The sequence below is a fragment of the Panthera uncia genome, chromosome A2 (assembly GCF_023721935.1).
Source record: "Panthera uncia isolate 11264 chromosome A2, Puncia_PCG_1.0, whole genome shotgun sequence".
Taxonomy (NCBI): Eukaryota; Metazoa; Chordata; class Mammalia; order Carnivora; family Felidae; genus Panthera; species Panthera uncia.
The window spans coordinates 98,136,920-98,209,008 of NC_064816.1; the positions used below are offsets into that span (position 1 = coordinate 98,136,920).

General features: G+C 34.6%; 1 non-coding gene across 1 annotated transcript; it reads left to right on the plus strand.

Moving 5' to 3' along the window:
- The first annotated feature begins 23,961 nt into the window (after positions 1-23,961).
- On the plus strand, positions 23,962-24,068 carry LOC125931084 (U6 spliceosomal RNA). The gene has a single exon (XR_007460342.1). It is a non-coding gene; the product is annotated as a U6 spliceosomal RNA (small nuclear RNA).
- The last annotated feature ends 48,021 nt before the right edge of the window (positions 24,069-72,089 follow it).

Genomic DNA, 72,089 nt, shown 5'->3' on the forward strand with positions numbered 1-72,089 from the left:
GGCCGGCGAGCCGCCCCTCCGCCCCGGCTCCCTCCCGCCAGTCCGTGGAGCGCGCACCGCCTCGCCGTCCTTCCTACCCTCTTCCGTGGGCCTCTAGTCTGCGCTTGACTCCGGAGACTCCCTTCTGCTAATCCTCTGGCGGTTTTCTGGGTTCTTTAGGCAGGTGTAGGTGGAATCTAAGTGATCGGCAGGACGCGTTGTGAGCCCCGCGTCCTCCTATGCCGCCATCTTCCGGAACCTCTCGCATAATACACTCTAGCTCCATTCATGTCATTGCAAATGGCATGTTTTCATTCTTTTTGATGGCTAAGTAATATTCCATTGTGTATATATATATATATATATATATACACACACACACACACACACACATATACATATATACATATATATATACACACCACATCTTCTTTACCCATGCATTAGTTGATGGACATTTGGGCTCTTTCCATAATATGGCTATTGTTGGTATTGCTGCTGTATACATAAGGTTCATGTGTTCCTTTGAATCAGTATTTTTGTATCCTTTGGGTAAATACCTAGTAGTACTAGGTCATAGGATAGTTATATTTTTAACTTTTGAGGAAACTCCATACAGTTTTCCAGAGTTGCTACACCAGTTTGCATTCCCACCAACAGAGTAAGAGTGTGGGAAAAGATAGAGATAAATTAATGTGTTTAGTACAATAGATTTCCCTAGGATTCAACTGTGTCTTTTTTCATTTTTGGCTTTACTATGTAGCCCAGTGCTAATTATGGGAGGATACTTACTTTGACTAAATGACTCTTTGGAAAAACTTAAGTTTTTAAAAATATTTTAAATAAGAATAATGTTAAAAATTAAAATCATGCATTTACATAAGCACTTGTATAATATCCTACATAAGAAATATGCTAAGTTAATTTTAGGGATTATTTATGTTGGAAGTATTTCTTGGGTACAATATTCACAATTGGGTGCAGTCTTCACAATCATGAACAAAAATATTCATTAAACATACTGAATAAAAGTGTGGACTCTGAGAAAATTAATGTAGGAAAATCATGGAATGTGTTAATATAGACAAATACTTGGCAGTTCTAATGAATCAAAAATAACTCTACCAATCATTTGTGTGAACACTACCTACTAGAATCATCAGAGGGATTGTACATGGAGGAATTGAATCCAAGAATATAAAAAATATTGGAACTCTACTAGTGAGGAGGAAGGACAGTATCAATATTCACAGTCCAAGAGCAGAGTTAGTTCATCAGGGTTCCATGTTTTAGTTTATCTACTGTAAATTTTGTAACTGAGGTTATTAACATCACTTTTTTATTTTAGTTATTTCCTTAGATGTTGTAGAAACAAAGATATTAAAATATTCTGAGTCCTGGAAGAGAGTAACATTTCATCTCATTTGAAATCATATCCTACTCTGAAGCCATGTGTATGTGGGACCGGGTAAAGGATTAGAATAGGAAGACTAGCTAACTGATCCTTCCCAAGATGGGCATTGGTGAGACATTGCATTAAGATGGAAAGGACATGGGCTCTGAAATCAGGCTGATTTGGGTTCAAAAACTAATCAGACCACCTGCTAGTTCTATTCTCTTAATTATTTCAGTCTTAGCCTTGAAATGGAATAATGATGTTTTGAGTCGAAGTAAAAGTTAGCAGCTGTGATTTTTAACCTGGTCCCAGCTTTTCACTTTAACTTCCTCACTTGCCACTCTCTGTGCCCCTAACATATTCTTCTGCCACACGGAATTCTAAAATTTCTTGAATATTCCAAATGTTTTTTAATCTGTGAGTTGTTTCTCCCCTTCTCTACATGTAACTGTGCCTGCTTAAATCCTACTATTCCTTGAGGTCTCAATTTAGATGCCACTTCCTCAGAGAACCTTCCCTCAACCTCCAGATTAGTTCAGTGCCCTTCTTTGTTCTTACAGAACCCAATCATGTACTTTTCATACTGTGTTAAAGCTGCCTATTTATTCATCTATCTTTCTTACTACATTGTAAGAGGGTAGGGAGTATGTCTTTTTTATTGTTAAATTACCAGTGCCTGTTACTAAGAGGGGACTCTATGAACCATACTGAGTAAATGACTGAATGTTTACTTGGGATTCATCCATAAACATGACACAACTGATAAGTAGAATTTTTGGTTTAATGGACATAGCATTCCAAATATGGAAAAATATATTACATAAGTAGTTACAAAGAAGGTCATTGAAGTACAATTATTATAGGTGTTACAAAGAAAAATAATGGTAGTAATAAAAGCCTTTAACAGAGAATCTGGCCAAATCCTGATTGGAGAATTGTCAATCTGTTATGGCTAATCTTATGTGTTGACTTGACTAGGCCATAGTACCCAATATTTGGCCAAACACTAGTCTAGGTGTTGCTGTAAAGGTATTCTTTACATGAGATTAACATTTAAATCAGTAGACTCTGATTAAAAGAGATAGCCTTCATTATATATGGGTAGGCCCCACCCAATCAGTTGAAGGTCCTCCAAGAAACAAAACAAAACAAAACCTAAGCTTCTCAAGGAAGAATGAATTCTGTCTCCACACTGCCTGTGAACTCAAGATAACATCAACTCTTTGTTAGATTTCCAGCTTGTCTTGAGAAATTTTGGACTTGTCAGCTACCACCATTGTGTGAGACAATTTCTTAAAATCTCTATTTATATGTACATATCTTTTTGATTCTGATTCTCTGGAGAACATAACTATATACAACCATAGGAAGATGACAGTGAGGAAGTAATGTTTGGTTTGAACTTTGAAAAGGAAGGAATTAGTAGTGGAGCGAGTAGAAGCCACATTCCAACAGAAAGAAAAACATGTCCAAGGGCCACATTCTACCAGAAGGAAACATGTCCAGAAGCCACATTCCTTCAGAAGTAAAAATGTGCCCATGGGTGGGAAGACACTACATCTTCAAAGAATGAATACAAAGAATAAGGGGTTTGCCATGAAATTTGTTGGATAAGGCAAAGAGGGTTAGACCATGCAGAATTGGTCATTTCATTTGGAGAAAATTCACAGAAGACCATCTTTATTTGTTTTTGACAGTTATTAAACTACTTTATAAAATTAGGCCTATATACATTGGTATTAGCCACAATTAAAATCATCTGTACCTTTTTTTTTCCCCCTCTACATTAATGGTATGATCAAAAGTGAACAACTACCTGCTTTTTACTACCCAAACTCAGGCACATTCTGGGAAAGGTAATGGAAACATATCCCATGATGCTTAAATGGATGTTTGAAAATGTGAGAAAAGATCAAATATCTACTAGATTGAATCAAAACATCAGTAAAATATTAGCAGAGCTTGAGTGAGCCTGACAAAAGTTCACAAAACAATTCACTTGAGATAATGAGAAGGAAGTTCATGTGTGAGGCAGGCAGAACGACATTCAGATTATTTAATATTCCTTAGTTATTGTACTTTAAAAAATACAATTTGGCCTTATCCTAAAATGTCAGTGCACATTTTTGTAAATTTCACTGCACATCTATTCATTGTGTAGCTTCTTTTAGACCTTTTAATGCTTTGTGCGTGTTCTCAGTATTGTCAAATATTTCTGAAACCATACATGTAGTAGTGTTAAAGAAGTAGGAAAAAGTAAAAGGGTAAAAGAAAAAATAAACAATGCAAAAAATTGAAACAGTTTTATTATAGGTACTTTTATAATAATCCAAATAAAAAAATCAAAATATACTTTAAAGGAAAGGATATGAAAACAAAGGAACACATTAGGTGTTTCCTATTTTTAAGTCAGTATTTCATGATTAAAAATTGACTGTGACAGTGGTATAATGAATCCTTTAGGACAAAGCTGAACATAAGCTACTTTTTTTCTAAGAACTTAGTGAAAAATCTTATATAGGATGTGCATTAATTTCTGCACCTTGTGGAGAGGCCCAACCAGTTGGGGTGACAGCAATGAGGACAGGAAGGTGATGGCCAGGATCTACCATTAATCAAGTGGCCAATGCCTATGGAGCAGAAATGGCTGACCAAATCTTGATGGTAAATGAAGAAAGTCTGTAACAAATGGAGAGTTAATTTTCAGTCAATTATACATTGGGCCATGGAGTTAATTTAATTAAAGGACATTTGCATTTTTCCTCCAGTATTATTGAAGTATAACTGACATATAACATTGTGTAAATTTAAGATAAATAATATAATGACTTGATATACATATATAGTGAAATGATTACCATAGTAAAATTAGTTACATCTATCATCACCTCACAGTTGTACTGTGTGTGTGTGTGTGTGTGTGTGTGTGTGTGTGTGTTGAGCACACTTGAGGTGTAGTCTCTTAGCGGATTTCAAGTATATTATAAAATATTGCAATTATATTCACTGTTCTGTATATTAGATCCCGAGAACTGATTTGTCGTATAATTGAGAGTTCATATCCTCTGACCCATACCTCCCCAATTACTTCACTCCCAGCCCCTGGGAACCATCAGTCTACTCTCTGTTTATATGAGTTCAGCTTCTTTAGATTCCACATTTAAGTGTGATCATATAATATTTGTCTTTCTCTTTCTGACTTATTTCACTTATTAAAATGCCCTTAACGTTCATCCATACTGTCACAAATGGCAGGATTTTTTTATGGCTGAATAATATTTCATTGTATATAGCACATTGTCTTTATCTATTTATCCATTGATGGACACTCTTTCTGTGGCTATTGTGACCAGTGCTGCAATGAACTTGGAGGTGCAGATATCTCTTTGTGATGATTTTGTGTCTTTTGGGTCTATACTCAGAAGTAGGACTGCTGAATCATATGGTAGTTGTATTTTTAACTTTTTGAGGAACTGCCATACTGTTTTCTTCAGTGGCTGTGCCAGTTTACACTCCCACCAACAGTACACAAGGATTTCCTTTTCTCTGCATCCTCACCAACCCTTATTATTTCTTGTCTTTTTTATCACAGCCATTCTAAAAGGTGTGAGGTGATATCTTGTAGGTTTGATTTGCATTTTCCTGATGATTAATGATGTTGAGCACCTCTTCCTGTACCTTTTGGCCATTTGTATATCTTCTTTGAAAAAATGCTATTCAGATCCTTTGCCAATTTTTTAATCAGGGTATTTGTTTGTTTTTGCTCTTGCTTTGCATGACTACCTTATGTATTTTAGATATTAACTCCTTATCAATTGAACGGTTTTCTAATATTTTCTCTCATTATGTGGGTTGCCTTTTAATTTTTTTTTCTCTTTGATAAAGCTTTTCAGTTTGATATAGCCTTGTTGATTTTAGCTTTTATTGCTTGTGCTTTGGGTGTCATATACAAAGAAATCAAGACTAATGTTAAAGAGCGTTCTGCCTATGTTTTCTTCTAAGAGTTTTACAGTTTTAGGTCTTATAGCTAAGTCAAATTAATTTTGAGGTTTTTTTTTGAGTAATGCAAGACAGGAGTCAGGTTTCATTCTTTTACATGAATATCAACCTGTAATTTTCATTTCTTGTAGTGATCTTATCTGATTTTGGTATCAGGATAATGATCGCCCAGAGGAATAAATTTGGAAGTGTTCCCTATTCTTATATTTTCTGAAATAACTTAGAAGAATTGGTGTTAATTTACCTTTAAATATTTAGAATTCACCAGTGAAACTATTTGGTCCTAGGCTTTTCTTGGTAGGAGGTTTTTGATGACTGGTTTAATCTCCTTTCTCCTTAATGACATGTCCAGGTTTTCTACTTTCCAATGATGCCGCCTTGGTAGATTGTATATTTCTAGGAATTTATCCATATTTCTAGGCTATCTAATTTATTGGTGTATTATTATGATCTTTTGTATATTTGCATTATTGGTTATAATGTCTCCTCTTTCTTTTATAATTTTGAGTCCTCTCATTTTCTCTTGGCTAGTCTACTTAAAGATTTGTCAGTTTTGTTTATCTTTTCAAATGACCACCTCATAGTTATGTTGATCTTTTCTATTGTTTTTCTGGTCACTATTTGATTTATTTCTGCTCTAATTGTTACTACATTCTTCCTTCTGCGAACCTTCTGTTTAGTTTGTTTTTCTCTTTCTAGGTCCTTGAGGTGTAAAGTTAGAATTTTATTTGAGATTTTTTTTTTTTTTGCATTATGCATTTTGTAGCTAAACTGTCTCATCAAAAATTTTAGAATGTGCACAAAGTTGCAGCGGTTAGTCCTGGGGAGTGCCTTAAAATTAAGAGTAGGCTCACCGTTATAGATACTGGCTCCCATGTTTAAGAATGAACAGTCATCATGGTTTTTCTTATGATAACTCTTTTTTTTTTATTTAAACCATGATTTCTAGGGAAAATTGGGGTGCAAGTTTAAATATTGCTGTCTGTTGTACTATTTCATTAATATTCATTTTAAATTGTGGAGACTTAATGCATATTATTAAGCAACTACTCAATATTTTACAAAAATTATTTCTTTTAATCCCCATAAACAGCTCTATAAAGTGAACATTAATACTCATTTTATAGATTAAAAAATATCCCAGAGAGGGAAAATAATATGTTTAGAAGAAGAGCTTGTATTCAAACTCATTCTGTTCACCCCCTAAACCTGTGTAATTTCTAGTGCACTCACTTGACCTATACGAAATGAGGGTAATTCTTAGCTCAGATATACCCTATTGCTAATGTTGCATTGCAGATGAAATCCAAACTAATACATAAATAGTATATATTCTGAGAGATTAAAAATAATGCCTATGCTCCTGATTCCATGAAATTCTTTGGGAATTCAGCTTCATCTTGATAATTTTTCTCATGTTCCTCTTACCTGGGTCACCAACTGGTTTGTCTTTACGTTAATCCTGAAGCTTTTCCTCCCTAAAATCTCATCTCTTCATATTCCCAAATGGCTGTGTGAATTTTTGTTGTTGTTCTTGGCTAATATTGTGATAAATTGTCTTTTTATCTTTATCTTTTGTCTTTTTTTTTTTTTTTTTTTTTTTTTTTTTGGTTAGCCTGTTGTTGTTCTGGATGATTGAGAAGAAGATAGATCAGGTAGATTAGATGATGCTGAGCATCCATGATACTGTTGATTGCCACACCTTTAAAATCCTGCTTGTAGCCACTGGAACAAGAAAAAGAAGAGATAACCACTGAATCCTTGACTTTCAACAGCCTGGCCACCTTCAACATTTAATAACTAACTACTCAAGAGCTTCTTATTTTCAGATAGAGTATTGCTATGGTGCTAAGAAATGCTAGTTTTTAAACTTAGCTGTCACATGATTTGTGAGTGGAAGTGTATAGGTCTCATCAAAAATACTGAAAATGGCCAAAAGATCACTTATGGGAATAAAAGTTATGCAACATCTGGGCCAGTGACCAGCAATATTGTTCAAGGTCCAGGAATTGGCTTACTTCAGTAAGGACTGTGTTGTTCTGGAGTTTCTTCTGTTTAATACTGTTTGGTGATCTCTTTCTTTTTGCCACTTCCAGGTTGCATTTCAGAATTATTTCATTTAGTACAGTGCATATGTATAGGTATTGAGCATATGTGAAGTTAGATCACCAGGGACATGACTAACCTAAGAATTAGGGCAAGTTCTCTAAGTTAGAGACTTAAGTCCTTTGGAAATAAAGGATTCCTTATTTCTTCAACCCTGAGACCACTTCTGAGTTTTAATCTACTTTAGTCTATTCACTGTACATCCCTCTCTCACCAATATCATCTTGACTATGTAGTAATCACATATCTAATTCAATTAAAACCAAGATTCTAAGGAACAATTTGAATAGAACTGATCAACATAAATAATTGCATTTTTGTTCATTTCCTTTGTGCAGCAGACTCAACACCTTGAGAAATTAGCAACATGAACTTTAGTTGTGAATTTTCTTGCCAGCAGTGTTTGTTATGTAACTACATAAAAGTACTAAACTCCTGTTTTCTTACTAAAATTCTTTTTCTTCACTGAGAAATAGATAAGCTGCAACTCCTGATTAATTGTATTATAGAACAAACAATTATGGAGAAGCAATTTGGTTTTAAAAATTAAGCTATTGAGGGGGGTAGCTTTGATTAAACCTCATAAAGTAATAAATCAACCACGATGTCCATACAGAACAGTGCTGATTTTTGTTTTTCTTGGGCAGCCAGCCTTTGGTATTGGATATAAGATATTATACCCACAGAAGATTAGTGAATGGCAGTTTAAAAATTATAGTAGTTCTTTGCTGCATGAAAAGAGCTTTAAAAAATGTTGTTGTTTTTTTTTTTTGTTCAAATAACATTGCCTCCTGAAAATGACAAAAATGAAACAACTAGCTATCTTAATTTCAAGCAGTGTTATCTCAAGCAACAATAGCTCAAGGATTTTGTTTTTTTTAATGACCTAACCCTGGGGGTAAATGATTGATAATGTTTGCTTTACAGTCTCACCAGTAAAATCTTATTAGGAAATGATCTATTCATTTTTTTGTGATAGAGTACTTTGAATAAAATAATATTTAGGCAGTATCTAATATGTACCATCCTTTCCCAGATATACCTAAAGTACAACAAACAGTGGGCTCTAAACAGTGGGCTCTTCTAACGCAAATTGCTGTTTTTCCACAACATAAATTTTGCTTTCTCTTTCTCATAGCTTCTACTTAGATAGCCAAAGTTAAATGATCTTGAGATCGTGATGTTGTCATAAAATTGTGTGGATTATTTTGTAGGAATATCATAATTTTGTTAAGTTAGCCAAATATACATATTTAGAAGTACACATTTATTATACATACATATATAAATGAAAATAATTTTGAAACCCTATTTATTTCTATAGTTTCTATCAGTATGTAAATTTTAAATACAGTTTTCTGAATTAAAACAAAATAAAATCAAATCATTTGGAGGCATTCTATCTAAAATCCAGAATTTATTGACTCTATGGTATGATTTGGAAGATTTGAACTGTGCTATGTTAACATAAATTAATACCAACTTAATTAAAAAAATTTTTTTACATTCATTTTTGAGAGACAGAGAGACAGAGCACAAGTGGGGGAGGGGCAGAGAAAGAGGGAGACACAGAATCTGAAGCAGGCTCCAGGCTCTGAGCTATCAGCACAGAGCCCAATGCGGGGCTCAAACTCAGGAACCGCGAGGTCATGACCAGAACTGAAGTCAGACACTTAACTGACTGAGCCACCCAGGCGGCCACCCAACTTAATTTTAAATGTGTTTATTTTTACTTCTGTCCTATTAACCCTAAATCATTTTCAAAGAGAGTATATTATAAAGTAAGATTTTTGGAGTTTAAGCTTCTATGACAGTTCCTTAACAAATTGATTCTTGAGAACCTTCATTAATAAACTGCAGTTTATTTGTTATAAAATAAGAAGTGAGTTGTTTTCAAGGATTTTAGTTCTGGTAGTAATATCCTATAAATAAATTTTATGGAAACAGACCTTTGTTTTGTTTTGGAAGACATGTCACTTTGGGCACCTTACCATATCTAGCAGCATTGATTGACCTATTGAGTACTTGGTGTAATGAACTTAGCTACAGATCCTATTTATATCAGACACAAATTTACAATTACATAAAATGTCACTTTGAAATACTTTATGAGCAGAATATTTTTAAAAATGAGAAAACTAAAAAGAGGACCATAAATAAGAACCGAGAGGACATTAAAAACAATTGGGATCATAAGGTCAAGGCCCTCAGTCAGTCTGGGTTTCAGGTCAGACTGATGTGAGACAGAAGAGCATTATCATTATCCTGTAATTACACCTTACACTCGAGAACCTTTCAATACCACAAAACTTCAAGTTGTTTTGCGTGATTTACATGCCAACCAGTGATACAAGGTGAGAAGGAAGAGGGTTCATCTACATCTAAGTATCAAAGCACACTTATTTTTGACATACATGTGTTTATTTTCCTTTTCTTTGGGCTAATTTCTTTTTAGAGAGGTGTCACTAAGCATGGAATGAAAAGAAGGAAAAAATATATAGACAGAGCAAATATGCATAAGCAAATTGAATTAATTAGGAAAAAAAACAAACTTTATTCCTTGCTCTAGGATTTAATATGACTTTGAGAGTACATAATCTCTGCAAGAACAATTTGGAAAATAAAAGAATGGTATTCTACTTTGAATGTATAAAATAGATTAAGTGTTCTGAACATAATAATAATAAACTCAGAAAAATAATGAAGTTCACTCTGATGCTAATATGCAAGCACCAGGGGGGCCCTACGAAAAATATAACAATAAAATCTAGTTTCACATTAATTATGCCATTTGACAAACTGAACATTGAGTTGCTTATGTCCAATAGCCCTTATATAGGCAAGATCACAGACAGTCTGAGATGTAAAAATGCTGGAAATCCATCTTCCCAGGAGGATTTTTGCCAATTAGTTTGGGACTAAAGAATCCTGCCAGGCATGAGGCTGCCCAGCAAGGTAGAGGATCAGAAACAAGAAAAAAGAAATATTTTATGAGAGAGCTAAAAAATCAGCAACTCAGCTGGCAGCACAAAACTATGCTTGAAAGCAACTTTAGGATTTGGAGGCTTTCATAATGGATTGCATTATAATTTTAGAGGTCTGTTTGGGGGAGATTTGCTATATTTCTGGCATTAGAAAATTGTGTGAAGATTATATGTTGTATTTATTTACTATGATAGGCTGCACCTAATGAAGAATCTTGTCAAGTGCTGTGCATATATTACAGTGCAGTTGATCGGAACATTATGGGCCGATTTTTTCACTTTAAAATCAGGAAAATATTCCTGGATATTTAGACATTTGTAACAATTGATGAGATGAATCCTTATTTTCTAAGTCTTTATTTGGAGATGAAACATCATGATACATGGGGACAACTCTCTACTCAGTAAAAACAGAACCCGGAATATGAATATAACTTTTTTTTTAATTTTTTTTATTTTTTAATATACAAAATTTATTGTCAAATTGGTTTCCATACAACACCCAGTGCTCATCCCAAAAAGTGCCCTCCTCAATACCCATCACCCACCCTCCCCTCCCTCCCACCCCCCATGAACCCTCAGTTTGTTCTCAGTTTTTAACAGTCTCTTATGCTTTGGCTCTCTCCCACTCTAACTGAATATAACTTTCAAATAAATGAGCAGCTCTGTCACACAGAAAGAATTAGGGTATGAACTTTATACGTATGAGTTAGCTACACGACTTCTAAAGAAAAATGGGAAATACATTTTATTTTCAGTATTTTTTCATTGCTTATTTCTAAATCTTTAGCCTTGGTTTTATTCTGAGATATCAGAAGTCCATGCTTTTTGGGTGGAGGATGGCATTCTAGCTACTCTTTGAAAAACTACAACTGTTCTTGCCTTCATTGGGCATTTGTCAATTTCTGATTTGTGTGTCATGATACAATTAAGGATAATTAAATGGAAGGATTAGTAATTGAATGACAAAGCCAGGAGAATTTAGGAATCATGAATTCACTCTGTGATCATAAATGAGCTGAATACCCTGACTGTATTTGATACTTTTTACTATTTTCTTTCTGAAATTCTTGACTTCCTTGGCCTGGGTGATACCACACTCTTCTACTTTTCCTATTTCTTTTTGGGGGTAAGAAGCAGAGAAAATCCTTAATATATTCCAAAACATTCAAGAGACCACTAAACATCCTGTAAATATGCAATATTTATATTTATTGGATGATTAGCAAACTGTAGAGGTGACCAGTTACTGGGGAATAGATGAACACTCATCTGACAAGAAATAAGTTCTAGAAAGAAAATTGTCCTAGTACATAAATTAACTTTATGAATTTAAGGTCCAGAAAATTTAAGTTTTTGAATACTTATCAGTCAGAGTCCAAGCAGAGAAACAGAATCAGCAGGAGATGTACACTAACATATTTATGGCAAAGAATTTCCTTAACATTTGAATGTTGGCTAGACAAGTCCAAAATCCACAGGACTGGCTGTCAGAAGGGCAGACTAGAACATTCAGGCACAGGCTAACACTGTTCTCAATGCACAGAATTCCTACTTCTTCAGGAAAGCCTCAGTTCTGCTCTTAGTGCATTTCAACTTAGTGAATCAGGCTCACACAAATTATCAGGGATAATCTCCCTTACTTAAAGTAGACTAATTATAGACTTTAATCACATCTGTAAAATACCTTCTGAACAACACCTAGATTAGTATTTGGTTGAATAACTGATGACTGGAACCTAACCAAGTTGACACCTAAAACTGACACACAAGTAATTCTCATAGGACTTTCTGGCATAGAAAAAGAGAACTTCAGATATAGTAAGCGTTGAGCATTAACTCAAACTTTGTCTGCTATTACCTATGGGATTCTGAGTAAATTACAAAACCTTTCTGTGCTGCTTTATTCTAAAATTTGACATGTTCTTGTTAATGAACTTTATTATTACCAAAATGGAGACAGTATTAACCCATTTCTTGGCACATAGTCACCATGAGTACTCTACCCTTAGCAGTCAGATCTTACGGTTAGTACAGTGGTGTTTCTAAATAACAGTGCTTTGTACAATTTTATACAAGGGAAAAAAAGAGTAGCAAAGGCAATGATGCAGAGGTGACAAAATACATTGAAGCTTCTATAAGGTATATTCTCAAGGTTGTTGGAATGAGGCCTAACATTGAGTGTTGTCTGAATTAGCGAGCTATTGTGACAACTTGTCACATCACTTGATCATTTTGAATCTCAGCTTACTCCCCTGTAAAATGGGCAAATAACTACTTGCTTTATTTATTTTATAGGTTACAGAACAAATAAAAAATGTATATGAATGAACTCTGTAAACAGCTGTCATATTTATAAGTTTTTAGTCTTGGGAATTTGAGAATTATTATAAAGTAAATTTTATTTACTGTTTCTTTTTTTAAAAAGTTTATTTAGTTTTGAGAGAGAGGGAGCATGCATGTGAGTGAGGAAGGGGAAGGGACACAGAAATAGGGAGACAGAGAATCCCAAGCAGGCTCTGTACTCTCAGTGCAGAGCCCCATGTGAGGCTTGATTTCATGGACCATGAGATCATGACCTGAGCCGAAATGAAGAGTCAGATACTCAACCGACTGAGCCATCCACGCACCACTATTTACTGTTGATTTCCTATAATCTTGATAAACTTGATAAGACTCTTCCAAGTATCTATTTTTAAAATCATATGTCTAAATTTATTACCTATATAAATATAGTGCTATGATTTCTGATTTATTAGTCTCATTTCATTTGTCATTAATTTTCTTACTATGAAAGGCATATACAACTCTTTGTTAATAAAAATAGTTGGGGGAAGTAATAGAAGAGGCATGTCTTAAAGATCATTCTAATCAAAATTAAGTAAATTTAAAGTAACATAAAAACTCTTGTTCATTTGACCAAATTTAATATTAAATAAATTAAATGAAAAGTTTTAGTTCCTTTATGGATGGAATTTTTTTTTAATTTTTTAAATTTAGTTTTGAGCAAGAGAGAGCACATGTGTACGTGAGTAACTGGGGGAAGAGCAGAGAGCAAAACACAGAATCCGAAGCAGGCTCCAGGCTCTGAGCTGTCAGCACAGAGGCCCATGCGGGGCTCAAACTCACAAACTATGAGATCATGACCTGAGCCGAAGTCGGATGCTTAACTGACTGAGCCACCTAGACACCCCCTTGAATTTTTAACTGTAAACATCATTTGTGCTTTCTATAATCATAATATTTCAGGTCTAAAACATTACTTTTTACATACTAATTTGTCATTTATTTGTAATTGGGGTCACTTATATCCAGCTGCACCTGTAAGTCTGTCTAGCACAGAATGGATATGTGGGTTTTCATGGATCAATGTACACAAACAAACGCACATGTTCTATTTATAACTAGTTCCCCTTGTTGCCAGTAGTTGGTAGGGGGATAATACCCCAGAGCAAAATCATTGTTGCAGTTGATATGACAGAAAGCACTTTGGATGGCAGGACAAATTTTGTAGATTCTTAACTTTGTTGGATTGAAGATCAGTAAATTGGATTAAGTAGTTTCTCAATTAAACATTGTTTAATTGTTTAAACATTAAACAACTAAACAAAGAAAATTCTTGATCTAGTCTAGAGTAGGAGAAATTCAAGGATGTTTTAAAGTATGTGATTCATTTATTTGCATTATTTGGGTGACTATTTTAAGTAGACTCAAAGACACATTTAAATCTTAGATTTGACTGAATGACCTTAACCTTATGTAAACATTGTCGTAATATAAATACTTAAAATGTAAATTTTAGGAAATTGTATATCGAGGAGAGTCTTTCCATTTGTAACCACCCAGTTAATTACCTAGTGAATTAGCTCGACCCTTTCCAATTCAGAACCAGTTTGGAATAAGAAACTCTCATTATAATTTACCAATGCCTAGATATGTAACAAAGCAAGTATAAAAATATTATTTATAGAATCTAGGTGGGAGATATATAGAAGTGCAATGCACTGTTTTTTTCAACTCTGAACTCTCAAATATTTTAAATTGGGTATTATTTCTTGCAAATACCATATAGTTTTACAGCAGTAGATAAACTATTCATGAACTCTGTATTTTTGTATTCTAATACCTGTAGAAATCTTAACTAAAAAATACATATAGTCATTTAATTCTTATGTCTAGTTTTTGTCATTTTGTCCAAAGGGTTTATGTTGTCAAAAATAATTCTTGCCAGTTCCAAAATGGAACATCCTTGTGTATACATAAACCCACACGAAGAAATCATTATTGGCCAGTTTGGAAGGAGGTATATACGTTATGTTAACAATTATGGGTTGGTTACTCTTCAAGCAGAGTGTCTTACTCACAAATTAGTGACACAAGATGGGTCTCCCCCTCCCTTCAATTTATACTGTATGACATTTCAGTTGAGTTCTATATTTATGTTCCTTTTTTATTTTAATTTTTTTGCCATATAATATTTTAAGTTTAATCAAAAGTCAACTTAGAAAGGCCATTCTGCCTAAGGGATATTTTTCCATTAAGTATTATGACATATTGGTAGCCTTGAGGGATTATTGGTTTTTGAAGAAATATTAACAGCTGGAAATTTGCATTTTAATACAGTTCTCCTCAGCTACTCAAGCAATTTTATTTTTAAGACCTGTGACAGGTTTCAAAGCTTTAGTTCTAAAGCAATCTAGCCAAGTAGAGCTAATTTTTGTAATAATTTTATTACAAATAACTAAGTTTCTAATAGTTTTTTTTTTACCTGAAAATTTTAGTTTGTGATGTCAGGGAAATCAACACCCAAATTTTATATGTGTACTAAAACCAGACTTGATAATTGGAACAAGTGAGGAAGAATTCTTTTTAAGTCTCTACTTTGAAAAATTGAGGAATAAGAAAATAGCACGTCTAATTAGCTTTCTCTGATTAGTAGTTAAAAATGAAGTTGATGCAAAGCAACCCTTCACAACAATTGTTTCAGTCTATCTAGGTAGTTGTCTCTTAGGGAAATGATTCCTGAGAAAGAAGAAGATGCTGTGAAATGAGAATGGAATCCTTCCCCCTTGATCCTTGTATTAAATACATACTCAGAATTGCTATTGAAATTAATTGAGGATTTTGGGTTAGGATCAAGCAACTTACCACTTAGAATGACAGCAGTGAATAGTACTGAAGGGTAGCCTTTAAAATTACAAATGGATTTTTCCTCTAAAATTGACTAAGTGGCTAAATACCTTAAGATGGTGTAATAGGGAACACCAACTTCCCCTTTTCATTTTCAGTCTGAAATGAAAATTTAATTTGTTAGTCAAATCTGAAATGACAGGGCGACAGCATGGACAATTGCTCATTTGTTAATGACCAAATCAAATAACCATGGTTTCGATACAATACATTCTGAAAGAATGGAAGACTGGAGAAGAAAAAGTAAGAAAAAGGTGCCTGAAGTTTGAGCAAATGGATATGTGCAGTTCTTATAATATTAAATCAGCATTATCACTAATATAAAAGTTTTCCAAAAATTCCAAGTTTGCAAATGTTGTTACTTAATAGATCACTAAGTACTAACCCTACAACTTTTTTTTTAAGTTCACCCATATTTGATCATTTTCTTTAATATTTAATTCTATTCAATAGAGTAAAAATATATAAACATAAATTAGCCATGGTAAACTAAGAGTTTTTCTTCTTTGGGTAACACTATTTTGTTGTTTAGAAACATAAGGCAAATGGTAGGAATAGTTTCTGGCAATGTCTTAAGTGGTGCCTATGGCATGCTTTTGCTAGGTGATATTAAATTAAAAAAAAAAAAACAGAAAAGAGCTAGAATCCTATTCAAAAACACAATGTGACCAAAAGAGATCACTGTTTTCTGGATATAGGTTAATAATTACTTTACCAATGTAATTCAAGCCAGAGTGGGTTTTTTGGTCTAAATTATATGACTATCTGAGTGTGTCACCTGCACTCTATTGCTTAGAAAATATGGCCAGTAATGTCTATTGATGATAGAATTTTTATGGGCAGTGTCAGATATAAAAACAGAAATCAATCTATGACAAAAATTTTATTGGCTTATGGGATATTTGCTTATAATACTTGACTTTTAGAACACTACATAATCTGTGGTGTTTGTACTATATTATGACTGTGAGTACCTTTTTTTTTTAAGTTTATTCATTTATTTTGAGAGAGAGAGGCAGAGCAAGAGCAGGAGAGGGGCAGATAGAGAGGGAGAGAGAGAATCCCAAGCAGGCTCTGCACTGTCAGCACAGAGCCCAATGTGGGGCTCAAACCCATGAACTGTGAAATCATGACCTGAGCCAAAACCAATAGTTGGACTCTTAACCAACTGAGCCACCCAGGTGCCTCTGACTTTGAGTACCTTATCAAAATTTTGGTATATTAGAAAAGGCATGTGCCTTGGAATTATATATAAATAGGATTATATTCTGTTTATATCATTGTAACAATGTGATATAGATAAGTATTTATAAACTTCAGTTTCCTCTTCTCTAAAATGGTGATTATTCTTGCTCTTCTCTTAAGGGGTAAATTGAGACAGAGGATTGAATTAGATAAAGATGATGTAACACTTTGTACAGAAAGTATGCTCCAGTATATATTGGTAAATACCGATTGTCTATTTTCCTTTGCTTCTGAGAAATATATCTTTATATATCAAAGGCAAAAGACGTTTGTATAGTTCTGATTTAGCTGTGAAAATGCTTGGCAAAAGGATCTGAGTCTCTGAATATTAGGAAACAAGTACTGTTGGTTGAAAGGAAATTGCAGGAATAAGAAAAAACAGACCTCTAACAGTGCCTTTTGATTTAAACTCCTACAATTTTCCTGGCTTTCCTCCTGCCCTGAGTCCAAATCATACCAGTACAAAACTGCCCCATCAACCCATGAGTTTCTCACAAGTTGGTTTATTTGGTGTTTCATCTCTTTTGTTCCTCTGTGGTTGCTCTTGGGTGTAAAGGGAACCAGAAATCTTGAGAGTGCTGGTCCAGCATTTAATAAGAAAAGAAACAACAAAACCATGTGGGCATTTGTGTCAGGCACTGTGCTAGGTGCTGTGTGCCAGCTGGTGAACAAAACAGGTTAAGACTCTTACGTTTTAGGATTTGCATCTCATTGGAGAGACAGGTTTTAAATAAACATGCAAACCTTATGTACATTATTACATCATGTAATTTTGATGAGAAGAAAAATATATTCTTTGAGAGAAAAAGTGATATTTAAGTTTAGAATTGAGAAATAAATAAGAGCTAGCCAGGTAAAATGGGTTTTGTGGTTGTGACTTGAGCTGATGATGGTATGGCAGAATATTCCAAGTGAAGGGCAAAAGGATGCATGAGGATTTAATGGTGGGAAAAGCCTTGGTTTATTCAAAGACCAGAATGAGACCCATTGCAGCTAAAACATAAAACACATATGTAGCTTGTGAGTACACGGACTCAGCTCTGGTTTTCACTGTTATACCCTGTTATTTGTGGAATAAATACATTCATAGTTAGTGACATCTAATAGATGATGGTCTTTGGTAGGCTCTTATTTCAAGTTTTAGTATTTGGTTTCAAGTCCTAAATTCTTGAAGTATTTAAAGTGATCTTTAAGGTACTTTAACAGTTGCCTTGCTTGGTATTCACTATTCTTTGGATGTATGAGTGTGGGTGTATGTACTTCTTTTCACAGCTTGGGGAATTGTATCTTCTAGTTTTATGTCAGGACAAGCATATTATCCGTGTGCATGTGTCCAAAAGTTCCAATATAAAGAATTTAAAAAAAAACACAAACAGATTTTTAAAAAAATATGTTTAGGTCAAATGTCTGATAAATAGTAAGGCAGAGAAATGGCATTCATTAAGCAGCAATGAAGGGGATACTATGTTGGGCATCAGGCAGAACTGAGGCTCGTCTCTGCTTTGTCTTAGTAGCTGTGTGTGCCTAAGCAAATTGCTTAACCTTTTCTGTGACTCAGCTATGTCACATATGAAATAAATCTAAACATAATATAAGTAGCCAGTGAAATGTTGAATGAGTTCAATCTGAGACATGTGAAAAATGACAAGTAAAAAAGGCCACAGAGGAACCCAGATAGATGTGACACAGTCCTTCCCCGAGTCATAGGTAGGCAGATGCTTCGGAAGTGACTACACAGACTTATTTTAATCCATGGTGTACACATGCAGGTTTGATGTGTATATTAAAGTAGACGTAAAAGTAATAAGTGTTATGACAGGTATGTATAAATTGACAACAGAAGATAGAAGAGGAAAAATGTCAACAAACAAATATACATCCCCAGAAAATAAAATAGTCTGGGGGTACATGAAGTGGTGAGGGAAAATGACCCCTATATCTGCATAGGTTCCCAGGAAAGTTCTATATAACAGCATAATGCAATGGTTATAAATTATGAAGACTTGGGTCGCTGAATAATTATTCAACTTAAAAATCTAAAGGCTTTCTGCCTTTCAGGAGTTCTCAGTTTAGTAGGGGTAGGAAATATTTAAGAAATGTTCTTAGGAAGGTGAAAGATGTGTGTGCTCATAGGAACCAAGGAAAAGAGGGAAAAATGCCTCCTCTTGCTTAGGTCGTGCAAGCCTTTCAAGGAAGGTGACATCCGTGGATGTGTTCTGATCTGAGAGACTGCTGAGAGATCATCCTTGGTATACCTGACAAACTCCCTCAACTGTGAATTGTTTATCCAGCTAAGCCATTTAAGTATGACCTAACATTTTCTTAGTCTTTATATATCCCATTGAATCCTTTCAATCTCTAAAATCCAATGGAGTAGTAAAACATTTGCAAAACATGGTTGGGATCTTTGCACTAAAACTCATTTATGAAAACAAATGATGTCATTATAAACTTATTCCTCTATGTTTCTTATATACTTCTTTCTTGCTTTTCAGTGACCTCAACTAATTTATTTTATTATTGGGTAAAAAAAAATAGTTGCTGTGGATGTGAAGATCAAAGGGAAACTGTGATTTGCATTCTTGTTTTCTCTCTGGTTAAAAATAAAATGAGATAGAGTTGGTATCAGTGTACTAGCCCTTTTGGAAATTAATGTAAAAGTATTAGACCCTATTGCAGAAAGAGTGATATTTTAAGTGTCAAAACCCTTTCTAGAAATGAGCCAGTAGGATTTGCCATAGCCAGAAACAGCCTTAGTTCAGTATTTATTAAACAGCAGTATCCAAGTGAGCAGATTAGTAGAAAGGAGTGGAGGAGGAGAATTTGGAACATGAGACAAGGCTTATGGGAGAAGTAAAAGGGGGAAAAAAAAACACTTGAAATTTATAGGTGGTAAGGGAAAATAAGCCATATATATGACTTATATAACCCAGCCTTTTTAATAATGGCCCATATAATATAGCACTTATATTGTTTCTTGTGAGCCAAGAACTCATATATATTAATAAGACAGTTTCATACTGGTTCTAGGAAATACTTAGTAAAAGTATAAACTGTTAAAGTTTTATTTTTTATATATAACTATAGGATCATATGTATTTCCAGTTTGAATTTACATGTTAAGATTTTTTCTATGTATAAAATACTTACACACATTTTATTTCCATTTCAACTCCCAATAATCTTGTAGAGTATAATTTAGACTCCCTCTCTAGATGAGGTCACTGACTTTTAGAAAAAGTTAAATAGTTCAGTGTTAGATAGGTATGTATTATACGTGTATTTAGGGAATGGCTGTCATGCTCTAGTGATCAAAGTAGACAATGTCCATATTTTTGCATAGTTTATATTTGAATGTGTTCCTATGGTGGAGGAAGAAAAAAACTCCACACGAATAAACAGGGTAGTTGCATATAGTGATGTGGGAGGAAGGGGATATATGCCTAATTATAAATGGTCAGGGAAGTCATCTCTGAGGAAGTGACATTTGAACTGGGAACTGTATAATAAGAGTCAGGCCAGGTCTGCATGAAAATGTTTCAGGTGGTAATTTGTATCAGGAGACACTGCAGTATTATTTTTATACCAAGTGATCATGACATGGAGAAAAGCCTCTTTGAGTTCTCTATAGCACATAGCTACTTTGAATGTTTGGTGTAGGCACTGCCTTTTAAAAATGTGTTTATGCAGTTATTTCCTATATACATGCTCTTTAGTATTCAAGAGTGTTCTTGCAACTCTGGCAATAATTCTAAGAGTAAGTTTAGGTTCAGATTGTGCTTTCTTTTAAAAAATTCTTACATTCTCTGGCAGCTGTAATACACCATGAATATTAAATTAAAATCAATTGCACACTTACTTATCCTACTCTAGGGATAAAAAGCATAAGCTAACTTGGAATTAACTTCCACTTTAAAAACATGACTTCATTTCAAAAGCTTAGGGTACTATCTCAGAAAGTTTGATATCCTCATGTCTCTTTATTAGAAGTCCTATGCAGCTAGTTTGGGTAGAAATAGGAAAAAAGGAACAGTATTAAAATGTACATCAAGCAGACATGAGATTAACTCAGTTTTTTTTTTTTCTGGATATTTTAGTACCTTTAGAGTGTGTAGTAGATCTTGGGATCTTCTCCAAGTGTGTGTGTTTTCTTATTCCCACTCATTAAGCAACCATGTTTTTAACTAGGTACAATCTTAATACTCACCTATTTAGTGTTCACCTCAAGGGTTGCCTGCTATATATAAGAGGCTGCACTTAGGAAGTTCCAGAAAAGCCAATTGTTGGAAAAAGTAAGATCATAGGGCTCTGGCTAAGGCTGAGCCACAGGAGCTCAGGCTGACCATGGAGTGGTCAGATATACCCTCAGATTTGAACATAGAGAAATGCATCCTAGTTTATTTATGATCATGATAAAATGTTACTTATAATGATAAAGATATGATTGTATGAAACATTAGAGGGGAAAGGGAACTATAATCCATGCCTTAGGGAAAGGGCCAACTGAAAAGCAAGGACATTCTATCAAGACCAAGGAAGATGAAGCAGAGATAGTGCACAAAAAAGTGGTTGCCTATATGATTTTGTAGGTCAGAATGGATATTTGAGGTGAAGTTAAGAGGTCGTTAGCAAAGGTGTGGTATTGAAAGCTATGGGATGATTGGTATTATTTAGGGAGAAGGTATGAAGGTGGGAAGGAGTTGCAGAGTTGTGTACTAATTCCAACATTTAAAGATAAGGTTGAGGAGATGTAAATCAGAGATGAAAAAACACTAAGGCATTTTGGTGTTACAGATGCCAAAGAAGAAGACTATTTAAAAAAGTGAGAGCTCAGTTATGTTTTATCAGTGCTGATAGAAAGGATGAGGACAGAGAAACCTTTATTAAGTTTAGCAGAAAAAAAAAAGTTATTGGTGATCTTCCCTAACACAATTCTGGTACACTGGTGGGGAGAAAGAAGCCTTAGTGAGTGAGGTAGGTTTAGGAGTGATTGGGAAGTGAAGAAATGGTGACTGGCTGTGTATTCAAGGAGCTTTTTCAGGAAGTTGGAATATGAATCTGAAATGAAAATATTGGACAGTAGTAGGAGTGGAAAACAGAGGAGTCAATGAATGTTTTACTTGGGAGATGGGAGATGGTATAGAATTCAGAATGTTTTAACAGTGTTGAGTCAAATCTAGTAAAGGAAGAAAAACATAGAAGGAAACAGCAGTAGGAGCCTAAGTGGAAGGACTGTCCTTTAATTTGAGAAGAACCACTTATTTCTGTTTCTAGTTGGGTTGAAGGAAAATGTAGACAGACTTGCAAGAAGGCAAATGTCAGGAAGTTAATAAGTTTCCATTCTCTGAAATATAGCTGGTAGGAAAGGGGTAGAAACCCACTAAGCACTTGAAGCTATTTCAGTGCAGCATTTAAAGCCATCAGATTTCTACTCCAGTGGCTTCTCCCTACAGCTTCTGTTTGAGCCTTACATTGTCCTCCATTTACTATCAGTAGAGAATGTAGTGATTCCAAGACGGCCACATCTAGACTACAGAAGACATTTTTTCCCCTTTGTTACCCATCTCTAGGGGATGAGTAAGTGTTTTCAAGGCATTACAAATTGGGCCAGTTGTAAAAATGTGAAGGAAAAAAGACGACCCTATATAGAATACCATCTGTGGATCAGCCATTTTCACTTTAGTCCTACAATTTTCTGTGAAGGAAGGATCTTACTTTAATTTAGGAAACTGAGACATTAAGAAACTAACTAAAAGTCATACAGATAGTAGACAGCAGGGTAGGATTACCCCCTTTTCCTTCAGGAGAAGTATGGTGATATAAATCAACCCAAAAGGTTTCTTCTCCCAAGTTATAGCAACTTGTATAAAACTTCGTAGCTCTGGAAACAGAAACTATAAAGTTTCTCTTTTAGATTTATTTAAAACATTATTTTTGTTGACAAATGATTTAAAAGCAACTCCATGAAGAGGATTGTGTTCATATTTAGAACTTCTCTATTGTAATACATGTCCTTTCTTTACAAAATAAATTGTTAAGAAATGTTAAGTACTATCAAGCATAAATGAATAATAAATGACATGAATCATGTTGCTATGTCAGTATTCAGACAATTATATTTTTAAAACAATCTTTTCCAAAATTATTAAGAATAACGACCAGATACCTATTCTTCCCCCAAATACTCATAATTACAATTCAATACCCAATTTAAATGACTGAACTATCTAAAGAAATAATTATCACATGGTTTTTTTTCATACATGAAATCTAACTGTGTTGCCTGACATTTAGTAAACAAGTAGTTAATATTGGTTGGTTGAATGAATTAACAAATGGATATAAAATACAGTCTTTCAATGAACTCTTACTAAATAATACCCATGGCATCTCTGGAAAGGATACTCAGTTAATAAAAAGTGTACTCTTAAAGATTAGTTCCATACATGTTAGCTCATCATGTGCTCATACCTCTATCATTTATTCAATTTATGTAGCATTAAATGACAGAATGAAATTACTGTGGTTACAACTCACATCAAATTGATAAAAGGCTTCCAAAACTGGTAAAGGGAAGTCTATAAATGAGTCTACCACTTCTCACTTTTTATTTCAAGTCAAGTATGAATGATTCGTAGCACTTCCATATCTATGACATTTTCATTATTAAAAGTTTATTTAATTATCAGTATTATGCCCTTTTCTATTAAGAACATCATATTTTATATTGACCATTCTTTGTGAATGGAGTTATCAAAGTCATTCAACCCACTTGGAAACCTGAATATTGGTTATATTATGCTGATGGGGTTTGCTATTGACAGGTTAAATAGAATACATTTTCCCAGGGCTCTGGCAACTTGTCCATATATTCAGTTGAACTCTTTTGTGCTAGTAATAGAATAAATATGTACAATGGATTTCTTGTTGTTTCCCATTTATTTCTTTTAGGTTTTGTAGTGGTGATAAATTCAATGACAGTAACCTCTCCTTACTGTTTTTTAGATTAATTTATTTTGCTGCTATTTCATTATAAATGCATGACAAGAAGTATAATAATTGGTGCTCGCTTCAGCAGCACATGTACTAGAATTGGAACGATACAGAGAAGATTAGCATGGCCCCTGCGCAAGGATGACATGCAAATTCGTGAAGCGTCCCATATTTAAAAAAAAAAAGAAGTATAATAATTGTTGCTTGTAAATTAAGAACTGGACACATAGACTAACCATATTTGTTATTTTCTGTTAATATTGGTTGCTTCCAGTTTGTCCAAGTACACTAAAAATATGCTATTATGTGAGCACTAAAATTAACATATTTTAATATATGCACCCATTTTTGTCTTCCATTCCAGAATGAAATGCATTACAAAGACTGATGTTTTATTCCTCTTGTGCTTGAAATTGAATTCTTCATCAGAATAGATAGTAACTATTTATATGAGAAAATTACAATTCCTCCAAATAGAAGAGGACTTTCCCTCCTAGTTAAGTTGGTTGTCACGCTCAGATGGTATATTTTGCTTTGTCATTAGCTTCAATTGTTTTTGAATTGGAAAACACTTACCATGTCATTGAATTATTATAAGTAGCATAATAAGGTTAAATCCTAAGATTTCTTTGCTTAGTAACTGCTTTGCAGGAACTATTATTTCTTTGCCACATCTTCATCCTTGCTACTTTCTCTGTCAACTGGTAACTTGGCACAGGATTCTCTTACCAGGGTGTGGTTTTCTTCATATCCCTTAGAGCTCATATCAGATTTTTATTAAGGGATTACCAGGACAATATGTATTCTTTTTTTTTTTTCTGGACAACATGTATTCTAATTATAGTCTATCAGCTGTAATAAAACTTCCTGTATTTCTACATATTTTCAAAGGAGAGGCTGATATATCCTTCTCTTGAGTGGAAAAAAATTGACAGAATGAAAATCTGATTAGCAACCTTAGACTATAAATATTAACTTCTTTTGTAAGACACTTAAAGAAAATCTAAATTGTGCAAAGAGATTTTTCAAAAAGCATATCTATTTCTTTATAACAGAAGAATGGCATTTCTTTTTCATTTTAAAATTTTATTATGGATAATTTCAGGCACACATATACAAATACACAGAGATTAGGACAATGAAGCTCTGTGTAGACCATCTTCAAAAACTCAAATTTCTGGCATTATATAAGGGCCTAATGTAAGTGAATTAATGACTATGGATTCATAAGAAAAGTTTCCCGATAGCCTTTATGCATAAAAAAAATCAAGCGTGTTCCAGCCTTTTTCTCCTCAACTAAGATTGCACCTGATAGGAAAATCTGAAATTTTATCAGATTAGGGCAATTTTGATCACAATTACACTAATACAATCGCATCTTTATTGAACAGTGCAATTTCTTTCTATGAAAAAGTTATAGAAAACAGATTAGACTTTGTTCTTACCCTCAGGAATCTTACCTAAGTTTGGAGAAGAGAATTGAAAGAATTGTATATGTATTAGTGCAAGCTAGACTTGAGTTACTGTCTATAAATAGAGAAGAGCTATTAGCATATTAATTAATTAGGATTACATTTGCATTTTTATTGTCATGAAAAAATATCTGTGTTCTAATTTAGATCTCCCTGTTATATTACTCTCATTACTGCCTCTCAGTAAGAGATAATCAGCTTGAAATTTATATGACTATGTGAACAATACTGGTTTACATTTGGCAGAAGAGACCCATTCTGGTTAATATTTCAAAGCATGACACTTCTTCAACACAATAGGGTTGTATTTAGATTATTAGAGAATTATGCCTTACAATATAGCTGTTAAAAGAAACAACAATAGTGAGCTTTGCTTATAGCTTGTTCATGTATTTGGACGTTATTAGCCTGTGTTTGCTCTTTACCCAAGAAAATGATATGCAGATACACTCATATATATAATATATGTGTGTACTTACACTGAGAAAACAAAGGTAGTCTTAAAGCTAAGTGTATGAATAAGTGCCTGGCTTGTGTGAACTAAAGAATATCTCACAATGTAACTAAATTTCACAATTCAAAATAAGGAGTAGAACAAGTATATCTGGTGATGTAAGGTGGTGTAAGACTGCTATATGTATGACAATAGGAAAAAGTGCCCAGAAAAGAGAAAGTAATAGACATCAAAAGAGATAGCAAAGTGACTGGGAATGGAAGTATTCTGAGATGTTTTCAGTAGTTGTAGAGAGCACTAGAATTAAACTTTCGTATTTTAACCAGGGAATGTTTGGAAGCCTCTAAATAATAGTATACATTAAGTCCTTAAACATTAATAATAAAAAAAGTGAGTAAGGAGTTGTAATGGCTAATTTTTCTCATGTTCTTTATAGCTGAACTTATCTATCTGATGAATTTGTTGGAGATAAAACAATAACATAGATGGGCATATTTTTTAAAAAGTTTATTTATTTTTGGAGAAAGAGAGACAGAGAGAGAGAGAGAGAGAGAGAGAGAGAGAGAGAGAGAGAATCCCAAGCAGGCTCCACGCTGTCAGCACAGAGACTGATGCAGGACTTGAATCCACAAGCCATGGGATCATGACCTGAGCCAAATTCAAAAGTCAGTCACCTAAGTGATTGAGCCACCCAGGCTCCCCTAGATGGGCCATAATTTTATCTGATCAATACATATATAATAACCATACCTTCATAATTTTTCAATAAAAATGTGCCTTTTTCACAGCATCTAATCAATAATTACAAGTTTGGGCCATTTGATGAACTCAGGAAACATATCTGATTTAGTTTATAATATTAAAACTAAGAATTTTATTGATTTGATCTTTTTATTATCTAAGGAAAAAAGAAAAACTTGAGTTCAGCATATCATCCAGTGCATAAATACTTGTTGAATGAAATATTCAGCAGAAAAGCAAGGCTGGTTTGGTGGTAAAACTTAGCTCCCAGAAGGAATTTGAGTCCATCATTTTGAGGAAGATCTTCTCTATTACAGTAAATATTAAGATAGTTTTGCTTATTCAGCATAGTATATACAACGTTAACCAACCGTTTTGCTTCAATACACTTATTCTTATTAAAGCTCCGATTATTGTGGAGAGCCATTTTTTGATTAATGTTGCTATTTCTGTTTGATAGCTTTGCCTCAAGGTTATAACTGTTTTGTGAAACATAATGCAGTTTAAGCTTGTTAGATCGATCAATTCTCATATCAGATAGTCATAAACATTTACAAACATCTTTTAATCTAAACGTTACATAATATATTTCAGAGCCTCTTTAGTGCAACTCGTACTAACCAGCCATCCGTGTGTCTGAAACTGTTTATTTTTATAAACATATTTGAATATGAAAAATGATACAAAAGCATATAGGATGTTGAAAAACTTACATGGTGGATGGATTAGTGTGTTACTGAATTCTATATAAGGCCTTGCATGGGTTTTAAGAAGACAAAGTGCTGCATAGTAAACATTGTCAAACATTATATCAGGTACAATGTGTTATATAAAATGCATGACTTGGGGTTCAAAGATAAATATCAAGACAATCAAATGAAGACAATACAGTCATTTGCAGTCTATACGTATTTATAGAGTTAGTACTTCTTTGAACTTGAAAAGAGACCAGAGTTTAGGGAGGTACATTTTGGTGTCCAAGCAGCTAGACTTTTCAGGTGGATGATTTCCTTTGGCTCATGGCTGAGGAAGATGTCAGAAATCCAAAGGGGAGCTTTGAGCACTATTGATACTGGCTTATATAAATCAGTATAAATACCTTGCAATTAATGCAAAAATTGACTGATAAAAACAAAAATGTAGCCAAATATAAATGCCCAGCTACTCTTGCCTAGAAACTCTGTCAGTATATGCAGTACTTATTGTAGCATATTAATCAGATGAGTCAGATTGCCAATAAATAAAGCATTACCATATTTCACAAAGGATATAAAAGATGGATCTAAGACTTTACATTCTCCAGAAAGGAAAATCAAGACAAAAATTTAATATGCTGGGTGTATAACACTCTGTTGACTTGGAGGAATCAGTATCATTATTAATTTCTGTCAGTATCCCATGGTTTAACTGCTAGTATATGTTAGAAAGCAAGAAAAAGAGACTCTTTTGTAAGATCCACATGACTTGACGGAACAGTATTCATGTTGAATCTGTGGATTTTCTAAAAATTTTTAAATATATCTATTTTTGAGAGAGAAAGACAGAGCACGATCTGGGGAGGGGCATAGAGAGAGGGATACAGAATCTGAAGCAGGCTCCAAGCTATTTACACAGCCTGATGCAAGCCTTGAACTCATGAACTGCTAGATCATGACCTGAGCTAGAATCAGATGCTTAACCACCTGGGCCACCCAGGCACCCCTGATTCTGTTGATTTTGAGTACTACTGGCTACTTCCTCACACAAAGGTGATTTTGAAAATGTCAGGACTGGGCAACACAAAAGAATTCAGTAAGGGGCTCAATAGTGATTGTGTCTTAGACCAATCAGAACTCTATGATCTTATCTATAATACACAAAATGATACTCTTCGGAGAAAGAGAAGCTAACATAGTATGTAGCTTAACTGGAATGAGGAGAATCTTGCAGCTCCATATTTGATAATCATCCCTTTGTATGAAATGAAGTTCCCAGTCAGAAAAAAACTAACATTTTATTCTCATAACGTCCAATAGTAGAAAATGTAACAAAGCAGTAGACATATTATAGTAGTTTTCTTAATTCTTACACCACTTGAACTATTTATGGCACTTTCCTTGGGATATTTCACATGTAATAAGTTTGGTATGATTAAAGGTAAGGAGACACAGGCCATACTAAGTATGGATATTGTTATTTTGTCACTCTTGTGTATATATGTATACACACACCTAAATTATTCATATTTCTTTTCATATTTATGAACACATATATTGTATAGAGTTATATTGCCTTAAATGCTGACAATGTCTAAAGCAATGATAAAAATGCAAAAACTTTTTGAAATAATTTTGTGTTTTATTTCCAAAATGAAGTACTATTTTAAGCAGAAGATTATATAAGAATCTAATATATTTTAATAGTTTAAGCTAAAAACATGATTTAACATATTTTACATTGGAATGTGTGATTGACCAAAGATTTTCCAGTGGCAGTGAGAGTCTTGGCCTGAATTTTGAGTTCTAATCCTAAATAGACCATTACCTTGTTGGATGACCATTACAAATGATTTCAAATCTTAACTAAATTATTTAGAGAATAGTAATTCTTGCTTCTCTCTCCTGCATCATTAATTTTCCATCAAAATGATTACTCACATTAGTAATGACACATTCTGTTATTGTTTATAAACAATTGTTTATTGTTTATAAACAATAAAATTGCAACAGTGTTTTCCAGATTGTATTTTTTTTCTTCCACCTGATACTCCATTACAATACTTTCCTTAATTGAAGTGTACTCTGACCATTTATCTATGTGCTCTTCAGTTCTTTTCTTCCTATTCATTCTTAAACCTGTTTATCTGCCTTTCTCTCCATTCAGTCACGGAAATTACTGCTGTCAAGGTTCCAATGACTTACATTGTAAAATGGAATGGTTAATTCTCAATTCATATTTCACTTGACCTATGAGTTACATTTGACATGCCTGATCATTCATTTGCCCTTGAAACCATTCCTCCCAACTTGGATTTCCATCTCCTTTTAGTTTTTCTTCTATCTTGTCACCTTTTTTCCAGACTCCATTACTTAGTATTCCTTTCTATTCAACCCCTAGATGTTGAAAAGCATGGTCTTACAGCACATCCTCTATTTATTTTAGATTCATAGCTTTATTTTTTTTTAATATGAAATTTATTGTCAGATTGGTTTCCATACAACACCCAATGCTCATCCCAACAGGTGCCCTCCTCAATGCCCATCACCCCCCCTCCCCCCCCTCCCCCCCCCCCCCCCCATCAACCCTCAGTTTGTTCTCAGTTTTTAAGAGTCTCTTATGCTTTGGCTCTCTTCCACTCTAACCTCTTTTTTTTTTTCCTTCCCCTCCCCCATGGGTTTCTGTTAAGTTTCTCAGGATCCACATAAGAGTGAAACCATATGGCATCTGTCTTTCTCTGTATGGCTTATTTCACTTAGCATAACACTCTCCAGTTCCATCCATGTTGCTACAAAGGGCCATATTTCATTCTTTCTCATTCCCAAGTAGTATTCCATTGTGTATATAAACCACAATTTCTTTATCTATTCATCAGTTGATGGACATTCATAGCTTTAAATATCACGGTATTAGTCAAAATCAAAGGAAGATACAGAACCACATAGTAATTTGAATAGAGAAAATTGAATGTAATAATTATGCGTAAACAGGATTGCCTACTAAGGGGAAAGGAGAGTCTAAAGCACTTCGGAATGCAAATATAAAGAGTAGCAACTATTTATATGGCTAAGGCAGAACACCCACAACAGAAACAAACATGGAAAAGGACTTCTTTCCCCCAGGAAGTGGTCTAGATTTTTTTGGATAGATAATGGCCATGGCCAACGGGATGGTACACAAGTCACTGAGATACTGCACCATGGAACTCACTGGAAAACTGCCTGTGGGGAGCCAACTCCTGGAGTTTCAAGAAAACTGCCCATGGAGAGGTGCTGCATGCCCCTGATTGCCTCACTATGCCAAAAGGTGCACATTCCCAGGAAGAAGAGAAACTCCCCTCCAGTGTCTCTCTGAAATCTACTGAGGAAACATTTCCTTGTACCAGCCAGCAAGGAGCAAATATGCTAGTATCATATGTAGGATAAAAAACAGTGAATGTGAAGCCAAGGTAATAGATTCCATAACTGACATAACTGATATATTTACCTTATTTATTTTATATTAATGTCTATATATCTCCATATATCTCCATATCTATAAAATAAATATTTATATATATACATCTGTCTTCTCCCTAAGTTCCAGGCTACTATATCCAATTGCCTACTTGACATCTTCATTTGAAGGTTTAATTGACGTCTCAAACATAGCATGGACTTTATTTCTATTTCCCTTAAACCTTAAACTTACTTTATCCATAGTCTTTCCTACCTTAAATGACAACAACTCCATCTTCCCAACTAGTGAGTTCAAAAACTTTGGAATCATTTTTAAATACTCTATTTCTTGCTTTTAAAATCCAATCTGTTAATATATCATATTGACTTCATATTTAGACATTTCCAAATTTCATTGTATCTCACTTTAATCAACACTGCTACCAGTATGGATGTCATGAGTATTATCTTTGATCCATTTATTTCATTGCCATCCTAACTTGTTTCTCTACTTCTGTTCTTGCTTCTCTAACATCTATTTCCAACACAATGGCTACAATGAATCTTTTAAAAATAAGTCAGGCCATGCCACTTCCCTGTTCAAAGCCATTCAATATTTTTCCATCTTACAAAAAGCTAATGTCCTAAACATGGCCTATATGACCCAACAAAATGATTTCACTGGAGGCATAATGATTATTTTACTCTCCCTCAAACATTCCAAATTTGAATCCACCTCAGGACCTTTGCACTTACTCCCCTTGTAGTATTTAATTAAATATCACTATCTCTGGCCATATTAAGTAAAATATCAGTCTGCTTCACTGACCCTCTATTCACTGCCCTTCTCTACCTTTCTATCTTAGCTCTTGCCATATGAATTATCATCTAAAATACTATAATTTCTTTCTTTATTTTATTATTTTTCTACCTCTGACACTAGGATTTGCATTCCATGAAGGCAAATTTTTTTGTTTGTATTATTCATTGTTGTGTGATCAATGCCTGTCCCAAAGGAAACATTCAACAAATATTTATGGAATTAATAATTAAAGATAGATTAATTAATAAGTAGATGATTATTTGGTAACACGTTAGAAAAAAAATGATAACATTTATGTTACACCAAAGCAATATTTAAGTCAGAAAAGATGTCTATTGAATATAATTTAAAATTTTTCTTTCATAGGGGCTACTGTATTGTTCAGTTGGGTTCAACCTCTGGCCCTTGATTTCAGCTCAGGTCAGTTTAGGTTGCGGTCAGCGCAGATCCTGCTTGGGATTCTCTGTCTCCCTCTCCCTCTGCCCTTCCCCTGCTTGCACACTCGTGCTCTCCTTCTCTCAAGATAAATAATAAATGAACTTTATTTTAGTTATTTAAGTTTATTTATTTTGAGAAAGAAAATGAGAGCAGGGGAGGGGCAGAGAGACAGAGGGAGAGAGAGAGAATCCCAACCAGGCTCTGTACCAGTAGTGCTGAGCCCCATGCAGGGCTCGACCTCACAAACTGTGAACTATCACCTGGCCAAAATCGAGTTGAACGTTTAAGAGTTGAGCGCCACCCAGACACCCCAATAATAAATAAACTTAAAATTTTTCCTCTCATAAAATGGAATTAATATTTTATTAGGTTTAAATATGTTACCTTTTCTTCCTCCCTTAACCCAATATAAGTACATATAGAGAGAATTCTAAATTTTGATGCTGTGTATTATTGTAACGTATGACACCTTTTTCCAGAACTATTTTTCTTTCTCTCTGTTTCTGGCCAACCTCAATGTCAAATAAATCATATTCATGAATAAACAGATGCTTTACAGTACAGAAACAACTATTTGTGTGTCTCTTTAATAACTTTTTAAAAAAATAGAACTGTGTTATATATAGGTATAACCATCATGCTTATTGCATTGATTATAGGAGGTGATTTAATAAATTTGTTATAAAGTATGCATAAAAAACATAAATGTGGTATTGCTTCATATATTGTGTAATAAAATAAAAAATTTTAATTTATCATAATTCTATTCACCTTTATTTTAGGTTAACTTTTTGTACAATGATTTAGATGCCACAGGTCTTTCTTTAATTTTTTAGTGTTTATTTATTTTTGAGAGAGAGAGAGAGACAGAGTGTGAGCCTGGGAGGGGCAGGGAGAAAGGGAGACAAATAATCTGAAGCAGTCTGCAAGCTCTGAGCTGTCAGCACAGAGTCCAGTGTAGGGCTCGAACTCACAAACTATGACATTATGACCTGAGCCAAAGTTGGACGCTCAACGGACTGAGTCACTCAGGAGCCCTGCCACAGATCTTTTTAAACACAGAAATTAGAACTATTATGCCTTTCCCTCTTGACATGTTTCTTCAGAGAAAGCTAAGGAATTCAAGTCATTCCACTGACCATGCACCAATATTAATTATAGCACGAATGAAAATTGTAGTTGATGATGATGTTATTTTTCCACAGGGAATTATTTTATTTTATTTTAGTTATTTTAGTTTACTTGTTTATTTTGAGAGAGACAGACAGCAAAAGTGGGGGAGGGGCTGAGGAAGAGGGAGACAGAGAATCCCAAACAGGCTCTGCTAGCACAGAACCCGATGCTGGGCTCACACCCACGAACCGTGAAATCATGACCTGAGCCGAAACCAAGAGTTAGACATCTAATCAACTGAGTCCCCTAGGTGCCCCACTGTGAATAATTTTAAAATGTAATATCTAAAGCATCATTTAGTTCTATCATCATCTACCTCCTGAGATGACAGTCCATCCTACAGGTGTGTCTATTCACTTAGCAATACTGCAAAGAACCCATAGTTCTGTTAAATTACTCTCTTAGCTTTTACTGAGTTGGTACAACAGGAGGATTTCACACATCACTGGAAAGCCAAGGAAACTATTTCCAGATCATTATCACAAACTGAAGGATTGCTTACAAGATTGCTTGCTTAGCATTAATGTTATCTTCTTTGAGAGGGCTTCACTGACCAGCTTATTATCAATCTTACCAAAGCATACTTGATCAACCACCTTTCAGTGTTAACACTGTACGTAGTCCTCTTTTGATGCTTTTTATATTTTATATTAATTGCAACATAGCCTCTGCCTTATGGTTGCATAAAAATTATCACTGAATATATATGAGTATGAATATACATATGACTATATATATATGAATTAATGGGCATATTATTGAAACAAAACAAATTTTGTTTCAGTATTTTAAAATACCTCCCTAAAACACCTTAAGAGTTTTCATGTTTAAGTAGTTTTCAGTATTATAAGATGAAATTAATTAGGCTGTTTTACTTTCTTCTTACACTCTATCTTTTGTGTTACACCCAATACAAATATGTTGTGTCAAACTAAGAGTATGATTAATCTAAGTAGTAACCATATATCCGTGCTATCCATGTCTTTTAAAAGCAAGAGCTTGTTGTTAAATTAATTAGTAAAATTTCAGTTAATGTTATAAGATGCTTATCCAACAATGAGTTAGTCTTTATATATGTCTCACTGATTATAAATTTGCATTTTATCAAGCCTCAGGTATGTTTTTCTTCACCAAATAAGGTGTATTATGTCTGGTTCATGTCTACAAATTTATGGCCTGCATGGCCAATAGTGATTGGTAGAGAAGAGACAGTTAAATGCTAATTTAATTAATTAAAAAACAGTTTACTTGGATATTTAGTTCTAGAAATGGAAAAGTGGATTTTTATCAGACTATCCTAAAGACAAGAATTTTAATCTCTGGTAAATATATTAAAATGTACATTTGAAAACATCAAGAAGTAACTAAAGCGAACAGAAATTGGAGGGCATCTAGCTCTTGGAGTAAGGGAACACCACTGGGTGAAATATATGTTTATATGGCTTTCCCTCTGAGAGCTCCCAATTTTATATGCATGAGGCAGCTGGAGCTCAGGAAGAAAGCTTGAAGTCTCAGAATATGAAGTTCAGGACTGCAAAAGCAGGTATCAATTAAGAGAGTAATTTGGAAGGAGGAAGTATTCCCAGAGGGGGAGCCCAAACATCTGTGACATTCTTTCTTCAAATCCTACACACATCCAGAGGGGACTCTAAAAGTCCAAGGGAAAAACAACAGCTGAACTTTGAAAAGTTAAGTATGAATTTGACAATCTTCCACTACAAGGTATATAGAAGGTGCAGTTGGAATTCTTCCATAGATGAAGTATTTGGTAATAAATACTGTGGGTTTTATGTTGAAACTCAAGAATGGCCTCAACTTTAGAATTAGTGACTAAATTTCAGGACTAAAAGTTTTGCCCCAAAATAAGACTAAAAACAAAACAGATGCATTGTGTTTTTTTTTAAGCTAAAAAAATGTTTTATTATCCATAGTTGAGAGAGACGGAGACAGAGCATGAGCAGGGGAGGGGCAGAGAGAGAGAGAGAGGGAGAGGGAGACACAGAACTTGAAGAAGGCTCCACCCTGTCAGCACAGAGACTGATAGCGCTCATGAACCATGAGATCATGACCTGAGTCGAAGTCGGGTGCTTAACTGACTGAGCCACCTAGGTGCCCCAAAACAGATGCATTATAAAAAAGTCTAAAGGCAAGATGAGTCATTCATTGAACTGGTTATGAGAAGAAAATTTTTGCACTTTAGAAGAAGAATCCAAAGCCCCTATAATGTTTGATCTATAGTGTCTATTATATGATAGAAAATATGAAACAAACCAATATGCCATTAAAAGATATGGGATAGAACGACTCAAGGTCAAGGGAAAAGTAGTCAACAGAATCAGACCATAAGATAACTCAAATGATGGAAGTAGCATACAAGAACTTCAAAGTAGATGTATATAACTATGCCTGAAGATTTAAAGGAAATGATAGTTATAATGAGTAAATATATAGGTCATATCAGAGGAATAGAAACTATAAACATGGAAATTTTAAAACCCCAAACTGTAATTTATGAAATATAAAGATTAATAAGTAAGCTTCACAATGAATTTAAAATTACAAAAAGTGGCCTAGTGAATACAAGGACAGATTGATATTGTCCAATTGGAAAATTGTCCAGTCATAAAAATGTAAGTATAAATGAATAAAATTAGAAAAAAACAACAACACAGAATTCCAGTGACTTATGTGGTAGTATCAAGCAATATAGAATATATACGATTGGAGTTGTAGACAAATATCGTTGTGCAATAAGGCACAACAATTTTGGAAGAAATAATGGTTGAAAGTTTCTGAATTTTTATGAAAAACATCAACACATAGAATTGAGGATATTAGTAAATAGCAAGCATGATAAATACAAAGAAAAGAAAAAAAACCTAGGTCAGGATTTTATACTTAGCAAAAAACAATTGTCAAAACTGAAGGGAAAATAAAAACTATTTCAGAAAAACAAAAGTGAAGAGAATTTTTCATCAGTAAACATGAAGTATAAGAAATGCTGAAAGAAGTCTTCTAGGCTGAAGGGAAATGATACAAGATAAAAATTTAGATTTACAGAAAGGTATTTAACATAATTGGTAAATATATGAGTAAATATGAGAGAATATCTTTTCTTACTTCTCTTACTTAAAAGACAACTGAGCAGAAGATGATTATTTTTATGTTTATGATATGTGTATAATTAAAATATATGATTTAGTAACACATGGAATGAGTCTGGGTGCTGTAAATAAAGTTCGCCACTCTGAAGTTCTTAGGTTTTGTGTGAAATGATACAACAATAATTCTAAGTGGCTAATTTGAAGATGCACATTTAACCCTTAGCTTTAAATAATACAAAGAGGTGTGGAGAAAAAGCTAATAGAGAAATTTAAATAGAATGTCAAAAGATGCTCAGTTAACCCAAAAGAAATCAGGAAAAGAGAAAGAAAAAAGACAGGTGGTGTAATTAGAAGAAAAATAACAAAATGGTGAACCTAAACATAACCACATTTATAATTATATCAAATGTCAATGGACTAAATAAATATTTTAATTAAAAAACAAAGACTGTTGGAGTAGATCAGAAGTTGGCAAACTTTAGCCCATGGATTAACAACCTGTTTTGGTAAATAAAGTTCTTTTTGGAACACCATTACATCCATTAACTTACACATTATCTTTGGCTATTTTTGCATTATAATCGCAAACTTGAGTATTTGTAACTTATGGCTCTTAAGAAGCCTAAAACATTAGATATGTGACCCTTTAGGAAGATATCTGACAATCCATGGAGTATATACAATACTGCTTGGCTATTTCTTATAAATTGGAACATATACCTACCCTATATATTGAATTGTTAACTCAAGAGCAATATAAACTTGTATCCACAAGAGAGTTGCATAAAATATGAATAGCAGTGTTACCCATGGTAGTCCTTAACTGGAAACACTTCAAATGTCCATCAAGTAAAGAATGGAGAAGCAGATTATGTTATATAATGAAATGCAGTGCACTGATGGAAAGAATGATGAATCCACTATGGTTGAATTTCAGCAACACCGTGGTGAATAAGAGAATCCACAGGGGGGAAAAGTGCTTACCGAATGAATCCACTTATATGAAGTTCAAAAACAAGTAAGATTAATCTATGTCTTATAGAATCAGAGCAGTGTTTATCTATCTATCTATCTATCTATCTATTTAGTGATTGGGGATTGGTTGGAAGGAAGTGTAAGGGAATTTTCTATGGTAATGGAAATATTACATATTTTATTTTATTTTTATTTATTTGAAATATTATGCATTTTAATTAGGTGGAAGTTATAGCAGTATATGCACGTATCAAAACTCAAGGAGTAATATATTTAAAACCTATATATTTGAGCTTAAATAATTTTTCTCAATCAAAAAAATAGAAAAATACACCTCAAAAACAAAGGGAAAATATTTTGTTCCTGAAATTCTAAATACATATTACTTTTGACCATTCAATATTTTTTTTCATCTAGTAAAATGTAATCTTGTTTTGAATACTAGTCTATAAAGGAGATGATGAATTATCCTTCAGCAAGTGACCTGAATTATTTTTTTTCTTATTTTTTAAAAAGTATTTTGTCTTTAATAGTTGCATTTACTGACTTCCTAATAATATAGATTGATTAAGGCTGTTCTATCTCATTCATCTGTTGGTCTGTTTCATTGAATCCAGCTTGTTTTTTTTTTTTTTTTTTCTCACAATATACATAAACTGTTGAGCTTTCAGAACAACCTTTCAGGATGTACATTGATTCCGTTACCAAGCATGTGTTTGATCTTTGTCTCCAGATTTCTACAATAGCCTTGGAATTTTTTTTTTTTTTAGTTTGAACATTTGTGAGTAATTGTAGGATGATATGAACTTTATAAAATTTAATGACATCTGTAATAGCAAGCGCTAATAAGACTTAACAAAGTATTACAGTGATGTACTGTGAAAAAAACAATAATTACTATTATAATAGAAGGTTGGGGAATTATTTGAATTAAATCAATGAGGAAAGTGAAAAAAAATATCTAAAAGTATCTGTGTGAGAGAGAAAAAGATCATATATTTGGATATGAAAGTAATTTTTTTTGTATTAAGGATTTCCCGAAAGCCAGGTTTGCCAAAATGTCAAATTAAAAGCAATGCCATAAAAGAGGGATTTGTGAAAATTCCTGGATTATGTGAAAATGACTCTTAAATCTCAGTATGTCTATCCAATTCAAACCGTACTGCACTTTACTTTCTACCAGTGATAGTGACTGAATAACTGTGGGTCATGTGTATAAGAGGGTATATGCAAACAGTCATTTGCCTACTGCACCTTAACTTTATATGTACTGCTGATCAAACTAGTTCTAGTTCTAAGATAAACACATCAGGAAAGAAGTAGGGCTGGCAGGTGGGGGAATGTGGACCTGGCAAATTCCCTACATAACTGGCTCAGTGTATACATTTGCTGTTCTCCTTTATGATTACATGCAGCTCTACACTATAAAAAGAAAAGCAGCCTACTGTTTAAAATGCATTTAGGGGACTATGAAGGTCACAATTGAAGTGTGAATTTATTTTAGTTGGTTTGAGTTTCAATTCTAATGCTTTTACTCTACTGTGTAAAACCTCTCTCTCTTGCTGTTTTGAAAATTACACTTGTCCAGAGAAAGGTCTCATTTAATTCAATATTACTTTACTTTTATATATATAGTCTTTCTTTAAAATCATGTTCCAAAAGGCTGAGTTAAATAATACGGCTTGAAAGTGAAAATTAAAAAGTAAAGTCAGGGAGAGAAAAAGCAAGTGTCCACCAAGACAGTGAAACATTAAGATGGATAATTTTAATATCATTATCCTCAAAGCCACAGCTTTGGAGGAATCTTACTGTTGAGTCAACTTAGGAAGATACATAGCTAAAAATTTTCCTCTTATTGGTATAGACTGTCTATTCTTTTATTTACACTTTCAGGGCCCTTCTCTAGTATTGCCATATTTAGTAAATAAAAATACATAATACCAAGTTAAATTTGAATTTCAGATATACACTAGATGTTTGTTTTGTATAACTATGTCACATGTAATATTTGAGACATACTTATCCTTAGAAATAATCAATTTAATTTAACCTTGTGTTCTGTATTTTATTGACAGCCTTTTTTCTTATATTCAAATACCGAGGAGAAAACAAAATGATGGTTTCTGGGGATCAATGTCTTGAAGAGAGACCAGTGTGAAGTTTTGCTTAAGATCCTGGCCTTAAATATAACTTAAGCTATCTTTATGATTTGGCAAAGTGACTATGTATTAGAGGGCAATTATAGCTTTACATTCAGAACTTTGTTTACATGGTGCATTATCTAGAGGGAGGTTGCAATGACAACCATGTTATTATGCATATTTGTTTTTAATTATCTCCCAAGATTCTAGGTACTTCCAATATCCATAGTTCCTGGATACTTATTCAACTTTTCTTGTGCAGACATTCACTTTCATTCTGCAGATTTCAGACTCCTCATCCAGCCACAAGCTTCAGTTCCAGAACTTTTAACCACTTTAAAACCCTATTTGTCCTTTCATGAGACACAAAAACATCATTAACAGCAATATTGTTTTCTTTTCTATAAATCTACTTTTTCAGATTTTTTTAAATAAAAGGAGTCTCATTACCAATATATTTCACCAGATTAACAAAAAAAAAAAAAAAACACACAACTATTCTCTTTAGCCACTCATCAGACTGAAATTGATGATAAGGTATCATAGTTTTTCAGGCTGATGATACTTTTCACTTTCATATGGGGTGATTAATTCAATAGAGAATGTACTCCCTTAACAAGTAGGCTTATCATCCAAGACAGATTTATCCATCCTATTAGGGGATTAATGGTACTCTGAATATATCAGGAACTCAAAATGCAAACCTTTCTCTTGAATATTTTATCTACTCTTGATAAACCCTACTTAATTCTACCATATCCCATACACTTTATTTACCTTACAGCAGGATTTAATCTCTAAATATATTACAACATTTTATCTTGTGAATTTATTTACCATTGAGAAGGACCAAAACAATATGTATGGTAATGACATTTAGAAAAACTGATACTTCCCAAAACCTAGTGTCAGCTCACAGAAAGCTGTGGAGAAGAAAAACTCTGAACCCCACTGAATACAATTAATACAATCAGAAGCTTTATAATTAAGAGTAAGAGAATGAATACATGTGTAATCATCCTTAATATTGGTGTCTGGCAAGCAAGCTTTTCAGGATTCATTAAAGAGTTTCACTGACACTCTGTAATAGGATGTGAATAATAGGATTAATATAGCTATGGGCAGTGTTAGGTCAGCTGGCAATAGATCAATCCAAAAAGCAGAGCATATTAAAAGGATTATAGATTAGCAATTAGATGGCTTCACAAACAAGGAATAGTTTCTTGAGCATCTCTAAAGGTTAAGAGAGATAGAATGTCAATTTTTTTCAGTTTATAATCCAGTAGTGCCTAAAGATGAAAGAAGAGATGGGATTTAGGCTATGATCACAATTGACATAATCAAACCAAACCATCCTTTAGTATCAGCATCTGGATTTCAAAGGAAGCAGATCTTAGTATAAAGTGAAGGGAACACTGGTGATATAATAAGGAATAGTTCAAAGGACAAAGGTTTAGGCATTAGGATTCTGAGAGAAATGTCGTAGTCAGTTATTCAGATCTTATATTCAGCATTAAGCTTCCAAGCATTTGTGAGATCCCATGGTATATGTAAGTGAATTCTCAGTTTCTGTAGATGAAAATCAATGCTGTGCATTATGACTATCACATTTTATTGAAATTTCAGCTTGACACATACTTTAAATTTATCAGTAATGTATAGCTATCTGAGTTTCTGTCTGTTTTATTGTTTTCTACTGAGATATTTCCAAGTGGTGGTATTATACTGCTTTTGATTATACGATCTATAAAGAAAGTATCATGGAAGAACCTGCTGATATTTAGGATTTTACTTTTGATGATTTGTAAGTTCATGACTAAGGAATTTGTATCAAGAAGCCGCTATAACTAAACTGTTTCCAGAAAACAGGTTTTTTTTAATGCTTTCATAAGATAATATAAAAATGCTACTTACTATTCAGGAGTATAGAGTCCGTACCACTATTTATTTGGTGAAGCAATAAGTGTGAAAACCTGCAAAATAGACCTGCCATATCACATTACATGAGAATATGTGGAATGGGCCTTAGATATCTGCTGTGTTAACCCTGTTATTCCAACATTCAACTTTCTGCAACCTTTGACCTTCTTAATTGGGCGGTTTGGCCCAATGAAATGTTTAGTGTTTAAGAGCGAAGTGTATACAGTGGTGCTTTCTTCATACGTCAGCGTCTTCATAACCTCTGAGCTCACTCACCAATTTCAGTTGGAATTGAGCTCACACATTTCCTTGCGTTGCTGGCTCATATGTTTAGGTGCACGGTGTTTATGTCTCATTTACTACATGTAATTGGTAAAAGAATGCAACCCATGGCTAAATCAGGGCAATATAAGAGCTTTTAGTCTTGGAGTCCTATTTCAAATTCACTTGCCAATTAATAAAAATATGTTGAGTTAACCTTTGTCAAAACTGGCATGTTTTGTCTTGTTCAGTGATGCTAGTATAAACCTTATGTTAGACAATTATCTGAGAATTAGCTGCTCATTTTGGAAGCATGCATTTTCAGGCTTTGGTAGAGTTGTGGTATAAGGAATTTTACTAAGATAATGTTCGGCTTTCCAAAAAGAGAGAAGAGTGATTATGGACTTATTTGACTCAAAATGTTCAGCTCTAATTCCCATATGTGTAATGTTAAATATCTGCCATCTAGGGACTTCTCTGATACTTTATTTTTGTATAAACATCAAAATGGGGCTCTGTCATGCTATAATGCCTAGAAATAATAAGTAAATGAATGAATGAACAAAAAGCCAAACCTCAATATGATTTATAACTATCTGTTATAATATCACTTAAAAAGGATTAGGTATTTTAAAATTTGGAAATTATTATGGGGATGGTATGATTTAAATAATAGTCATATTTGCAGATGTGGAATACATGTTTTCGAGCTCAGAAGAAATCTAAAACTACAGGCAGTCATACTTCAGGCAGTTGGTGAGGGAAGGGGCTTGCCCACATGACTGTCAGCAAGGAGAGCAAGACCACATGTGGACAGTGCCAAATTGGAAGTCAGATTTTTGAATGCTAGGCATGAGTTTGCTATTAAACTGCTTTTTAATCAGACAAAAACTTTTGTGTATAAAAATATCAGGTAAGGTAGTGTGGTCTATATTTACAAAGTAGACTAGGGCTTATATTTTAAATAAGAGTAATCTTATTTTTTTCACAAAGAGTTTATGAAATATGAAAATAATCTGGGGGGATTCTAGGGAAGATGGCGGTGTAGGAGGACGCTGGGCTCACCGCGCGTCCTGCTGATCACTTAGATTCCACCTACACCTGACTAAATAACCCAGAAAACCACCAGAAGACTAGCAGAACGGAGTCTCCAGAGCCAAGCGCAGATGAGAGGCCAACGGAAGAGGGTAGGAAGGGCGGAGAGGCGGTGCACGCTCCACAGACTGGCGGGAGGGAGCAGGGGTGGAGAGCGGCCCCCCGGCCAAGCAGAGCCCCCAAGTCTGGCTTGCAAAAGCGGAGGGGCCAGACAGAGCGTGTTCCGACAGTGAGCGGGACTTGACATCTGGAAGGTTATAAGCTAACAGCTCTGCTCAGAGAACAGGAGGGCTGGAGGACAACGGGAGGGAGAGTTGTTGAGCCCCGGACTACAGAGCTCAGCTTGGTGGGGAACAAAGGCGATCGCCAGCATCATCTCCCTCACCCATCCCCCAGCCAAAATCCCCAAGGGAACCGGTTCCTGCCAGGGAACTTGCTTGCTCTGCACAAACACCCAACACTGTGCTTCTGCAGATCCATTCCTCCGGTGCCGCAGGGCCCCTCCCAAAGCGGATCTCTGAAGGAAAAGAGGGCTGAGCCTGCCCCTCCCACCCCTGTGCACCTTGCCTATCCACCCCAGCTAATACGCCAGATCCCAAGCACCACAAGCCTGGCAGTGTGCAAGTAGCCCAGACGGGCCATGCCACCCCACAGTGAATCCCGCCCCTAGGAGAGGGGAAAAGAAGGCACACACCAGTCTGACTGTGGCCCCAGTGGTGGGCTGGGGGCAGACATCAGGTCTGGCCCCGCCCACCAACTCCGGTTATACACCACAGCACAGGGGAAGTGCCCTGCAGGTCCACACCACTCCAGGGACTATCCAAAATGACCAAACGGAAGAATTCCCCTCAAAACAATCTCCAGGAAATAACAGCAGCTAATGAACTGATCAAAAAGAATTTAAACAATATAACAGAAAGTGAATTTAGAATAATAGTCATAAAATTAATCGCTGGGCTTGAAAACAGTATAGAGGACAGCAGAGAATCTATTGCTACAGAGATCAAGGGACTAAGGAATAGTCAGGAGGAGCTGAAAAATGCTATAAATGAGAGGAGAGAATAGGTGAACTAGAAGATAAAATTATGGAAAAAGACGAAGCTGAGAAAAAGAGAGATAAAAAAATCCAGGAGTATGAGGGGAAAATTAGAGAACTAAGTGATGCACTAAAGAGAAATTATATATGCATAATTGGTATCCCAGAGGAGGAAGAGAGAGGGAAAGGTGCTGAAGGTGTACTTGAAGAAATAATAGCTGAGACCTTCCCTGATCTGGGGAAGGAAAAAGGCATTGATATCCAAGAGGCACAGAGAACTCCCTTCAGACGTAACTTGAATCAATCTTCTGCACGACATATCATAGTGAAACTGGCAAAATACAAGGATAAAGCGAAAATTCTGAAAGCAGCAAAAGATAAACGTGCCCTAACATATAAAGGGAGAACTATAAGACTCGTGACCGATCTCTCTTCTGAAACTTGGCAGGCCAGAAAGGATTGGCAGGAGATCTTCAATGTGATGAACAGAAAAAATATGCAGCCGAGAATCCTTTATCCAGCAAGTCCGCCATTTAGAATAGAAGGAGAGATAAAGGTCTTCCCAAACAAAGAAAAACTGAAGGAATTCGTCACCACTAAACCAGCCCTACAAGAGATCCTAAGGGGGATCCTGTGAGACAAAGTACCAGAGACATCGCTACAAGCATAAAACATACAGACATCACAATGACTCTAAACCCGTATCTTTCTATAATAACACTGAATGTAAATGGACTAAATGCGCCAACCAAAAGACATAGGGTATCAGAATGGATAAAAAAAACAAGACCCATCTATTTGCTGTCTACAAGAGACTCATTTTAGACCTGAGGACACCTTCAGATTGAGAGTGAGGGGATGGAGAACTATTTATCATGCTACTGGAAGCCAAAAGAAAGCTGGAGTAGCCATACTTAGACAAACTAGACTTTAAATTAAAGGCTGGAACAAGAGATGAAGAAGAGCATTATATAATAATTACAGGGTCTATCCATCAGGAAGAGCTAATAATTATAAATGTCTATGCGCCGAATACAGGAGCCCCCAAATATACAAAACAATTACTCACAAACATAAGCAACCTTATTGATAAAAATGTGGTAATTGCAGGGGACTTTAACACTCCACTTACAGAAATGGATAGATCATCTAGACACACGGTCAATAAAGAAACAAGGGCCCTGAATGATACATTGGATCAGATGGACTTGACAGATATATTTAGAACTCTGTATCCCAAAGCAACAGAATATACTTTCTTTTCAAGTGCACATGTAACCTTCTCCAAGATAGATCACATACTGCGTCACAAAACAGCTCTTCATAAGTATAAAAGAATTGAGATCATACCATGCATACTTTCAGACCACAATGCTATGAAGCTTGAAATCAACCACAGGAAAAAGTCTGAAAAACCTCCAAAAGCATGGAGGTTAAAGAACACCATACTAAAGAATGAATGGGTCAACCAGGCAATTAGAGAAGAAATTTAAAAGTATATGGAAAAAAACGAAAATGAAAATACAACAATCCAGACGCTTTGGGATGCAGCGAAGGCAGTCCTGAGAGGAAAATACATTGCAATCCAGGCCTATCTCAAGAAACAAGAAAAATCCCAAATACAAAATCTAACAGCACACCTAAAGGAAATAGAAGCAGAACAGCAAAGGCAGCCTAAACCCAGCAGAAGAAGAGAAATAATAAAGATCAGAGCAGAAATAAACAATATAGAATCTGAAAATAACTGTAGAGCAGATCAACGAAACCAAGAGTTGGTTTTTTGAAAAAAATTAACGAAATTGATAAACTCTAGCCAGGCTTCTCAAAATGAAAAGGGAGAGGACCCAAATAGATAAAATCATGAATGAAAATGGAATTATTATAACCAATCCCTCAGAGATACAAGCGATTATCAGGGAATACTATGAAAAATTATATGCCAACAAATTGGACCACCTGGAAGAAATGGACAAATTCCTAAACACCCACATGCTTCCAAAGCTCAATCAGGAGGAAATAGAAAGCTTGAACAGACCCATAACCAGCGAAGAAATTGAATCGGTTATCAAAAATCTCCCAACAAATAAGAGTCCAGGACCAGATGGCTTCCCAGGGGAGTTCTACCAGACATTTAAAGCAGAGATAATACCTATCCTTCTCAAGCTCTTCCAAGAAATAGAAAGGGAAGGAAAACTTCCAGACTCATTCTATGAAGCCAGTATTACTTTGATTCCTAAACCAGACAGAGACCCAGTAAAAAAAGAGAACTATAGGCCAATATCCCTGATGAATATGTATGCAAAAATTCTCAATAAGATACTAGCAAATCGAATTCAACAGCATATAAAGAGAATTATTCACCATGATCAAGTGGGATTCATTCCTGGGATGCAGGAATTCGCAAATCAATCAACATGATACATCACATTAATAAAAAAAAAAAGATAAGAACCATATGATCCTGTCAATCGACGCAGAAAAGGCCTTTGACAAAATTCAGCACCCTTTCTTAATAAAAACCCTTCAGAAAGTCTGGATAGAAGGAACATACTTAAACATCATAAAAGCCATTTATGAAAAGCCCACTGCTAACATCATCCTCAATGGGGAAAAACTGAGAACTTTTTCCCTGAGATCAGGAACACGACAGTGATGCCCACTCTCACCACTGTTTTTTAACGTAGTGTTGGAAGTTCTAGCATCAGCAATCAGACAACAAAAGGAAATCAAAGGCATGAAAATTGGCAAAGATGAAGTCAAGCTTCCACTTTTTGCAGATGACATTACATTATACATCGAAAATCCAACAGACTCCACCAAAAGTCTGCTAGAACTGATACATGAATTCAGCAAAGTTGCAGGATACAAAATCAATGTACAGAAATCAGTTGCATTCTTATACACTAACAATGAAGTAACAGAAAGACAAATAAAGAAATTGATCCCATTCACAATTGCACCAAGAAGCATAAAATACCTAGGAATAAATCTAACCAAAGATGTAAAAGATCTGTATGCTGAAAACTATAGAAAGCTTATGCAGGTAATTGAAGAAGATATAAAGAAATGGAAAGACATTCCCTGCTCATGGATTGGAAGAATAAATATTGTCAAAATGTCAATATTACCCAAAGCTATCTACACATTCAATGCAATCCCAATCAAAATTGCACCAGCATTCTTTTCGAAGCTAGAACAAGCAATCCTAAAGTTCATATGGAACCACAAAAGGCCCCGAGTAGCCAAAGTAATTTTGAAGAAGAAGACCAAAGCAGGAGGCATCACAATCCCAGACTTTAGCCTCTACTACAAAGCTGTCATCATCAAGACAGCATGGTATTGGCACAAAAACAGACACATAGACCAATGGAATAGAATAGAAACCCCAGAACTAGACCCACAAACGTATGGCCAACTCATCTTTGACAAAGCAGGAAAGAACATCCAATGGAAAAAAGACAGTCTCTTTAACAAATGGTGCTGGGAGAACTGGACAGCAACATGCAGAAGGTTGAAACTAGACCACTTTCTCACACCATTCACAAAAATAAACTCAAAATGGATAAAGGACCTGAATGTGAGACAGGAAACCATCAAAACCCTAGAGGAGAAAGCAGGAAAAGACCTCTCTGACCTCAGCCGTAGCAATCTCTTACTTGACACATCCCCAAAGGCAAGGGAATTGAAAGCAAAAATGAATTACTGGGACCTTATGAAGATAAAAAGCTTCTGCACAGCAAAGGAAACAACCAACAAAACTAGAAGGCAACCAACGGAATGGGAAAAGATATTTGCAAATGACATATCGGACAAAGGGCTAGTATCCAAAATGTATAAAGAGCTCACCAAACTCCACCCCCGAAAAACAAATAACCCCGTGAAGAAATGGGCAGAAAACATGAATAGACACTTCTCTAAAGAAGACATCCGGATGGCCAACAGGCACATGAAAAGATGCTCAACGTCGCTCCTCATCAGGGAAATACAAATCAAAACCACACTCAGATATCACCTCACGCCAGTCAGAGGGGCCAAAATGAACAAATCAGGAGACTAGATGCTGGCGAGGATGTGGAGAAACGGGAACCCTCTTACACTGTTGGTGGGAATGCAAATTGGTGCAGCCGCTCTGGAAAACAGTGTGGATGTTCCTCAGAAAATTAAAAATAGACCTACCCTATAACCCAACAGTAGCACTGTTAGGAATTTACCCAAGGGATACAGGAGTACTGAGGCATAGGGGCACTTGTACCCCAATGTTTATAGCAGCACTCTCAACAATAGCCAAATTATGGAAAGAGCCTAAATGTCCATCAACTGATGAGTGGATAAAGAAATTGTGGTTTATATACACAATGGAGTACTACATGGCAATGAGAAAGAATGAAATATGGCCCTTTGTAGCAACGTGGATGGAACTGGAAAGTGTGATGCTAAGTGAAATAAGCCATACAGAGAAAGACAGATACCATATGTTTTCACTCTTATGTGGATCCTGAGAAACTTAAGAGAAACCCATGTGGGAGGGGAAGGGAAAAAAAAAAAAAAAGAGGTTAGAGTGGGAGAGAGCCAAAGCATAAGGGACTTTTAAAAACTGAGAACAAACTGAGGGTTGATGGGTGGTGGGAGGGAGGGGAGGATGGGTGATGGGTATTGAGGAGGGCACCTTTTGGGATGAGCACTGGGTGTTGTATGGAAACCAATTTGACAATAAATTTCATATATTGAAAAAAAAATAAATAAAATAAAAAAATAAAAATAAATTAAAAAAAAAAGAAAATAATCTGTTAATTTTTCCAATTCCTAGAAATTTTCAGAGTAAATTCTCAGTCACTTTTTAAGTTCTTAATCTTTTCAGGTGTAATTTGCCTGGTTTAATTTTATGTTTATATGTATGTAATACTCTAATTTCATAGAGATTTTCAGATTTAATTAGAGTCTAATTACACTTAATATATTTTGGTTATTACAAATTTTTTTAATGTTTTTATTATTTATTTTTGAGGGAGAGAGAGACAGAGTGCAAGTGGGAAAGGGGTAGCGAGAGGGAGACACAGAATCTGAAGCAAGCTCCAGGGCTCAAACTCACAAACTGTGAGATCATGACCTGAGCTGAAGTTGGGCACTTAACTGATTGAGCCACCCAGGCACTCCTAAAGAGGGTGATTTTTAGAAATAATTCACTTTATTGTTATTTTATTCTAATGATTTCTCATTTTACAAATGATTTATAACTTAACTTTTTAATTTTTTTTTATTTTATCATGTATTTTTAATTTTTCTTAAGTTTATTATTGCTTTGTTTCTTAAGTTTGTTTTTTTTTAAATTTTTTTTAACGTTTTTTTATTTATTTTTGAGACAGGGAGAGACAGAGCATGAACAGGGGAGGGTCAGAGAGAGGGAGACACAGAATCTGAAACAGGCTCCAGGCTCTGAGCTGTCAGCACAGAGCCCGACATGGGGCTCGAACTCACGGACCGCGAGATCATGACCTGAGCCGAAGTCGGACACCTAACCAACTGAGCCACCCAGGCGCCCCTGTTTCTTAAGTTTTTAAGAGTTTGCTCAGTACCACATAAAATATGGATTCTAAATTTTATTTATATTTCTATGTGATTTTATATTTTATTCTAGGTTTTATTTTTGAAATATTTTTATTTAGGGTATTTAAAAATATCAGTAGTTGGTTTTGGTTCATATTCTGAAATTAATGTCTGGTTTTATTGTATTATGTATGAGAGTATAGACTACATGATTATATTAATTTGATTTTTAAGATTTTCTCTATTAGGGTGATAAGTTAACAATAAGAGGTTAATTATTTTTGCCTCTCACATTTAACATATCAGTTTTATTATCAGCTTAGAAATGCTTTGAAGGTAGTTTTTACCCTAAATCAGTGAGCACATTACAAAAAGAATTCCAGGGAAGTGATTTAAAATTCACCAAAATTTCCACTTATCTAATATGACTGGAATGTCATCAAGTGTTTCTCAGAGGAGAAGCTTCATAATTAAGTTGTACATGATGAATTGATTTAGCACCAGAAGCAGGGAAAGTGTACGTCTGGCAATGGGAGAAGCATGCAAAGGCACTCAGGACAGGGAGCTCCTAGAAAGGAAGGGGTCTGTATGACCACTGGTTTCTGGATTGGGTGACTGAATGGATGGTGATGTGCTTTATTAAGGTGCAAATGCAGGCAGATTTGGAGAAGGAAGAAACCAAGTCCAGTATTACCTATATAAACATGCAATCATACCATTATTTTTATTTTTCAAAACAATTTCAATGTAACATACCATTTTCCTCCACAACAAAGCAGTGCAAGAAATAAGGCAGTTAATATCTCCCTTTTACATATGGGAAGATTAATTAAGTGATTTGCTGAAGGTCACAGAGCAACTGAAGAGTGGACTCAGGAATCAAATTGTGGTTTTTAATTTGCAAATTCAGGGCTTTTCCTGCTATATTGCTAGAGATTCACACTGTAATTATTTAGCATTCCTTTAAGCATATTGGTTGTACACTATTTTGAAATAAAGTAGATGCTCATTCAAGTCCTTTAATATGTATTTAATATATATTCATATATATATATGATAAAAGAGTCACCTTCCTGACAATGATATTAATTTATAACTTTTTTGCGTAGATTTCTAATATTAAACATTCCTCATTTTCAATTCCAGGATAGACTGTAAATGATAGCAAAACAAAACACTGTAAAGTTTTTAGACCATGATACTAGTTCTGGAGAAAAGTTATTTCTAAAGGCAAGAATTTAGCTTAACTGGTGAAACGAAAACCATTCCTTTCATTACAAATAGCTTAAATGTGTAGTCTCATAACTGCCCCTAGCCATGAACTTCAAAGCCCTCCCAAAGCAGTCCTGGAACAGGTTTCTTATTTTCCACTTGAACTTCTTAATCAATCTTCTCTACTACCTACTATTCATGCTTTGGAAGTAGAAGGAAATATGAATCTGAGTTTTAGCTGAATCAGACATAAACAAAAACCAGGAGCTAGAGTGAAATCTGCCATTCTGTCCAGCTCTTTTCTAACTAACCCTATGAAGATTTCTGAGCTCTATCTCTTTATAATAAATCAGATTGAGTTGTTCACTTCCATTTGCTAGGAGGGTTGTACTTTAAGAAATGGACTTATTTGTGAAAATATAGTAGCAGTGTAATAAGGAACACAAGAACATGGTAGTGTGCACACTCCATTCTATCTGATCTATATGTTTATGATTTCAAGAAAATGCATACTTGTGATAGAGCCAAGTTTATTGCACGGGTTGTATTTATTTGTGTTTATGATTTCAAGAAAATGCACACTTGTGATAGAGCCAAGTTTATTGCATGGTTTGTATTTATTTATTGTATTGACAATATTTTAAAAATTGGCTACAGTAGTATTTCTGATCCTATATGTTCTTCTAGAAACTTGTCAAACCACAGAAGTGGAGTCTATTTCCCCTCCCCTAAAAGCTGAGTGGGGCTTTGTGATTGCCTTGAACCGAATCTGATGGAAGCGACATTACAAAACTTTTAAGGTTATGTCGTAAAAGGGGAATTGAGCTTCCACCTGACTCACTCTGGGGGAACTCTTAAGATTGTGTGTAAGAGGTCTGGATTCCTAAAGCAGCCATGTGAGAGAGACCACAATTACAGGTCACATAGAGATAAAGAGAGGTGCCTGAAGACCCCTCGCTGTTAAAGTTCCCAGCTATTAGAGTCTTCCCAGCATCAACTGGCAGATACACAAGGGTGTAAGCCTTAAGGTTATTCCATCCCTAGTTTTCAGGCTGCCCAGTTGACACTAATGGAACCCAGACAAGCTACCCCCACTAAGCCCTGCACAAATTGCAGCTTTGTGGGGAGACTAAGCATCATTACTGGGTTAAGCCACTAAATTTGGGGATGGTTTGCTATATAGCATTTGGTGTCAAAGAAAAGATGCACTTTAAATTGCACGACATCAATAGATTTGACCCTTGATTATTTAGGAAACACTATCATTTTATGTTTTATTTATGTACTCCCCATATCTCTTCTGCCCACCTCTTGGAAATTGTGTCCCTATCATTGCTATATTGGGAATGTGAAAGATAAAATTAACAACAGGTAATTTGATTGTGTTAAAGTATTTTTAAAAGCGATAGTTGGGGAGAGGGAATGGGGAGAAGAATTTTCAATAATAGGATGAAAAAAGTTACTGGCATGATTTTATTGTGATTTCCTATGCAAGTCCATGTTTCTTCAGGCAACAATACATTTGCTGTATTACAGGTTGGAATCTTCCACATAATCTTCAGAGTTTCTCCCCCAAACTGTAGAATAATAGTATTGTTTAAAAAGTCAGTGTCTCTGTAAAACAGTATGGAGGTTCCTCAAAAAGTTGAAAATAGAACTACAAACTACCTTACAATCCAGCAATTGCACTGCTAGGTATCTACCCAAAGAATACAAAAATGCTAATGTAAAGGAGTACATGCATCCCAATGTTTATAGCACATTTATTTACAATAGCCAAATTATGGAAGATGCCAAAGTGTCTATCAACTGATGAATGGATATAGAAGATGTAGTATATGTATATATATGTATATATATACACACACACAATGGAATGATACTTAGTCATTAAAAAAAGAATGAAATCTTGCCATTTGCAATGACATGGATGGAGCTAGAGAGTACTATGCTAAGTGAAGTAAGTCAGAGAAAGACAAATACTGTATGATTTCACTCACATGTGGAATTTAAGAAACAAAAGAAATGAGCAAAGAAAAAAAAGAGAGAGAGGGAAGCAAAGCAAGAAACAGATTCTTAACTATAGAGCACAAACTGATGGTTACCACAGGGGAGGTGGGTGGGGAGATGGGGAAAATAGGTGATAGGAATTAAGGGCTACACTTGCTGTGATGAGCACCGGCTGTTGTATGGGTGTTGAATCACTATATTGTACATCTGAAACAAATACTACACTGTATGTTAACTGGAATGTAAATAAAACTTAAAAAATAAAATAGAAAAAATAACATTCGGATTAAAAATTAAGAACAGGGGCACCTGGTGGCTTAGTTGGTTAAGCATCTGATTTGATTTCAGCTCAGGTCATGGTCTCATGGTTAGTGGGTTCAAGCCCCTCATTGGGCTTTGTGCTGACAGTGCTGAGCCTGCTTGGGATTCTCTTTCTCTCCTCTCTCTGTCCCTCCCCCGCTGTGTTGTCTCTCTCTCTCTCTCTCTCTCTAAGTAAAAAAAAAATTAAAATTAAAAACTTAAAAAAGTCAGTGTCTCCCTACTCAGATGACAATTTGGCATTTTTTCCTTTCTTAGATTGTAAACTTAATTCAAATGAACAATTCTTTATGTTCCATAAAAGTCTTAAACACAAGTCCACAGAATGAAAAGATGGAATGATTATTTAACAATATGTACAAAGAGGGAACTGGGCTGGACACCCAGCATGGATGCCACTAATGACCACTTAACCACAGAAATGCCTTTGGGTTCTCATTTCAGTGGGACAAAGGCTGTGCCCTTTATAGGTAGATACTTTGCTGCTTTTGCCTTCCTATGTATAGCAGTTCTCTCAGAGATGGAGTCTGTTGCCTTCGGAACCCTTAGCTCTTTCCAAGCCTTTGACAGTAGAAAGTAGAAATGGGCTTCAGAACACAGGTTCACTCCTTTAAAAACAAAGCCTTCCCTTTCTCCCTGATAGCACAGTTATTGCATAATTATACTTATCATCTCCCTCTCACCAGCTTTTAATCATACATTTTCCTGTCAGGGTTGTCTTTGTGGTTGCACACAGTCACTCTGGCACATGCACATACATACACATACAACCATTTCCTGACCCCTTGGAGAAAGCACAGATAACATTTAAGAAATGCAAAACTACCCTGCAGCAAGGGTATAAGGAAAAGGGCGGGTTGAGAAAGAAGATAAAGTTTAATGTTCTCACATGAGACTGTAGCCTGGGGGAAAAAAAAAAAGGACCATGATATTATATAAATAAGGACTTGTTTTGCTTTGTTTTTCTCCATGGAGCCAACTAAGTCAGTAAGAAATGCATTGTTTAGAGAAAACATAGTGTTGAAATTTTATTTCTTTATTAAAAAAATGTTTATTTGTTTATTTTTGAGAAAGAGAGAGAGTGGAGGAGAGACAGAGAGGGAGAGAGAGAATCCCCAGCAGTCTCCTCATTGTCAGCGTAGAGCATGATATGGGGCTCAAACTCACGAACTGTGAGATCATGACCTGAGCCTAAATCAAGAGTCGGATTCTCAATTGACTGAGCCACCCAGACAACCCCAAATATTTTATATTCATTATCTTAAATTATCAAAACTACCATCCAACAATTGCTTTGATTGTTGCCTTTCCTGATCTCATTAATTCCTGATAAATTTGGCTCAAGATTATTCCACAGATTTATCCCCTTCTCTCCAGTTCTACTGCCTCTACTCTGTTCTAGGCACCACGTCTACCAAAGCCTCTGGCTCCCTTGTTCCTCTGTGTCTTGTCTTTGGATTCTCCACATCATTGCACATAGATCTCAAATCACAGTTAATTAGAAGACTTTAACAACTAACTATGACCCTTAGAATAAAATACAGACTACTTGCTATGGGATGTACAGTGTGTCATCTGACCCTGCCTCACCCTCTCAAACCTCATCTCAATCCACTGGCTGACTACAGACACTCCTGTATTCTGTATTCTCCCATTGCCCTCTAATACCTACTACAAACTCAGAGCCTTTGTAAATGCTCATTACTTGGCTTGCAGTCACTTAATGCTGCTCTTTGCATTTTTAGCTCCTAAACTCAGTTTAAATAGACCCATGATGGAGGGGTCTTCCTTACACATATTGCTGAAAGTAAATTGTACCCTAACCCTTCATTATTCCCTATCTCATTCACCAATAGGTACTCTCCACAGCACTCCTTACAATCTGCACTTATTTTTTTCTATTTATGTATTCACATCTTTCTGTACTCAAATAAATTGTCATTCAAGTGTATGCACAAAATAAGGACATTTTCAAACAAAAACTTAGAATTTATCCTGAGGAAATACTAAAAAAAAATGTAGATGAAAAAAGAGATCATAAATTCAGAGTACAGGAGTGGAGTAAAAGCAAAATTAAGTAAAAATACTATATTGTTATAGAAATAATTAATTACCTTTATCATACTTAAAAATAATTTAAAAGGGAATAGACTTTCAGCTGTAAGATGAATAAAGTCTAAGCATCTAATGCAAAACATGGAGACTGTAGTTGATAACACTGTATTCTATAATTGAAATTTGCTAAAAGAGTAGAACATAAATTTTATGACCAAAAATAAATGGATTCATTAAAAATAAAAATAAAAAAAGATAAATATGTGAGGTGATGAATGTGTTAATTAACTACATGAGAGCATCCCTTCACAACATACATGTATGTCATCTCGCCATGGAGTACCTTTAAATATCTTACAATTTGACAGATACACCTCAAAGCCGAAATTATAAAAAAGGTGGGGGAAATGATCTCTATACCTTTAAGTCACTTTCTTTGAAAATCTAGGTGAATGGACAATTTTCCAGGAAAAAAAAAATGGCTCAATAAGTCATAAAAACAGAAATAGAATTTTTATAGTTATGTAAGTTAAATTAGTATTTAAAATATCTCCTTCTAAAAACCTTCAAATCAGAACTTCTGGTTTTCAACCATCAAAGGAACACATGACACCTACAGTATATAAACTGTTCCAGAGAATAAAAAGGAAGAAATCTCGCGGCACCTGGGTGGCTCAGTCAGTTGAATATCCAACTCGTGATTTTGACTCAGGTCATGATTTCATGGTTGTGATATGGAGCCCCCTGACTGGCTCTCCACTGGATGTAGAGTCTGCTTAAGACTCTCTGTCCCTCTCCCTCTGCCCCCTCTCAAAAATTAAAAAAAAAAAAAAAAAAAGAAAAAAGAAAAAAGTCTGTCCATTTCCTTTCATTGGATTATCTTGATAAGAAAACATTGCAAGAACTTGATAGGCTCTAAAGTTATAGCTTAGCATAAAGAAACATAGATGTAAAATTCATGAATAATGTGACAAATTGAAATAGTGTATGAAAATATAGTATCTTTGACTAAATTGAGCCTCTTCTACAAATGAAGAGGTGAGTCAATATCGGAAAAATCTGATGCAAGCCACTATGTGAATGGATTAAATAATTTCAGTAGCTAAACAAAAGACATTTAATAATTCAATACTAATTCATGAAAAAAATATTAAACCAACTTAGAACGGAAAATATGCTTTTATTTGATAAAGTATATTTACCTATAGCAAATTAATCATGATTTTAAAAAGCATTTCAAAACAGGTAGAAACAAGGAAAGGATGCCTGTTGTCACCCTGTCCCTTCAATATTTGTACCAAAGGTACTGGTCAAGGCAATTAAAGAAAAATGAGAGAGAGGGAGAAGGGGAGGGAGAGTGATGTAAGGGATAGGATTGTTAATTCTTATGGACATGTCTGCACAGAAAATCCAAAAGAATCTAGACATACAAGTAGAATAAGATAATTAAGAATTGTTATATATAAAAGGTATAGCATAGAGAAGATAATTATTTCATCACTAGCATTTCCAACAAGAAAATAAAAATTCTATTCACAATAGCTATACAACTAATATGGTTTCTAGAAATAATTTTCCAAGACATCTGCAAAATATCAGTGGAAAAAATGTTATAATCCTAACATATAATATACTATTATATATAAGACCATATATATAATATATATAAGACAAAACATAATATAAGATAACCCAAAAAATAGGGATGGGAAGGATCAATTCTATAAAAAGTTCAGTTCTTCCCAATTTATGTCCAATTTTCACTACAATTCCTGTGAAGCCCTATATGGTTTTCATATGGAACTTGATTAGCTGAACTTAAAGGTCATATAGAATAGCAGTGTCTAAGAATAACCAAGATAATAAAGATAAGAAGTAAGAAAAGGAGAGCAATGTTGCGTGGTACACCTATTTAGTTATCAAGACACATACTCTAATGTATGATACAGTATGTTACTGATGTAAGAATAAAGAAACAGAAAAATGGAAAAGAATAGAAATTCCTAGGGAAGACCCGAGCATGTGTTAATTTTAGAATATAAAAGATACTACAGGTCAGTGGAAAAATAATTACCTGTTCAATAAATGATGCTAGGATAGTTGGTTTTTCACTATTATCTATTATAAAGTGCACTTTTTAAAGTTCACTTATTTTGAGAAAGAGAGAGCAAGCAGGGGGAGGGGCAGAGAGAGAGAGTGGAGGACAAATTCCCAAGCAGTCTCCATGCTGTCAGTGTCAGAGTCAGATGAAGGGCTTGAACCCAGGAACCATGAGATCATGACCTGACTTGAAATCAAGATTGGTCGCTTAACTGACTGAGCCATCCAGGCAACCCCACTTTTGTTTTGCATTTAAACATCTTTGAAACTGCAATGTGTTCTAAGGGCAGTGGCAGCTGATAATCACCATCAACCAGGTGACTTATCTCAACAGAGTCATGTGCTTTTTTACCTCTACTTCTGTTGATACCACTCACTAAATAATGCAACTCAAGGCAGGAAAAACTGGCTCATCTTCTGGAACAGGTGAAATCATAATAAGTTCTCCAGTGACTAATTTGAATAGAACTATTGTTAAAGCATCAGGCATTACCAGTGATTTCTTGTTTTCTTGGGAGAGAAGCAGCTTAATTTCTAGAAGTGTTTGATTTTGTCAAATAAAAGAGCAAAACTGTGGTCTGGTCAAAAAGTAAAATGAATTGAAATTTATAAAATAGACTTCAGTTAATTGAAAGAAAATCCTAGTTCCAATGTGTTACACACTTAAGGGAACATGTATCATGATGCTAAGTATTGGTGAGAATGAAGGGAGAAGTTTTCTTAGATATTTGCTAGTACTGAAAATTAGTTCAATATCTTTAGAGAGCACTTGAGGAATATTTGGTAAAACTGAAAATGCACACATGCTTTATCTAGCAAACCTTTTTCTAGTTATATGCAAGGGTTTGCAACTCACAGTGAGGTGCTTGGACCATCAGCCCCTGTAGTACCTGGAAATTTGTTAGAAATGAAGTTTCTCAGGCTTCACCCATCACGTTGAATCAGAACCTAGAGTTTAGGAAGATACCCTAGTGATTTCTGTAAACATTAACATTTAAGAAGCACTGTACTAGAGAATCTCTCACATACCATTCAGAAAAATATGTATCAAAATATTTATTCTTAAAGAGGCAAGTAAAAAAACAACACATGTCAATTGGTAAGAAAGAGGATGAATAAAATGAGATGAACTCATGTGATGAAATATATAGTGGTTGAAATCTATGAATTAGATCTATATCCTCAACCTTGATCATTAAAAAAAATGTAATATTAAATAATACACCAAGCTATAGGATAATAAATACTTTATGACAATGTTTGCATAACTAAAAATGAAACAAAACCCTTATAAGCAGAAATATACATATACAAAATATATAGTCAAATATGTGTCAGTGAATTTGGGAAGGAAGCAAAAATGGAGGATAGAAATTTGAAGGAGAAGATAAACTGCAAGCTTAACAATGTGGTTTTTATTCCTTAAAAATAAGGAAATATTAACATACTACCATAATTTTTTTTGTTAACTGGGAACAATATTAATATATTTGTTACAATATCTTTTTCAGTTTTCTAAATATAGTTTTGATTAAAACAAAAATAAAAGTTGGACAAAAACATAACACAGTTCACAGAAAAAGATATAAAATTGCTTAAGCATATAAGATGCTGCTAACTCATAGTTAAATAAATGTAAAAAGTGAAACAGTTTTGTGTTTTTTATTGACGAGTTTGTCAAAGAAAATTTTTGATAAAAAATTTTTAGTAAATTAAAAAAGAAAGACTCTCATATACTGCTTATGACCACGTAAAATTTTGAAGTTTTATGCTTGGTTTATATGTATCAAGATTTTTTTTTAAAGATTTCTTAACATGCAAGCCTCATTGAGTTAGCAATTCCAATTCTAGGGATTCAAAGTTTAGAGGCTAACAGTTGTGTACAAAGAATTTGTGATTAGTAATGTTGATTATGACATTACTAATAATAAGACAAACTAAAAGAATACAAAACTGGAATAAAAATGATAGGTATACATCATAAAGGATTAGTTAAAATATGGTAGATACATCAACTCCATGTAGGAGTGGTCAAAGATTATGGGCAACTTTAATTTTTACAAATTTCTGTTTTGTTCAACAAGAATGGTTTTATTGCTTTTGAGTTTAGAAAAATTGTCATTTGTCAAAATACAGCTTTTTTCATTTCTTCTTGTATAGTATTAATAATATTTTCATAATGCGTGTCTTTTAAGTAATGCCCCTGTTTCCCTTCGTGTGAGTGAGCACAGAATATCGCATTGTTGCTCTCACAGAAAAATATCATGAAAAACGGAGGATGTTTTATTTGGTATTTATTATAGTCTGAGAATGTAGTTAAATAGATATGTTCTATTAGGTCTTTGTAGTTCTCCCCTCAAATAAAATGCTTAAAATCAGAGATACTGCCAGTTCTTCATTATTGACAGGGAAATGAGAACATGGCGAAGGTACAGTTTCATGTACGTTGTGGACTTTGGTATTATTTTATGAGAAAGTATAGTCGTTGTATTAAGGAATTCAATAGATTATACATTTTCAATCATCATTAATATTTAAATTTTATGATTTACTTAACTTTTAGATTCTCATTAATAGTTAAGCATTATGATTTATTTAAATTGATAATATTTCATTAGATTTTAAAATTTAACATTAATCAAATTAAATCTAAAACATAAATCAAAATAAATCAACATTAAATCCTATATTATTGGAGAAGAATCATGAAATATCAGGAAGAGTAGGAATGAGTATATTTCAGGATATATATATATATATACATATATATATATGCATATATATATATATTTACAAAAGGCACTGACTATAGTCATTGTTTTATGTAAATGTACTTGAAATTATCAGTTTCTAAAATACAATGGCTAGGTTTGCTTGCTTAATTTTACCTGTAACTATCTTAACATTTTATAGCCAAGTGCTTAATAAATTATTTTATTGATCGTTGCTAAATTGATCAATACATATCTACAACATATCTACACAAACATATAGATATGGAGATAAAATTGCCTTTTTTTCAGTCATAAAAGTCCTATCTTTATGTTACTTAAAAAAAAAGACAATTAGATGACATCTTGGAGTCTTAGAAAAAGACATTTTCTTTTTGAACATGTATATTTTACAAGTTCAAGATATGTTTAATAAGGGAATTGAAATTTTAGTGACACTTACATCCATGAACTGTCTTTTAATTTTTATCAATTTTTATCTTCAATGTTTAATTTCTTTTTTCTTTTTTTAAAATAAAATTGCATTTTAAAAATTATGATGTTGTGGCATGATACCCATATTCATGTATCTATGTTATGTGTTATCACTGCATTATTTTGTATTCCTCAAATATTGCATAATTGCAGCTTATTTATAGCCAGATTTCTTTTTGTTTATAGGGTAGAGGATGAAATGCAATACTATGATTTCTTTCCCATCTTATTCTAGTTCACTGACAAGGAAATAGAAATTGTTATCAACTTCAGTTTCAGTTTCTTAGTTATGATGATTTCTTTTCGTGTAATAAAATATCATTTTTGTGAGTTTACCTCTTTTGTTCTGTTGTCACTGACCTGGCCTCCAGAAACATGATTTCATAGAGCATTTTCTTAGACAGTACTTCCAGAAATGTCATTATAGCACTAGAGAATTGGCATTTTCTGTGCCAAGATGTCATCCTAATAATACTGTGTCTGAGGAAATGAAGCTGGGAGAAATAGCTAGCAGGGTGATGAAGGACAGGTTTGCCTCATCTGTAAATAACAGTGATTTGTGGGATGATGATCTCACCAACAGAGCTTCTCTCCTCCTCTTCATTATGATCTTCTGCAGTGCCCACTGAAGCTGTCAAGGACCCTGCTGGGAACTGGGAGTGATGATGGAAAGCTCTTGTTTTGTTTCCCATTTTAGTCATTTGTGAATGTACTGTAGCTCTCTCCAGTGCAGAAGTGAGAAGTCAGGATGTGGTAGAACTCTTCTCATCTCTCCTTGCTGCTAAGGGCAATTCTTCTCTGTGCCACAGTTCTGCTTACTCTGTAATTCAACCTAAACCTCTTTAAGAGGGCATGGGTAGGTAATGGAGGAAGAGTCAGGACCGATATTCAGGTGGGGATTTAGTAACTTACACTACGTTTGCTATTGCCAAGCTCTGGGGAGTGTTTCCTCAACCATTAAACCAGAAGTGAATGAGTGTTCACTTAAGGTTTCCCTAAGCAAAATTGTCAAAAGGATAGTGTCCATGCTCCTGTCAATCACATTGAATAGAACCTGAAATAGCACCATGCTCATGATCACATAATATTTGCTGAAGAGATGAAACTGAATGGGAGAATATATTTTAAAAGAGATCCACTATAGATCAAAGGACAAGGATCTCTGTCAATGAAAGCAGTCCCACCAGAGATGAAAATGTGTTTCAGGAGACTTAGGGATAGATAGCAAAATAGATCCAATACCTAGTCATTTCTATAGCTCTGATTGGAAAGAATGTCAGAGTTAGTGACAAGCTATTTGTCAAAGTAAATGTGACCCAAAAAAGGGTAATTTTCTATATTTCCTTCTCTACATCTGACAATTTGGGTATTTTCATCTCCTTTCCAGAAAAATATCACTCCATATCTTCTATTTGGAACCAATAATGATCCTATCAAATTCACTCTCCATTTATTTTTTTTAGATGAAGGCACTAGAGAGGTTAAATGGTTTATCTCTTAAGTGAGAGACCTAGGACTTGAATTCAGTTCCATTTGGTGTCAAACCCATGTTTTTGGTTAACTCTGATATATGGTCCCTCATCCTTTTTCAGTTATAAGTACCAGAAAATCCAAGTTGAACTACCTTACACAGAAAGGATTGTTTCCTGGAGTAAAAACTGAAAACTCCAGACACAGTGTGTTAGACATTACTATTAGTCCAATATCCAATTTCCCCAGCCTCCAGCTGTGTCTGAAACTGAGTGACCATAGACCATGCTCTACCTGGAACTGTCACTGTAACAGAGTTCAGAGTGGTCCATAATTAGGTTGGTCTCAATGCACCTTTTAAAAATTATCGCCCCCTATTCAACTATTCTACTTTTTGCCTTTTCTGTTTCAATTAGGCCTGCTAGTTGCTGGCCTAGCAGCATACACCCTGTGTTTGTTTCTCTCAACTTGAAAAAATACTGGGATTACTGTGTCCATACTTAATTCTATTAGTTCTTTAACATCTGCTTTAAGACTAATGTCTTCAACAAGGCCTACGTGCTTACCCTTAGTTCAATTTGATGAATTCTTATAGATTTTGTGTGTTACTCTGTTGTCTAAGTATCAAGTCAAACCAGAGCTTAGATGGCATTCAAGATTATTGGAGAATGAGTGTGGTGATTGTCTGGTCTTACCTAACTCTTCTAAGAATAAATCAGAAATAGTGATTATGGTAGCTAACTTTTAATGAGCATTATTTGTGAGCCATTGTTTAAATTCTTTGCATGTATGAGCACATTTCATGCACACCTTAGGAAATGTATAGCATTATCAATATTTCACAGATGAAATTGAGGCAATGAAAGCATAGGCTAACTTAAAAAAGTCATGAAGTTAGTAAGTGCAAGACCCAAGACTTGAATCCATACTTAACCATTGTAATGTATTTACCAAAGGATATAGTTCTTTAAAAAGATTATAGTTTAATGGTTGCTTATCCAACAGGTAAAAATCAGGATGGAAAAAGAACTTAAAATAACTTAAAGCCATTTCAGAATGAAGTGGGACAAGACATGATAAAGGGAAAATTTTGGGTAGATATGTTTACTGTCTTTAAGTATTATGCAGCCTGTCAAATAAGAGAGGGATTAGCTTATCTTGAATAGACCCGAAGACTAGAATTAGAAGCATTAGGCACATATTTTCACCTAAACATAAAAAAAGCTATTTCTACCTGTAAGAGCTGTCTGAAAATAATTTCAAAAAAGCTTTTTTGAGAGAGCAAATTTCCCATATCTGGAAGTTTCCCCAGTAGGTTGGTTGACATCTTCTGGCAAGAGTGTTCTCAGTGGGAGTCAAATATCAAAAGCTAGTTAAAACACACATGTTTTGAGGGCCTAAACATTCCATGAATCCTCAGAGGATTATTCCTTCTGGCTGCTGGGACTAGGAAGTAATGTAATGCCATGGGTATATCAGGACTTGTAAGCAAATAAATGAAGTAGGAAAATAGAAAATAAGAAGGGACATGGGGGTAGGTGGGAGATGCTGAAGAGATGAGTAAAAAACAGATAAGCTATGTCATCTAGATCTGGGCCCAGGGAGGCCCTGCTGGGCAGAGTAGCTACAGCAGAGACAGTTGAGCCACCAGATAGCCTTTTCCTGACCTTTCAAATGTTCACACGTTTAATGGTGGTTTAGGGTTGGCTTAGCTCAGTTGTTATTTTTTCCTCTGAGACAGCTTTTTCCTCTTTAGTTAGGAAGGCAGAGCTCTGACTCTGTTGTGGAGAAAAAGCTATTAAAAGGAAATTGTGGTATATAAAATGGAGACACTTTTTTGATATTTCAAAGGATTTGAAGGGAAAGACAAGAAAATCAATAAATTCATGGATTCCTTTACACTTTAAAAAGACAATTCTTTCCTTTCTAAAGTCTGTTTCTGGGTGTTCCTGCTGTGAAATCAGCCCATAACACCCAGATTTAATGGAAATTTACTTAGTAAAAGGATAAAATAGTAAACAGAACAATGAAGAGTTCAGTTACTTCTTTCCCTTTCTACCTTTTGACAAGTGATAATACCTGCAATGGAAACCATATAATTTTCAGTCTGATTATTTATTTGTTTGTTTGTTTGTTTGTTACTTATTTATTTTGTTAGAGGAAGGTTGGTGTTTACTTTCAAATCTGAAGTATAGAATCAAGTCCTGTTTATCATAGTAGCTAATAATATGTTGCAGATTTTTATCTATGACAAAAAATTGTCTATGATATAGGAACTTTTTCTCATTGCTACTTTGGCTAACACAACCATGAAACAAGTGTTTTTATATGTGATACTTTAGCAAAGGGAATATCACTATGATAATAAAATCCCTTGAAGTTTGTGAGGGCAGGTCTTCATTTTATATATTTTGTGGGTTATTATTCTAAAAAGAAATCCATCTTGGAAGTAAAGAATATTATTTGCTTGAGGGGATTTTCTATAAACCAGATCCCTTCTAAATCCTACTCTCTTCAGTAAGTATAATATGGAACAGTCTGTCTTCTGTAATTACTGTGCAATAGGAAATTTTGTCTTGATTCATCTACATATTTTTATTTGTGTTGGGAATACTAGAACCTATTATTCTCTCTCTCTCTCTCTCTCTCTCTCTCTCTCATTCACATGTGAATGAGACATGTGGCACAATGTCTCATAAGACACAATACATGTACCCTCTACTCTGTTTGCTCCAGTATCAGCCTTTTGCAAAACGATAATACAGTAACCAGAATATTGATGTTGATACAGTGAAGATAACAAAATATTTTGCATACCACAACCATTCTTCACGTTGTCATTTTTCTAGCCACAACTACTTTATCCTGCTTCCACCCATTCCTTGTCCCCTGCCAACCACTAATCAGTTCTCCATTTTCATAATTTTGTCATTTCAAGAATGCATGTATGTGGAATCAAGTCATGTCTTAGTCTGCTCATGCTATCATAACAAAATATGAAAGGTTGGATGGCTTACATGACAGAAATTTGTTTTCTCGTGGTTCTGAAGTCTGAGAAGTCCAAGATAAAAGCATTGGCCAATGCAGTTCCTTGTGAGAGCTCTGATGTCTCTCTGGTGTCTCTTCTTAAGGGACACTCTTCCCATAGTGAAGTCCCATACTCATGACCTCATCTAACCCTAACACCTTCTAAATGACCCAACTGCAAACTGCATCACATTGGGAGTTAGGGCATTAATGCATGAATTTTTGAGGGACACCAACATTTAGTCTGTAACATAACGATATGAAACTTTTAGGAATTGGCTTTTCGCACTCATGACTTTCTGATTTATCCAGTTTGTTATGTGCATCAACAATTTGTTCTTTTTTATTGCTGAGTAGTATTCTCTGGCATAGATATACCATTGTTCGTTTAATCCTTCATGTGCTGAAGGATATCTGGGCTGATTCCAGAGATAAACTACTACAAACAAGCTGTTGTAAACATTTTTGTTCTCTCTCTCCATGTGTGTGTGTGTGTGTGTGTGTGTGGGTGTGTGTGTGAAATTTACTATTCTTTCCTCTAGGATAAATGCCCAGGAGAGCAATTGTTGGGTCATATGGTAGTTGCATACTTAGTTTTTTGAAAACTCTGTCAAACTATTTTTCAGAAGGGGTTCTATCTTTTCACATTCACACCAGTGACCTTTTTTTAATGACAGATGATTCCAAATGAATATAGTGTTTAAGTCCCCATCCCACTCCATGTGCCATAATGTGCCTTTGTACTTGGACAAAAACACAGGACACAAAATTGATGACAATTCTCTTATTTTTCCAATCAGTTACCTACATTCTCACTTGTCTTATTAATAGGACATCAACAAATTTGCCCCCTTAAACATGCATATATCTTTCGTATTGTCAAAGAATACAAATAATTTAGATTGTTTAAATGGGGTCATTTGGGCTCTTCCAAGCCAATTCGCATGTGATTAGTTTATTACTGTTATTTCATCTTGCTGCCAAACAAAATTACATTTAGACTGGCCTGACACATAAAGCCTGTGCCCTGCTGTAATGATTCTTTGCAAGTTCAGATTCTTGCAGTCTGTAGTAGTCTTCAAGAGAGGATGGGTTCCCTTTATAATGCCAACATAGTCACTGGAGCTCTGTGCTAGAGATCCTGAAGTTAAAGGCCCAGACATTAGCTCTTTCAGTTTATATACAAGAACACTTACCTTGGGACAAGCTGAACCTGAAAGTGTTACAACTGACTTTGGCATCTGCTACCTAACATTCTCAGAAACACTTTCTATCCTATTCATTGAACTCAATCCTCCTTGGAGTTTACCCCAAAAGTTGATAATTTATCTTTTAAATTCTGAGAACACAAAGGTCTTCTGAACTCCTTTCCTAGATAATTGGGCTACTCAGTCTCAATTCATTCTTCAAGGAAAGCTACTCTCACAGATACCGAGATGATTTATTACTTAACAATAAAGTGAAGTTCATGGCCTTGCTCTCATCAAATTAAAAAAATTATTCTTTGACAGAAACTTCAAATGAAAGCCGTTTTAATATCTGAGAAGAGCATAATATAGAGATGGATCCCTTACTAATTTGACCTTAAAATCAGTTTTTACAATATGTCTTGGGGCCAGTATATTACTAATATCTGTATAATATTTTGTTTTTCTAAAGCTTAAATTAAAGAAGATGGGGGAAACAATTTTGAAAACAAAGAATGTGGAATTAGGAAGGTAAAATGATCTTCTCAAGGTCACACCAAAAGTTCTGGCCCAGGTCTATTTATAGTTTATCTTTAAACTAGTTCACAGACAGGGACACGCAAAACACTAACTATGCTCCAGGAATTGTTATTCCAATCGAAAGCTTTAAGGAGATCCATAAATGCATTTTCTCTTACATTTCATGTTCACAGTCTTTTTATTTGCAGAATAGTGAAAGAACAAAGATAATAGTACTTGTATTTCACAAATATACAACATATATAATCTCTGGTCCCTGAAGTTTGTCTTTATTTGCAAGGTCACTTGCTTGCTTTGTGAGTTATCTATGCTTCCTCTTCCCAATCACTGAAATGAATGTCTTTGTAGAAACCTAATAATCTTGAGACTGAAAGAAGTAACATATTATCCTAAGGATAGAAAAGTTATAAGGAATAAAATGCTACATTTTTTTTTTATGGCAGGCATCTGAGATGGCATTTAGTGGCGGGGGGGTGGGGGATGCCTTTTGCTCCATAGAATGGCAAGTTAATGTCATAATAGTATTCCCCACTTTGTGAGTTGCTCCTTTTTCAAAGTCACATCTTCAAAAAAAAAAAAACTCAAGAAAGGATAAAGCAAAACTATTTTTTTGGGGAAAATATATTAATTTTCTCGTTCGAATTTCTGGCTGTTATCTGTATAATTACGGGGTTGACTTAACAGCAGTATACAGGAAATTCTTTAAAATAGTTTTTTTTATGTTAAATTGTGACAGCTGCTTTGATTTTGACAGACATCCAGTAAAGTGTTTCCCATGCAATATGACAGTGCCAGCCATGACATTAATTGCATCTTTTGTTGGAAAATGCCACATGTAACATTTCAAACAGAATCCAAGCACCAGGATAACTATTCATTTATTTCACTTTGCAACAGAACTCTGAAATATTAGCCTTCATTTTGTCTTCCTCAGTTACATAATTGACTATTTCGACTATATGCACTGATCACATTAGCCAGCCCTATCAGTTAACTAGACAGTCTAATCAAGTATGTCTGTTATCAACAACATATTATACCCAATCCATTTAAAGAGATGTTAGAGTTGTAAATTGTATTTTATTTTAAGGGTAAAATTAATTTGAGAAATAAACAAGTCAGATCATTTTTCCCTAGAAAGTCATAAAAATGTGAAACATAACTTCAGGTTTGGAGACATTGATATGAATATATAAAAGAAGGTAAATTAATCACTTCAGCTGGAATTAGAATTTCTTGGGTTCTCTGTCTCCTCCTTTTCTTTTTTTGACAGGAACATCTTTCTTAGCATGAGTTGCAATACTGTTATGGCTAAATTATTGCATTACATGCATTCATATATTTATTCATTCATATGTTGATTTAATAAATATTACAAAATCTATTCAGTGCTGTGCACAATGGCGAGCAAAATAGTAACAAGTCGCTGCCTTCATGAGGGTTGCATTATACCAAAATTTTCTTTAAAATAGTGCATGGTTAGTATCATCATAGTTAGTGCAAGTGTTTTCTTGCACTTAAAATCACCTTTAACACTTGGGATATAATGACCTTTTACCCAGAATCAGAAAGTCTAAATTTTAACTCAGAAGCACTGTAATAATTTGTTTCATAGTTCCATTTCTCATGGCTTCAAGTTTTCCTTCTCACCTACCTAATACCTGAGAGGTTTTTTTTTTTTTAAATTCATATCCATTTACAAGATCACAGTGGCAGCCTCAGAAAATTAAAATCTCTATCTATTTTCTGATTTGTCATTGTCATGGCAGTGTACAGAAAATAAATAATGGGCATGGCAATAACTTAGAGCACAGGAAATACTTTCACTGAACTGACTAATGTCTTTTGTGTTCAGTAGTGATGATCAGTTACAATTTCATAATAGCTATTTCCCCATTGATAATGTCAGTGCTTTACCAACATTGTATTCATACTGTTGTACTTTTTAAAAAGTTGGTACCAGCAATGGATGCCATCTGATGTCCTTGGAAACATTTGCCAAGATGGAAAAGTCCAATCTCTATTATTGACGAGGCCACTAGAGAAAGATACATTTAGAAATGATTAAGAATATATTGATTATCAGATTTTATTAAGATATTGAAAGGGCTAAATGTCCTCCATTTGCTTTTGAATCTTGGGACATTAATCAGCGCTGAATCAAATGATGCATTATCCACTTGATTATACAAGATGGTATCACAGGCTATTCACAGAGAGCTGGTGCATGCTTTCAGCCTTAACCCATTACTTAAATATAAGTAATTTTCAATGTTCTATCAACATCTTTCTTGTTTTATCTTTACACTTGCTCTGAGTGAATTTGTCTATTCTTATGACTTTGAATATGTTAATGGCTCTTAAATCTAGACCTCTTTCCTAAACATAATTTTCAAGTTTGTCTTATATCTTTATATTCTTTCTAATTATAATGTCTTTGAAATTTAGGGGACTTGCTCTCCCAAATTCTGTTCAACATCATGTTTCTCAAATTGTTACTTCTTTCAATTAGCTAGTATGAAATATTGGTAATGGCTTTATTTAGTCCCTTGTTCTAACCTCCATTTCAAAGTTACCAAATGGGCACATTTTTCTATCTTCTCTCATGTAGGTGTTCTATTTTTCATTCCTACTGCCATTTCTCTACTTTAGGCCATATCGTTTCTACACACCCACATATACACACATTTGCGTGTTACAATAGCCTTCCAACATATACTTCCTCAGAGTTCTCCCTAGAAAATATAGAATTGGTCCTATTCCTCTACTGCTAGCAAATGTGTATTATCTCATCACTCCAAGCTTCCTAGCCTGATAGTCAAGGCCCTCTGCCCATTGCAATCGTTGCCTCATTTGTTTTCCTGTTTCGACTCAGGCCCACTTCCACACCATTTTGCACATACACCAGATAGACATATTGAAAATGTCAGTCAGACAAAGTCCTCACATGTTTATAAAAACAATATAATAAACTTTCCATTGCTCCTAGAATACAATTCAACCTCCATTCTCCAGCCAAAGGTCTGTGCGTGATCTGGCCCTGACTGCCTGCCTAATTTCTCAGACTCTATTTGTGCCACTCTATTCCTTGTTTGCTATGTTCTGGAGCCATTGTCTTTTATAATCAAGAGTATATCCTTAATAATGTATTTCTTTAAATCCTAACTGGGGTGGTAGTGAAAAAATAATGTGCCTTGCCAACATAAAAAAGGGGGAAGGGTAGGAGAGATTTCATGGAGAGTAATTGCTATAATTCACTTCACATTACCACTACTAAAGAAAACCAGTGTAGTATTTATCACTAAGAATTTTCATTAGTATGCTTCTGTGTTATCACAGAAGTCTGAAAGTGGTTGAGTTGTGGGTTTTGACATAACTCATGAGTTTGTATGGATGTATAGACATAAACATACAACTTCACTCATATGAACACAGTCAAGCAGCAAACATAATTATGCGCAGATTGTCCCTGTATTCAGAGTGAGATATGTTTCTGAAAAAAACCAGATTTTTCATAATTTTAGCAGATTTTAAAATAGTCACGTTAACTTTTTCACAATCTTAGTTAACTTTAAAAGAGTTACTCAAGTGTTTTTTGACACTTTTTTTCTTGGTAATACTTCTGATCAGGTTCACCATCATCAGGACACCAGTCTCATTACATAGTATGTTTATAGACACAATTGTTTCATAATTTAATATTTACTAAAGATCTGTAAATAACTACATTGTGTGTAAGACAGGAAGATGATCAAGGAAGGCTGAGTTGCTGTGGCCAGGTTGGGAAACTCTAAGAACACTAGTAGCTGTCTTCTCTTGTATATTCATAGTTTTCCTTTAACTTCTTTTATTTCCTTCTCCTCCCCAAATGGGGAGACTCTTATGAAGTTTTCTAATGAACTTAAATACAATCAAAAGACAGTAGGTTCTGGAGGTGGCTTAAATTAGAGTCTGGAAGAAAATCTTCAGGCAGGAAGATTATGTATATTGACCCTGGAAGTTTTTGTTGTATTATTTCTTTGTGTGTTTGTTTTATTAGCTGTCAGCAATTATAAGAACTCTGCATCTCGAATAGATTTAGTGAAGGGTATATCATTTTTATGTGGGGCAAAGACTAAAATCAAAGGCCTGGCTGGTTATATCCTGATATATTAACAAAGATTATACAGAACAATATCTATTTGTCCACAGATCCATGAGTTGTCATCATGTCATGGTATAATATTTTAAAGACATATTTAAAAAATAATTGAATATCTCTTTTTGGATTACATCAATAACACATATTTGCTAGATTTTGCAAACTGAGTTGTCAGATGACAATTTATGTTACTTATAGGAAAATTGGCAATTTTGTGTCAAAATTATATTAAGAATTTGCCAATGGGCAGTTGTATTTGATTTGAATTAGTTTTTTAATCTAAATTCATATTTTTGAAGAGTTTCCTTCAAGAGAATATATAACCATTCCTTTAATTTTTCTAGAATCAACTCCTCTAACTTTCAAAATGCTCTATTTCACTTGTTCATTCATTTTCATAATTAGAATACTGAGAATTTTACAGGAAGCTGTCTGTTTTTACATTTTTGTGAGCTGTGTTTGTGGATGGTTTAGGGACAGAGAATTAAATCTGCATGAAATCATCACATTTCTCTAGATGTAGCCATGAAATTGGTATTTTCCCCTGAAAATTTCCATGAAATTACAAAAATTATTGCATCTTTGTCTCCGGATATCTTGCATGGAAATATAAAGGAGGCTGAGTCAATCTTTCTTGTTCCCGAGTTCTTCATATAGCTAATTATGCATGAATCTCTTAATTAAGCACTAAGAGAAAAATGTATATGGCTTATATAAGAACACTTTGGAAGAAGGTGAGTCTTACTGAATGTCTAAATTCAATGATCCAATGAGCCCTAAATTCTATTTTCAATAAATGACATATTGTGGCATACACAAATTGTGCATTTTTGCCAGTTTCACAATTAATGGTAATCACTGTAGCCAAATAATTCATGTAATAATATGCATTATTATTAAGATTAACTAAATTGATGAATTAACTATCATGAAGGCTACTCTTCTTTATGATCATTGGAAATGACTTTTCAAGTATAATTTAAAATAAGTACTCAGGTGCCTGGGTGGCTCAAGTGGTTGAGCATCTGACTCTTGAATTCAGCTCAGATCATGATCCCAGGGTTGTGGAATCAAGTCAGGGCTGTGCACTAGGCATGGAGCCTACTTAGGACTCTCTCTCTATGCTCCTGCTCCCTCCCTGTGTCTCTCTTTCTCTAAAATAAAAACATAAAACATTATTTCTAATAGATACTCAAATCACAGCTACACACATACACACACACACACACACACACACACACGCATCCCTTATTTAAAGTTGGTATGGGAGACCTTTAAACATAATTTCACCCTTCTTATGTTGGGATTATACATCCTGATACTTTCACTATCATATTTTGACATGTGATGTGTGTTGCTTCTTTTTATGAGAAAATTATGGATTTCTGTTACATTGACACCACACTTGATATATGATTTCCTCGGGCCAATGGCATGTGAGTCAAGGGGCTTTGTACCACTTTTAAGTATGTACCTTAAACGCCATTATATGATTCTGACATAGTGTCTTTTCCTTCTGTCATCAAACTCGCAATCCTCTAGACATGTCTACTCCTTTATTTCAGACTACCTGAGTCCTGAAATAAAGATAAAAGAAGCTGAGTTGTAGCCATCCTACAAT